This window comes from Psammomys obesus, unplaced genomic scaffold, assembly GCF_907164565.1.
Source record: "Psammomys obesus unplaced genomic scaffold, mPsaObe1.curated_primary_1811, whole genome shotgun sequence".
In the NCBI taxonomy this organism is placed as follows: Eukaryota; Metazoa; Chordata; class Mammalia; order Rodentia; family Muridae; genus Psammomys; species Psammomys obesus.
In genome coordinates this window covers 35,673,754-35,742,878 of record NW_026596034.1, presented here as the reverse complement: position 1 = coordinate 35,742,878, position 69,125 = coordinate 35,673,754, and the positions used below count along the sequence as shown (strand labels likewise).

The window sequence follows — 69,125 nt, the reverse complement described above, 5'->3', positions numbered from 1 at the left end:
CCGTCCCCATATGCTCCCGGAGATGAACCATTACCTTAGAGCTTTTCTGAGCTCCTCCCCAACAGAGGCAGCCGGGGGCTCGCTCTCTTCCAGGACAGCCTGTGCAGAGAGCCTCACTGCCTGTCTTTCCAGTTGGAAGACAGGATGAAGGAGCTAGTAGCCAAGACAATATCAGAACCCTACAGCCCTCGGTTCTGGGATTGCCAGTCAGAAGTGGCTTCCTGGGTGTCCACACGGGCTTGTCCACATTAGGGACAGGCCCAGCAGGATCTGTCACCAGCCAGAACAGCCACCTCTCATTCCCAAGAGGCCACTGGTCCCAGGTGCTGAGGGCTGATTCGGCTGCTTCAGACTTTGAAATGATTCTCAAGCTGGGCATGGCGGCTTACACTTGTCACCTCCGCACTCAGGAGGCTGCCACCAGCCCGAGTGGTGAGTCCCAGGCCAGGCTTGTCTACAAAGAGTGAGACCCTTTTCCAAAAACAAAACAAAAAGAGGGTGCTAATGGATGTAGCTCAACTGGTAGAGTGTCCATTCAACACTCTTGAAGCCCTGGGTTCATTCTCCAGCACAGCATGAGCCACGTGTGGTGGGACATACCTCTCTAGACCTAGTGCTTGGGAGGCTGAGGCAGGAGGATGGCCTCAAGTACAAGGTCAGCCTGGGGTATGCAGGACCACATCAAGGGCAAGAGCTTTTGTTGTGTCTCACAAACCAACCAAACGTCTTTCCAAGCACAGGAAACACACCTGAACATCAGCCTAGTACTGCCCAGTTGCTGGCCTTCTGATTGGTTGACTGTGTGTATGTTTGGGGTGGGTATATGTGTAAACAAAGCAACTCCAACCCCAGGGAAGAGCATCCAGATGCTGGCAAACAACAGAGAGCTGCCCCGTCCACTGTTCCAGCTGTGAGGCCTCTGCCCGTTGCCAGGCCACTCTCTGTCAGCATATCGGCTTGGTGACTACAGTGTGGAAACTACTCAGGGTTATCCCACAAAACGCTGCATGGCCAAGAGCTGTGCCTGGTCACCAGGTGACAAGATAGGGGACAAACCAGCTCAGGTAGGAGACTCCGTGGGCCCACACTGGCTCTTGGTCCCTGTGGCACTTGCCAAGCCATGCTTTACATGGACAGCTGCAAGAAGTGACTGTCAGTAGGCCTAGATTTGCAACTGGCTGTTGCAGACACCAGCTTTGAGACTGAGGAAAGAGCAGGCTTGGAACAAGGTTTATAGTAATGATGTGCTTACTCAGTGCGGATGTGTAGACAGGCCCTGCTAAAGAAAGATGGAGGGGCCAGTGAGTGACACATGCTACTTAGGGTTTTGTTTTGCTTATTGTATTTTGGTTTTTTCAGGCAGGGTCTCATGTGACCCAAGCCGGCCTTGAAAACCTGATCCTCCTGCCTCCACTTCTTAGATTTTGGAATTACAGGCTTGTGCCCCCATACTCCAGTTTCTTTTTACTTTTTGGGTTGTTTGTTTGTTTCAGACAGTTTCTCTGTGTATCCCTGGCTGTTCTGGAACTCACTTTGTAGACCAGGCTGGCCTCAAACTCAGAAATCTTTCTATTTCCCCCTCCCAAATTCTGAGATTAAAGGCATGTGCCACCACCCAGATCTTTTTACTTTTTAAATGTGATTTCTAGCAAATCTTGAATGGTGCCCTTGGACTCTGTTACTCCTTTGTCTGATGTGTCACAGTGACAGCAGGGACCCAAGGAAAGTACCACAGACAAGGCATAGATGGACAGCTGGACAGATGGATGAGCAAGCGCCAGACATCTGAAGTACAGAGTGGCCAAGGCCCAACAGCTTCACCTTTGTTCTCAGACTTCTAGGCCTCTCCTCTCCTTTTCCTCACACCCCAGGAAGCCTTAATCTCAGTGGCCCCAAGAGCCTAGGCCCAGCAGCCTATGTCACCAGAGCCTTCTGTCCTGGAAAAAGCTCCCTGGCCCCCACTGTCACTGTTGTGTGTTACACTCTCACCCTCCTGGCACCACTCCCAGTGTGCTGGCCCAGAGCCTGCAGGGCAGAGCTGCTCTGTGGAGGGGTGCCGCCGTCACCCTGAGTTCTCAGAGAGGAAGATGCCAGCACTGTGGTCGTCCCTGGGCACGATTCCCAGGCCAAGGCAGGCGATGTCTGCACACCAGGGTGTCTGCTTCAAAGCTGCCGGGCCAGCATTTCACCAAGGTCTGGGCCAGTGCCCAGTTTGCCTGAGAATGGATGCCCTCCACACACGCACACTGAGTTGGGAACATGTGAAGTTGCCCAAGCTCCTGACCAGAGTCTGGAACAATCTACTTTGTGCAACTCAGGTCTGCGGGCACTGAGTCCTGCCTCCTCATCATGCCTGGCCTACGGAGGGACAGACTTACAGAGGAATCTGTCCTGTTCTGTTTGCTTTTTCTGGAACTGAAGGCCTCAAGGCCAGTGCTCTCTCTAGCTCTGAGCTACATCCTCTGCCCCCTTTTTACTTTCTATTTTGAAATAGAAGCTGGCTAAGCTGAACCCACTCTAGCCTTGAACTCACTCTTTAGCCTAGGCAGGCCTTGAACATGCCATCCTCCTGCCTCAAACTCCCAAGAACCCAGCATGACAGGCCTGGCCATAGGGCCCGGCAGCATTTGTAGCTTTGTGCCCTGAGCTCACTGGTCCATAGCCTCCCCAGATCTCCCCAGATGTGCCAGGACAGATGGAAGCTCTAGCCTGGGCATGGGACCTTCAAGGCCTTCTGCCATCTGATTCTCTGTGGAGGTATGGACAGGTGAAAGATGACATTGCTGTCCCTCAAAGCTGTCTTGGCCATATGAGCAGGAAGACAATCCTGCTCTCTCAGGTGGCAGGGCTCCAATCTTTGTCACGACAGCTCCAGATTTCTCAAATTCTGACTTGAGCGGTGTGAGTACATTAACTGAGGATTCCGTGGGTTGAAGAAGCCAGTCTGATACCACCACACCCAGTGGGCGGATCCCATCTCCACTTGTACCCACACATGAGCCTCTCAGAGAGTCGTTTCCCTGGCAGTCCTCAGCCAAGCCTCACCCCACAAAACCGGGGCCCCTAAACTCCTTGCTTTGGGAAGTTCCTCCAAAGAAGCTACCCACATCCAACAGTCAATGCCATTCGTTATGGGGCATCCTTTGGCACTGATAGAAGTCACAGGGTAAGGGGCTTCTGGAATTACTTCAGTTGTGGCCATGTGTGACATTGCCATCACTGACTTTTGAATGTACCGATGTCAGGGAGACCGGAGAGGATGACAGGAGGGTGCTGTCTCCTGACAAACTTTGGTCACCTCTACTTGACACCTCTCTCAGTGTTAGAACTGTGGTTTCTCATGCTTCCAGCTGATGCCGGGGTGAATAACACTCCCTTGGTCTTAGGGCACAGAAGGAGACGCAGGTGGAAGCCAGCAATCGCTGTGCCTGGCAGAAGCTTCCAGAACAGCTTCTCACCGGTACAGAGGGCAGACACACATCCTCCTGAGGTGAGGGGGTGACTGAGGAACAGTCACACTTAATTCTGACCTGAGGCTCCTCACTCAGGACCTTCTATGACAGGGCAGGGAGAGCTTTGCTGCCTTTGAGGCCGTGGAGCAGGCATTAGCTTGTTCCTTCAACCTCGGAATTATTTTTTATCCCCTTGAAACTGTTGATTTAATTCTACATTTATTTATTGTGCATCTGTAATTCTGCATTTATTTATGTGAATCTGTGTGTGTGCTATAGGGGTGTGGGCCTCAGTGTTCTGTTGAGGTCAGTTTTTTCCATCTATGTGTGAGTTCCGGGGATCGGACCCATGTTGTCTGATGGGTGCCTGCCATCCTTACCTACAGAGGCAATTCAGCGGCCCCTTGATTTTATCTGATATGAATTTCACTTCCGTGTGAAGAAAAATACAGAACATGTGCTCAAAACAAACCAAGAACGAAATGAAGAGATGGCCGTGTGTCTCAGAGCAGAGAGCCCTTGCCTGGCATGTGGGAAGGGCAGGACTCTGTGCCCACGGGAACTTTTTCTAGACACGATCCAGGCTGGTGTCAAATCCACTATGTAGCTGAGGATGAGCTAGAACACCTGGTCCTCCTGTCGTTATAGCCCCTCCCCGTCTTCCGGGTGCTGGGAATGCAGGTGTGTGTGTCTGGCTCCCACTGGGACATCTTACAGCTCCCGAGAGCTCGAGAGCTCGCCTCTAAGCCAGCACACGCCCCGCTGCGTTTCCAGACCTATTTCTCTCCCTGTACTCATCTCGCTTCTACGTCCAGGCAGCGAGTGAACATGCTCCAGAGTGGTTCTCAGCCCACAGTGCTGCTCTGCTGACACTGCAATGGCTGTGCAGAGTCCAAATCCCGCCTGCCATCCCGCTACCGCTGGCTTTAGCCATAGCTCCCGTTGCCTATGCTTTCTGCCAGGGTCTGCCAGCCTGGCCTCCTGGCATGCTACCCTTGAGATTCTTGTCTTTCCTGCCTTGTCCTCCTCCTTATCTCCAACCCCTGCTGCCTGCACACTCCGCACCACAGCTTGGCGTCCCCACCCCCATCTTGCTTGGCTTGCCCGTGTTAGGACTCTGTCCTGCTGGCCTAGTGGTCCCTAGAGGTAGAAGGCTTGCCTGACTGTCCTCCAAGCTGCCAGCACTCCCTTCCCCCGGGAGCCAACACTTAATTACAGAGGTGTGAGAAGCCATGTCTGTAGTGAAGGAGTGAGCCAAGAATAAATGAGAGAAAGAGAGAAAAAAAGGATGAAGGGATAGATGGATGGATGACTTAAGCTCCTGGCTGGGAATTAGAGACCTGACCCCTGATCAGCACGTGCCCTGAGTCACAGTGACCCTGAGATGACCTGGATGCCTAAGAGGCCTGGGTGTCCCTGCCTTTCTCTCTCCCTCCACGCCAACTCAGCACCCTCCTCCACGGTAGCTTCTGCCTCTCTCACGCCCTTCTGTTCAGTACCCGTGCCCTCAGGCCTCCTCCTTCCAATGGGTCAGTCCTGCTGGTGGCCCTGGCTGGTGCGGTCATTATATTATGCAGGAGTAACTTTCATACCTTAGAGCCACCCATTGTAAGTGCACAATCCAATCATTTCAGTAAACTGACAGCTCTCTCAGCCTGCTTGCCGCCCTTCCTTGGCCCACCTGCAGCCCTGGCAACCACTAATCCGATTTCTGTCTCTGGATTTGCCTGTTCTGGGCGCTTCCTGCCAGTGGGATCACACCCTAGGCGGCCTTTTGCGTCTGGCTTCTTTCCCTGAGCACAGTGGGCTTGGAGGTGCAGGGAGGGCCGTTCTGGCTTGGGTTTTGGAGATGAAGTCTTGTTAGACAGCTCAGGCTGGCTTTGGACTTGAGATGTTGGCTCTGCCCCCAGAGGGGGAACCATGGGCATGCTCCATACCTACTAGGCTGTATGTTTTGAGGTCTGTGTGCAGGGCAGTGTCAGCAACCCAATCCTCCCTGTGTGACTGCCAATACACGCTGTGATAGCTCTTCTCCGTTAGCAACTTGACACACCCAGGAAGAGGGAACCTCAACTGAGGAATTGCCCCCATCAGACTGACATTTTCTTGATGCTGTGGGAGGGCTCAGTCCACTGTGGGTGATGCCACTCCTAATCTGGTGGTCCTGGGTGGTATAAGAAAGCAGCCGAGCAAGCCATGGAGAGCAAGCCAATAAACAGCTCCCCTCCATGGCCTCTGCCTCAGCTCCTGCCGCCAGGTTCCTGCCTGACTGCCCTCACTGATGGACTATAAGCTGTAAAATGAAATAAACCCTTTCCTCCCCAAGTTGCTTTGGGTCTGTGTTTCTCACAGCAACAGGAGCAAACTGGGATAGCCCTCCAGAGTTTGGATGGACCGTGGCTGTTGTTTCCATTCCAATCTATTGTAAGAGTGTTGCCCAAGCACGCCAGCGTGAGGCCGTGTGGGTGTTCTCTTTGGGAGAGCCTAGAAGTGTAGAATAACCCGCTGGTAAACAAACTTTTGACTCTTGAAGAGTCTGCAAAACTGGTTCCCAAGAGAGTGTACCAAATTCCCAGCAGCAACTTCCGAATCTGTGGTTCCCACTCTGATCCCCCTCCCTTAACGACAGACAGCTTGATCACCCACCATCAGACTGTTGGCCTGAGGGGCTGATGAGACCTCAGGCGGCTGTGAGTGAAATGAGAACAGACTCTCAGGAGGCAGGCTTCATTGAGTAACTCGTTTAATTAGGAAAAACAAAGGTTATTTAAACCTTTGGGGAGTGGGTAGAGGCTTACGGGGTGAGCGTACATCATTGGCCGGGACCAAGATGCTAGGAATGTCTTATTTGCATGAAGAAAAATTCCTGGTGCTTGCTGGACATGAACCTCATAAGGAGAGACACAGTTTAACCTGTAACCAGGCTACCCGACCGCCTCAAGGGTGGCACAGGTGAGGTCATAGGGATAGCTGCACCTGGACACACAGGCCCAGGTGAGGGAGAGAGGAGTCCTACTCCTGCCAGTTTCAAGACGAGACTGTCGGGGTTTGGACATGCCTCAAACTCACTCTTGCTCCAGGCTGGCTCCCACACACATCCTTACCAAATTTTGTTTTTCTGTACATGTGTTTCCGAGTGGTGTGTAGGCGCATGCATGCTAGAGCATGCGTGTAAAGGCCAGAGAACAACTTTGTTGAGTCGGTTTTCTCCTTCCACCACGTGTTAGCTGGGCATGGAACCCAAATAGTCAGGCCTTGGCTGTAAGTGCCTCTACCCACTGAGCCATACTTCCAGCCTTTGTTTTTGTTTTTTGTTTGTTTGTTTCTGACATACCCCAGGCTGGTTTTAAATTACTGTTCTTTGGGGCTGGCTCAGAGGTTAAGAACAATGGCTGTTCTTCCAAAGGTCCTGAGTTCAATTCCCAGCAACCACATGGCGGCTCACAACCATCTATAGTGAAAGCTGGTGCCCTCTTCTGGTGCACAGGCAGAATGCTGTATAGATGATAAAAATACATCTTAAAAAAATAATTACTGCTCTTTGTTTCTCCCCAGCTCCTGAGTGCTGGGGTGACACGCGTGCCCCTCACCACGTGTTTCATGGTTGACTTGTGCACAGGGTCCTACAGGATGGCTCTGACTCACACAGTCTCCCTGGGTGTGTAGAGCGTCTCCCTCCGATGCCGTCTGAATCTGTTCCTTCGAGGCGGGTCCTAAACCTTTCCCTTCATTTGTTGTTTCTGCTGTAGCGGTGGGTTTGGGTTTGGGGTGTAGGGGATAGAACCCAAGGCCTCCTGTATGCTGGAGACACTCTGTCATCTGCCCCTCGTGCTTGCTCAGGAGGTGTGTCACACACTGAGCCATCCCCACAGCCGAGGCTTTTATTGGGTGTTTGCCGTGCTTATGTCTTTGTGTCTGAGTGTGTACGGCAGATGAATGCGGGTGAAAACAGAGGCCAGAGGTGGAGACAGACCCTGGAGACAGAGTCACCGGCAGTATGAGCCACCTGATAGGAGTGCTGGGAATCAAACACTGGTCCTCTCGAAGAGTCATGCTTGCTCTTAACCACTGAGCCATCTCTGCAGCTCCTCCTTCTGGTTATTCAATTCTGAGAGTTCTTTATATATTCTGGCACACACCCTTTATCAGATAGATGATCTGCAAGTACTGGCCCCAGCCTGGGGCTTTTCCTCTTTTTGTTTTCTTTCTTTTAATTGAAAAAAAGGTTTTCCAGTCGGGCATGGTGGCACACACTTATAATCGCAGCACTCTGGGAGGCACAGGCAGGTGGATCTCTGTGTGTTCAAGGCCAACCTGGTCTACAAAGCAAATCCAGGATAGTCAAGGCTACACAGAGAAACCCTGTCTTGAAAAGAAAATGTTTTTCATACAGTGTATTCGGATCAAGATTCCCCCCCCCCCCAATTCTTCCCTGCCCACCTCTCCTTAAGGAAAAAAAAAAATCATTTTTATTGTTTTAAGTTCTGTGTGTGTGTATGCCCGCCTGTGGGTACGCACTTGTGTGAACGTGGGTGCCTGTGGGGGCCAGAGACATCTGACCTCTGGAGCTGAGGCAGACAGTTGTGCCTGATCTGAGTGTTGGGAACCAAACTCGGGTCTTCTGAAAAAGCAACAGCTGGTCAACTGCTGACAGCTCTCATTTTTTGATGGGAATGCGTGCGCGCGTGAGTGTGTGTGTGTGTGTGTGTGTGTGTGTGTGTGAGAACGGCACATGCATACACATATGCATACATGCAAGTGGAGGCCAGAGGTCAACATCAAGTGTCTCTTCTACTCTCCATCCTATTTTTTGAGACAGGGACTCTCACTGAGCCCAGAGCTCACCAGTTGGCCAGACTAACTGTCCAGGAAGCCCCAGGAGTCCTCCTGTCACTAACTCCCTGAGGGCAGGCATGTTACCTGCTGAGCCATTTCCCTGGCCCCTTTTCATGGTCTTTATAGTACCTTCTAAAGGTTTCACCATGAGGACCTGGCCACGATTCTGGGGCTTTCCATCTGTTGAGGTCCTGTTTTGTTTGTTTGTTTGGTTGGTTGGTTAGTTGGTTTTGGTTTTGTTGTTGTTTTGTTTTGTTTTTGAGACAGGGTCTCACATAGCCCAGGTTAACCTTGAACTCACTTTGTAGCTGAAGACTGAACTCAGGCCTTCACCTCCTGAGTGCTAGGAAGAGCTTATTTGGCTTCAACATCAAAGGAAGTCAGGACAGGAACTCAAGCAAGGCAGGATCCTGGAGGCAGGGGCTGATGAAGAGGTCATGGAGGGCACTGCTTACCGGCTTGCTTATCAGGGCTTGCTCAGCCTGCTTTCTTAAGGAACCCGGAACCACTAGCCCAGGGGTTCACCACCCACAATGGGCTGGGCCATGCCCTGTCAACCATTGATTAAGAAAATGCCCTATTGGTCTCTAACTCAGAGATCCACCTGCCTCTGCTTCCCAAGTGTTGGGATTAAAGGCATGTGACACCACACCAGGTTCATTTATTAAAAAAAAAAAAAAAAAAAAAGAAAGAAGAAAGAAAAAAGAAAAAACAAGCATTTAACAAACACCTTTAAGCTTATCACTTGGAGGGTAGGAGCAGGAGGATGAGGAGTTCGAGGCCAGCCCTAACTACATGAGAGTTTGGGGCCAGCCTGGGCTAGGTAGGGCACTACTCAGAATCAAAAACTTATGCCTGATCCTTGATTCTGAGAAAGCCTGAGCAGCTTCCTGAGGCTCCATCCATCTATGGGGACTCAAGGACTTCAGCCCAGGTCAATAGGGGCTGTATCTCACGTGGCACTCTCCCCACAGCTGCCACTACGGTCCCTTAGAGTGCACTCACCACTGCCCTATCTCAGCTGCCACGCAGCCACTTTATGCATGGCTGGAGGGCGGGGTGGGGGGTGGGGCTACACTCCAGGAGCTTCCCCCCACGGGCAGGGCCAGTCCCACTTCCTGCACAGCCCACTGTGGCTTCTCAGGCAGCCCCCGGGACTTGTCAGCTGGCAGGTGGGTTCCTCCGAGGATGGATGCTGGCATCCATTGCACCCCCATCTAGACCTGGGGACCCAGGCTTTCCTCTGCTCTCCCACTTATGCCCCTGCAGTGGGCTGCTGGTGTATGCAAGCCAGGGCCTGTACCTCATGCTGAGCGGGCTACCAGAGGTGCAGGCCGTACAGGATGGAGCTCCCTGGCAGCAAGGAACTAAACAGAGGTGGGCAGAGGGAAGGAGGAGGAACGGCCTGTGGAAGGCAGCAGCGCCCCACATCCCACTCTTCATCCTCCTTGGGCTGAACACTCTTCACCCGCCCTGGGCACAGCTTTCTCCGTCTCTATCTGGTCTGCCCTCTCTACCAGGACTGTCCCACCCCAGCCTGTAGGGCCGCCTGATGCCCGTTTCTTGCTCTCTTTGGTCCCTCATGGTCTAATGCCAAGAAGGATGGATACACCTGACACAGGAAGTGCTAGGATCGTGTAGAATGGCACACAGAAAATTGCTCCTGAGGCTGCTAATCCCCGGGGGTGAGAGTGTGGAGGGGGCCACTGTCCCACTGCTCATGCAGATGGAAGGGGTCCCAGAACTCAAAGGGGACCCAATTTCCCAGTCCCCCACCCATCCAGGACAACACCAAGGTTGCCCAACCTGGCCTCTGCCCTGCCCTAAAGCTCCGGATGATTCTGAGATGCCTTCCCAGGTACCACCTGATCTTCAGCGTCCGCAGCTGTTTCCCACGGCAGGTGACCCTCCTCCAGAACCCAGGGCCTCTTCCAGAAGCTTCCAATACCACCACCCCCCATCACAAAATCAGCCACGCTCCTCAGCGCAGGGCCCAGCCTGGCTACCTTGACACTAGATTTTCAGGCCTCCATTGTGGCCACTTGTCACTGGGTGATTACTCCTCCTCCAGCCTTGCCTGGCCCAGCTAAGCCAGACTCCAGGGTGGACAAGGTTGAGGACATCGCCACATCCATTTTCACTTGCTTTTTCTTTCTCTGAGACTTTTTTTTTTTTTTTAGCTTAGGCTGACTTGAACTTGATATGTAGCCAAGAATGTCCTTGATGATCCCCTTGCCCCCACCCCCAGAGTGCTGGGATCTCAGTTTATTGGTGATGGAACCCAGGGCCCGTGCACACTAGGCAAGCGCTCCACCTGAGGAGGTACACCCACAGCCACGATCGCTCATCTTGAGCTCTCCAGGTGATTCCTGCAGCTTGTGGCTCTGAGGGCAACTGCAACATACTCAGGGGCCCTCATCTAAGGATTACGGTGAGCCCAGAGGTAGTCTTGGTGCGCCTAACATCGGGAGACGGTGCTACTGGCATCCAGTGGTGGTCCAGGGAGCAAGGGGCTTCACTGGGAAGAGGGGGTCTGGGGGTGGAAAGAGAAGCTATGACCCAAGAGGCGCAGAGCCCCCAAGTTCTCAGAGGCTGTGAGGAGGAGTCCCCATCTCAGTACAGCAGGTGACAGGAGCACCATGCCATCTCCTCTCTGTCCACATCACCCCCTAATGACTGGTGTTTCCTCCCTAAGGACAGCTCAGGAATGGGGACGTTGAGTCCAGAAGCTCTGCTTGCTCTGGGGCCTGTGACTCCCCTAAGCCAAGGTCCCCACAATGAGCATAAGGAAAACACCATCTGCCCTGGAGGGGTGTGATGGGGACATCAAGGCCCTTTGCCTTGCTGGCACTAGATCAATACCAGTGCGAAAGAACAAACCCAACTTCTGGGGGAACCTGAAGCCGAGACACAAGCTGACCTCTACCAGCACCTGCATCTTGGCTATCCCAGGTTTTTCACTACCCAGAACAGGAATTCCAGATCTCTGGCTGTTGTCCCCAGGACCTCCCATACCTCCTTGGTCACCTGCCCCAGAGGGCAGAAGCTGGGCCAAGGACAATTGGCAGCTCTGAAAGTAGCCTGCTGGGACTCGTGGGAGGTGATGTACAGCTAGGGGACATGTGGTTGGCTCTTGGAAGGCACCAGAGAGCCCCTAACAAAGTCAGGGGGAGACAAATGTTAATCAGACGTGTACATGGGGACACACGTATCACGTGTGTGATAGCATCCCCTCCCCGCCCTGGATGAAGGATAGAGCTGGGGGAAGTGATGAGAGATGCTGTGCAGAGATGCTGCGCAGAGACGCTTGGGACCAGAGCAAACGCTCCCTAAGACTTCTGCTCACCCTGGTTCATGCCTGGAGACAGGCATGGCAAGGCAGGAGCACAGTGCTTGCCCGGGAATGCCTTCTTCACACCAAGCCCTTCCTGAAGGCTCCAGCTGGGGCAGGTCCCATCTTGTCTACAGAAGGTGGGACAAGGACTATCCCGCCCACCTGCCCACGTCTGTTGGCATTCTGAAGACTATATGATCCATTTCCTATCACTTTGGCCCTAAAGCCAGGGCCTGAAACGTCACTGCATTGTTTAGTGATGGCTCATAGTAGGAACGTGAATGTCTGTGTCTCCACAAGAATTCCACTCTCCTGCCCTGGACTCAGTTTCCCCTCGTAATCATTGGAAATATACATAGCACAGGGGTGCAGAGACCTGCGGCTGATAGAGTGGACACGACACTCCAGGCTTGTGACAAAGAACTGAGCTAGGCAGGTGAGTGGGGCTTGGAGGAAGGCCCTCTGAGAAAACCATTAAGACGCAGGCCTGGAAGTCATACCTGGATGTGGAGATGTGTGGGTGTGTTGCTCAGTGCTCGGTGGCGAGCACTTGCTGCACTTGTGGAGGTGGGGGATGGGGAAGCCATCTTACATCCCTGGCATCGAAAACATAAAAACAAAGAAGGCGAGGCATTGCCCCGTGCTTGTCATCCCAGCACTTGGGAGATAAGAGGCCAGAGGATCCGTTCAAGAGCAGCCTGGGTAGGCTACAAGAGACCCTATCTCAAACAATACAAAAGCAACCATGACACAGGGAGCCGGGAGGAGACAGCCTGAGTCCCTTTAGTCTGCACCCTCAGGTCCTCTGCCAGCTGTGGCAGACGGAGGCACGTGGCCGGTCAAAATGCCAGAACCCCACAGCGGGGAAGCCCGCGGGGTCACAATGCCACCTGAACATCCCAACTGCAGCGACGAGCTGGGGGCGTTACTTCTTCGTCTCCGCGCAGGAGGCGGAGCCAGACACCCCTTTCCCTTCTACAGAAACGGGGACAGCCAGCCCGATGCCCAAACTTTGCCCGGTGCGGGGAGCGCGGCCAGGGTGGGGGAGGCGGCCAGGGCGGCCGGCGGCAGGGGTTGTGCTCTGCCCTGGGCGGGCTGTGGGGCGGAGCGGCCTGGGCGGCGCCGCCCTCCAGGTGCCGGGCGGGGGCCGAGGCCAGCGCCGTTGCAGGGAGAGCAGGCCGGGCCATGACCCCCGCGGCCCACGGCTGCAGGCGCGTCGCCTGCTGTCCCTCACGACCGCCAGCGTCCGCGCCCAGGGCGCCCCGGGAAGCGGTGAGTGTGCTCGCGCCATGCGCGCCACGGCGGACACTCCGGGCTTTGGAGATCTGGGACGTGGGGAGAGACCCAAGACGAGGGACCCCAGAGTCCCTCGCGGAGACCTGGGACGGTGGGGATCTCGGGGCGGGGAAGCCGGGACGGTGGAGACCCCGGTTGCGGAACCCGGGAGGGTAGTGACTACAGGGTGGGGTGGAGACGGGGGAGGGGTGGCCTGTGGAGACCCTAAGGCGGAGGGGACCCCAGAGTGATGGGAGACCCTTCGGCTCCAGGCGTCCCACAACTTCTCGAAGACTTTGCTGCTCAGCTCCGGGGCCCCCTCTAGCCGCGTGTCTGGCATCGGGTGGGGGCGTGTCCCGCTCGTGGTAGCCTCAGGCCCCTTTATGCACGGGCTGGGCTGTCAGGTTGCGGAGTACTCGGGCGAGGTGGGGGCAGGAGGCCTCGGGAGGAACCGCTTCCCTCCACCAAGTGTTTCGAATGTATTATTGATGAGCTGCCTCGCTTAGGGGCGCCCAGTACATCAAAGCAGCTTCCCGACCGCAAAGGGCAACCCGCTAGAAGCAGGCACTTCTCTTGGCAGGGCTGGCCCTGGCAGATCTGGGGAGGGCGCTTATTAAAAAGAGGACCCACAGCTTTCCTTGGGGACTCTGAGGGTAGGAAGGACTTCTGGCCTTTGCCAAAAGAACAGTGCAGCGCAAAATAGGAGGCGTTCCGAGAGAGGCTAGAAATGTTAGGACACACCCTGTTTTACAGATAAGGAAACTGAGTCCCAGATGGCTTCTCCTGGGAGACTCTGATGTCTCTCTCCAGCCTGAGACACTTCCAGGAAGTCCTGCTTGTGCTATCAGCACCTTTTATGCTTCGAGGTCCCTTTCCTACTCAGGACACAATGTGGCCTGGTCCTGTCCTGGTCCCCTTCCCCCGGGTCCCAGTCCTCTGCACAGGAGAGAGGCTGTGTATTTATGGAAAGTCTTAATCCCTCTACCAGCTCCAAGGCCGTGGAAAGCTGAGTCTAATCTGTCCCTAGAAGGTCTCAGCTGGTGGGCATGCCTCAGGCAGGAGTGTGCATCCCCCAGGGAGGCGTAGGTCACTCGGGAGACGTCCTCTTCCTGGACTAAGGATGCTAATGCTTAGCCAGCAGTTGGCTTGTGCCAGACATGCGCTGGCTGTTTTCATGCTCACACCAGTCCTCTAACCAAATGGGGACTCTTCTGCTCCCCATTTTAGAGGCAGAAAACTGAGGCAGGAAGGTCGATAAGTTGATGTGTTAGCCCCGAGGCAACAGGGAATGGCTCTCATCTTGGGGCAGGGAAGCTTAGCCAGGCCTGTAGAATCATGCACCATAGAGACTGATAGAGGAGAACCCACTCAGAAGAAACCCACTTTGAGTGTCATTCTCCCAGACCCCACACAGTTATGGTCTCCAAGGTCAGTAGCCACCAAGGTCACAGTACCCATCTCTCTGTTCCTATGGTCTCTTTTAGGAAAAAAAAAATATTTTTATGTATATGAGTGTTCAGCTTGCATGTATGTCTGCCCCGTATACATACCTGGTGCCCTTGGAGGTTATTGGATCCCTTGGAGCTGGAGTTACAGGTGATTGTGAGCTACCGTGGGGTGCTGGGAACAGAATCCAGGCTCTCTGCAAAAGAAATAAATGCTCTTAACCACTGAGTCATGTTCCCCTTACCCCATCCCACACTCCGAGTACAGTCTTGACTACAGAAAACATGAGAGGACGTTCTCTTGCACTGAGGGCTTTATTGTTTAGAAGATTTTTTTAAATTATTCTTATTTCATGCGCATTGGTGTTTTGCCTACACATATGTCTGCATGAGAGTGTTAGCTCTCCTGGAGATGGAGTTACAGACGGTTGTGAGCTGCCATGTGGGTGTGGGAATCGAACCTGGGTCCTCTGGAAGAGCAGCCAGTGTTCTTAACCACTGAGCCACCTCCCCAGGCTCTAGAAGTTGTAAAGTGGGAGAGGGGTCACAAACTGGCCCAGAGCAGACAGCAACCTGGTGGGAAGCTGGGTTCCCAGTTGGAGTTTTGTTGGCTGTTGGCCTCTCTAGCCTCCCTGAGAGTCACAGGTTGGCAGTCCGGCCTTAGCGGGTGGGGGAGGCACCCCAAGACTGGCATCTGTTCTCTCGGCACGTTGCTGGGGCTGGAATTGAAAGAATTCTAATCCTGCCATACAAATAAAGTGACTTTTCTAAAGAAGGAAGAAACCCAGATATGGCTGTGCCCAGGGTGCCCAAGGCAGGAAACAGCTCAGTGGCGGGAGCCTAGGGAACAGCTAGGAGACCAGGCTGCCCTGCCCATCCTCCCCCAGCCTCTCAGATGCACACACCTAGCAAACGGTCACATTCCTCCTCCCTTCTGACTGCTCCTGCCCAGCCTGGTCCTTAAAGGAGGGCTTTGTTAAGGGGTGGAGTGCCACTGTGACTCAGGCTCTCTTGGCAGAGGTGACTGGGCAGAGACCATGGCCAAGGGGGGCTCCCAGCCCAATTGCCTCCTAGTCATTTTTCCATTCATGACAGCTGATTATCACAATCAGCACTATGGCTAGAGTAGCAAGGTTCCAAAGGAGGAACCAGCTCGGCCAGTTACAGGTCCACACTGAATCACGTGGGATGGGATGTGTCCCATGCACGACCCAGGCACCCTGCCTTCATCCTGGAGCCTGTCACTCCATCCCTCAATAGTTCTAGATTTGTGTGGCCCAGTGTTCCCCAGACACGGGCTGGAAGAGCCTGCCTTCTACAGGCAGGTGCATAGCATGATGACTCCTGACTTTTTTCTGTGTGTTGCAAGCCTGTGAAAGCCAGGTGGCCAAGTCCCACCTGATGAGCGCTGGTCCCCAAGGCCCACAGGAGCCCTCACTGCCCACCCTGAGTCTCTTCCCACTGCCTTGACCGTGAAGCGTCCACTGTGCAAATGACAAGAGCCCCGTCACTCTAAATGGAAGCTCTCCACCCTCACTAAGGTGTGAAGTGAAATCTTCATACTCTGGCTTGCCTCCTGTAAGCAGCAGCCTGTCCCTTCCCTCAGTTCCCTCGGGGCCACTCTACAGGCTGAGCTGAGAACTGGGCAGAGTGATGGGTGACCCTTGACCCCACAGTCAATAGGGGGAGGAGGGAGTTCTTTTGAGACACGGTCTCACATAGCCCGCTCAGGCCTCAAGCTCCCTGTGTAGCTGGTCCTAGCCTTGAGTTCCTTCTCCTGTTGCCTCTACCTCCGGAGTTGCCGGGATTCCAGGTGTGCGCCGCCGGGCCTGGCTTGGTGTGTGTTTCCTGAGAACAAGGTTGTTCCTCACAAAACATGACACTACGATCTGAATCAGAGACACGACTGTGGACCCCGTGCTACCCACCTAAGACAGGCCTTTTCCTTTTCCATTTTTGTCCTGTGTGCATACGCATGCTTTGTCATACCTGTGGGCCGCACATGCGGGGTGGTACATGTCGGGTATGAGCACATGTGGGTGCCTGAGGCCCAGGGTTGATGTCAAGAGTTTTCCATCCTTCTTCCGCCTCATTCACTGAGGCGGGAGCTCTCAGTCAAAGCCAGAGCTCATGCATATGCTTGCCAGCTGGCTCTGGGGGACTCTGAGACAGGTGGGGTCCGGACTGTGGTCCTCACGCTGGCATTGCAAGCAGCTTAACTGCCGAGACATCTCCCCAGCACCGACATTTCCTCTTGGCCATCACTTTGCAAACAAGTACTAAACCCTGTGCCCCAGCGTCAGCCTCAAAGCTGGCTCTTCTCCCTCTCAGCCCCTACCAACCACCCTTGCTCTCCTTTTCTGGCACATTTGCAGGCGGGGCAAACACCCTCACCGTTCTGTGCTCTGTTGGGTAGCTGAGACCAACTCCCAACAGACAGAACAGGAAGAGCCAAGTTCCAAAATGGGGGTGCATATCTGCCTGCGTGTGTGTGCCTGTCTGCAGCGGACGGGCCCTGTAGAGGTGCCTGGCAGTCTGGGCTGAGGAGGACCCTGAACTTGTGAACCTCCTGTTTCTGGATCCCCCAAGTGCTAGGCTTACAGGTGTGCACCACTAGGCAAACACTCACCACCTGAGCTATGTCCCACACTCACATACCTTTAGGGGTGCCAGCTTTTACCACCTTCAACCCCCCTTCTTGGCAGAGCCCTGTTTATTTATACCCTCATCTACTTGCCCTGCCACTATGGAAGATGCTTCTTTTTTCTTTCTTTCTTCCTTTTCCAAAACAGGGTTTCTCCGTGTAGCCTTGGCTGTCCTGAACTCACTTTGTAGACCAGACTGGCCTTGAACTCACAGAGATCCACCTGCCTCTGCCGCCCTGAGTGCTGGGATTACAGGCGTGTGCCATCACGCCTGGCTTTGGGAGATGTTTCTTGTCCATTGATTTGAACATGGAACATGAGTCAAGTGCCTGTCATGTGACCCCCTGTCCACCTGTGTTAACCAAGCAACAATTGTGTCCAAGTCCAACTTGGAAACCCCATGAGTATGTACTGGGGTGACTTGTATGAGCATGAATAACTTGAGGGCAACTGTGTCACCAAAGCCCACCCCAGCATGTGTGGCAACTCTTAAACACTAGGACCCTGAACTCTTTTGCAACCACTCTGCAGGGCACTGAATTTGGTCCAAAGCAGTCCTTACCACTTAAATATAAGGGAAGGAGGGGTCTTGGGAATCTGGTGAATTTCAGGTACTTCCTGAGCCTTGTTTATTTCCTGAGTCCTAGCCTTCCTGCAGGTCTACACACCTTGAACATTGCAAGCTGCTGGCCACTAGAGTGACCCACTTGGGGTGGGGGGGTTCAAAGCACCCTCCATGCCCTCCCCCACCCAGGCAAGCACAGGGCCCTTGCACACAGATGGCTTCCATAAGCCTCTAAAGGTATGAGTGAGTGTCCTAGCTCCCAAGAGGGTCTGAGGAGTCCTTGGGCTGGAGCTGAGGCTGATCCCAGCTCTGTGGCTCCCAGTAAGCTGCGTGGCCTTGGGCTCCTTGAATCTTGATTTTCATATCTTCAAAACAGGGTGTTGACATTGCCTGGAAGATGGAGTGTCAGGTGTAGAGATGGCTCCCCCTCCCCTGCCTCCTGCTTTATTGATCAATTACTGGAGTTCTAAGGAAAGAGTAGTAGGAAGGTCAGGAGAATGTGGGTGAGAACTGTTCTAATTCTCCATGGACTAGGGACACAACCTATTATGGTTCAATCCATTCCAAGCATCCATATTGAGAGGGCAGGGGCTGGGCTATGGCTTAGCAGTACAGAGGATATGCCAGCTAGATGCAAGGTCCTGGGTTCAATCCCTAGCACCACAATGAATGAATGAATGAATGAATGAATGAATGAATGAATGAATGAGACAATGACTAGAAACCTTGAAAATCATCAGGGGAGGGGCTGGAGAGATGGCTCAGCGGTTGGGAGCACTGACTGTTCTTTCAGCGGACCTGGGTTCAAGTCCCAGCACCCTCATGTCACAACTGTCTGTAACTCCATGATCTGACACCCTCACATGGACATATGTGCAGGCAAAACACCAATACACAAAATATAAATAAATAAGTTATAAAAAAGAAAGAAAATCCGCAGGGGAGAGGTTATAATGGAAAGAGTACCTGCTATGGTAGGTTTCATCTGCCTCATAGCCGCTATCTCTGAGGCTGACCATTGTCCTGTGGCCCCTAAAAGTTAAGGGCCCTCATAAAAAGGGCCCTCAACCCTGGCCAGCCTTACCTGAACTTTCCTGGAGAGCAGCCCTCTGCCCCCAGCACACACTCAGCCCAAATGTGGTCAGCAGGCACTGTGACCTCACAACTGGCTTGTCTAACCACTGCTTCCTGTTGTGTGCTTGGCTGGCTAAGTAGGGGCCTGGCCACATGTGGCCAGTACAATGACATCCCTGCCCCTCTCTGAGTGCTCTCCTCTCTTCACAGGCCTGCAGAGGCGACACCATGGGGCTGAAGCCCTCCTGTCTGAAAGGTAAGGAAGAATGTGGGGTTTGGCGTCAAGGAACATTGGGGAGCAAAGAGAGGGTAGGCTGGTGTGGAGATAGTATAGGAGGCCCCAGAGGCCTGAGGTGCTGGCCTAGACTGAAGAGACACCTATCTACAAAAGCAGTCCATGTATACAGTAGGTATACTACAAATCTTGCTCTGCCTCTGCAACCTCCTCCCTCCTTCCTTCACCAGAGGTCGTTATCCTTGGGCTTCAACTTCCTCCTCAAAGGGAACGATCCAGAAAGTGAGGGCACCTGGGGAAGGGGAAGCCAGGCATAGCTTGAGGAGTACCCTCCCAGGACACTCTGATAAGTGTTATCACCCAGGCAAGAGGTCAGCTTAGCTAGCACTGGGGGAGAAAAGGCCATCGGAAAGTTCTAGAAGGGTGCAGAATCGGTGAGAGGTGTTGGCGGAGGCAGCACAGACCTCTGTTGTGATATTCAGAGGGAACCCGAGGCACCATGGCCCCGGTGACACCCAAAGCCTTTTGATGTCACCCTGTGACACAGGCATGTTCCCCACCTTCACCTCCCAGCCTTGAAGTCCAGACCTGCCCTGGACATCCTTGGCAGGTACCATAGGCTCGTCACCTTAGCTGCTTGTTATCATCCAGCTTGGCTATGGCTCCATCCATCTCCACTGCTCTCGAAGGCCACAGGACCATACCAGCCCTAGTTCTCACTGTTTGGTGTGTTTTCTTGATGGCCACTGCCAAATACATGCTAATCCCACAGGCTCAGCCACTGGCCCAGACACTGGGTTCCCCTCCCTGCCTACCCCAGGCTCCCTTCCTCAGCCTTCTCTTACCCTTTTGCCCTTCAAGATGAACCTAATAAGCGGCCTGTGTTCTCCAACCTGCCCAAAGCTCTGGAGACCTGAATGGTGGCCTTGATTTCCTTGTCCACAAAGTGGGGTCATGACTGGCTGTGGGTGTTCAGGGGTGCCAGGCACCCAGCATTTAGGCTGTCACTGGGATGCAGCTCTCATGATCATCCCCACACCCCTTTGCTACCTGGGCTTTGCAGCCTCTGTTTTGACTGCCAGATCTGACACCGTCACACAGACATGCATGCAGGAAAACACCAATGCACATAAAATGATAATAAATAGTCTGGGTGTGGTGGCTCATGCCTGTAATCCCAGCACTTGGGGAGGCAGAAGCAGACTCTCTGTGAGTATGAGACCAGCCTGGTCTATAAAGTGAGTCCAGGACAGCCAAACATACAGAAAAACCCTGTCTTGAAAAACCAAAATAAATAAAATAAATAATTTTTTTAAAAGAATGAGATGCAGATCTCATTAGGAGATTAGAAAGGGTTGGGGTGGAGGTCAGGGTCTTAGTTTTTCCTTAAGGGTATGTCCTCAATGACATAACTTCCCACTGGGCTTGCTCTTTACAAGTGTCCCCATGTGCTAGGGACCAGGGACATATGAGCCTTTCAGGGATATTTAGGATCCAACTAGGTATGTATGTGCAATCCCACCGCCTGTAAGGCTGAGGCAGGAGAATTTCTGCAAGTCTGGAGCCAGCCTGGGCAAAATAGTGAATCCCAAACCAGTCTGAGTTACACCATCAGCCTGTCTCTAACAAAAAGGAAATAGACCCATGGTCCAGCAAGATGGGACATGTTTTGTTTTTCAGTGGGGACTAGCCTGGTTATATCAGGATATCTGAGATAGTTCAGCCCGGGACACAGTGTAATTCTCCAGCAGGACACACCTCCACCCTACCCCATCACAAGCCTAAAACACTGTGCACCAAGGGCCCCTAGAACAGGAGCTTTGAAAAGGGGCCCCTTCAAGGCATCACCTCATGCAGTTTTTATTGTGGGCTAGAGTTGACCTGCCTCCAGCTACTCAGCCCCTGGAGGTGATGAAGCCCACAGTAACCTGGGAATGACTTCAGCGCATGGACCAGGCAGAGAACCCCACAACTCCTCACTCTACTTCTGTCAAGACCCAAGACCCACCTCCTCTACCATGGAGCCTGTTCTCTCTCTCTCTCTCTCTCTCTCTCTCTCTCTCTCTCTCTCTCAGTGATATTATCCCCACAGGCCTAAGTCATGGCCCGGCCTCCTGTGTGGGCCACTCCAGGGAAGCCACAAGTTTGGCTCTGTGTGGTACTATGTGCTCTGTTTTCTTTCCTTTGAGACACTGTCTCATGTAGCCCAGGTTACAGGCTGTATGTAGCCAAGGATGACCTTGAGATCTACACTGTTGCATTGTGGGTAAGCCCTGTTGGATATTTTTTGAGGATGATGATGATGACAATGATGACAATTTGTTTGGAATAAATACCAGGAATCAGAGTGGTCAAATGAACAATAAATGGCCAATTTGACTTGGGGGCTTTGCCTGGGAAAGGCCCTTTTCTGTGAATTCTATATGGATTAAGCCATTTGTCTCCACGATGAGAAGGCCGAAGCCCAGAGAGAGAGTCCAGTTTCCCTGGGGTCAGGGAGGATTTGAACTATTCCCAAGGCCTTGCTCTAGTCACTCATCATCTGCCTTCATCCTTGTGTGGCTCCTCTTCTGCCCTTTCTTCTCATCAACCACCTTCATCCTCGTGTGGCTCCTCTTCTGCCCTTTCTTCTCTGCGCTGGGTGCACAGTTGTCAGGGTTAGTCCACCCATCCCTAGGATGCTGTCGCTGTGAGGTCCTTATCCTGATAAAACCTTCAAACACCTCATTCCAGTAAGGCTGGACTCAGCCTGGAGCCAGTTCACCCCCAGATGTGTGTGTGTGGGAGGGTTGCTGTTATTCACGGGGCAACAGAAGCAAGGGAGCCAGCCTGGACTTACCTAGGTCCTCCTGTCCCTGGGGCTCACACATTCCCAGCCAATCTTCCTTGTAGGGAGCCCAGCTCAAGGCTATCTCAGGACTCCAAATCATCTTTGCTCCTACTGAGAGTATGTGAACAGCACAGGGCAAATACTGCACAGCACAGCACCCCGCCACCTCAGCTCAGCTTAACACTCCAAACTCATTTTCCATGATGCCCTCATCAAGATGCCCCTGTATGTGCCTCTGTGCTCAGGATTTTCAGGGAAAAGGGAAACATCCTCCATCCAGCCATACTGTGGACTGAGTATCATCCAGGGCACTCAAATTTGTAGCTGTCATGGTGGTGGACCCTGGAGGTAGGAGGACGGTGAGCTAACGGTTAGCTTGAGCTACACAACGAACTCTCGTTTAAAAAAAAATACAAATTTGATGGGCAGTAGTAATGCAGGCCTTTAATCCCAGCATTCAGAAGGCAGAGTCAGGCAGATCTCTGTGAATTCGAGGCCAGCCTGGTCTACAGAGTGAATTTCAGGACAGCCAAGGCTACACAGAGAAACCCTATATAGAAAAAAACAAATGATTAATTGATTGGTTGATTATGGGCTGGCAAGATGGCTCTGCAGTTAAGAGCACTTGTTCTTGCAAAAGGCTAGAGTTTAATTCCCAGTACTCACATGGCTACTCACAATTGTACATAACTCCAGTTCCAGGGGGTCCAATGGTGTCTTCTAACCTCTGTCAGCACAGACATACACACAAAGCAAAACACTCACATACATAAAATGCATAGTCTTTTTAAGAGCTAATATTTTTTTAAAGGCTCATTTACTTTTAATTATGTGTATGCATGTGGGTATGCATGTGTGAGTTCAGGTGAGGCCAGAAGAGGGCGCCAGATGCCCTGGAGCTAGAACTTCAAGTGGTTGTGAGCTGCCTGATGTGGGTGCTGATAACCAAAGGCCAATCTCTGATTCCCTGTAGGAAGAGCAAGAGCTCCTGACCTCTGAGCCATCTCACCACCCTCCCATCCCCAAATACTAATTTCTCAATGGCACACTAAGGCTCCTCCAGTGCCACCCACCTCCATGACTCCTGCTTCCCTCCCCTGTTCTTCCCCCACAGTCTGCTTCCCGCCACTTTTGTCTCCTCCTGCCTCGGGGCCTTTGCACCTGCTGGTCCCTCTGCCTGAGACACAGTTCTCCAATACACAGGGTGGCTCCAGTGTCAGGCCAGTACAGCCTAATGTTGGCTCCTCAGCTTCTCTCCTGTACTCCCTTATTCTGCCAGCCTGGACTGGATGTTCACATAGCCATGTTTGTCTCCTCTCAGGGTCTCAGCACAGTAATGGCGTAGAATGGCTACTCACTCTGCTTGTCCATAAAAGCAAGCCTGCCCCAGTTTACAAGCCTGGTCTGGGCTCCACTCCCAGAGTGGGCACTTAGCTTCCTGGAGTCCTGTGTGCGCCTGGCTTCTGTTCTGGTCTCACCCAAATCTTTATCCCACAGTGATGGCACTGCCAGGCATTGAGGTTGGGGACTTCCCAGTCCCTTGGAAGCTGTAGCCCGTTTTATAGATGAGGACATTAAAGACCTCCTGGAGGCTGAGCAGGATCCCCCTTGGGCAAGGACCACAGACTGTGAGGCCCTTGATTGTTTGGGAGTGAAATTCTTGCAGGTGTGTTAGCTGAGGATTTTTAATGAGCTCACACTAGATTTGAGGGGCTATCTCTAAACTCTAAACCCAGTGATTGACATCTGCATGGGCAGAGAGACAGAGAAGATGTCCATGAGAAGCTATAGTAGAGCCTGCAGACATGGGAGCCGCTCGGAACCAGGAGAAGCAGGGAGGAGCCCGTCCCTAGGGCCTCCCTAGGGTTCTTGGGTCCAAGAACTACCTCCATCCAGAGCTGTAGGGCATAAAATGCTATTGTCTGGAGTCCCACAGTTTTTGTGCATTTGCTAAGCAAGCCTCAGGACACTTGCCCATGCTGGAGGAAATAAAGGTCAGCCCAAGGACGGGGATGCTGGAGCACAGTCCATCAGTACAGATGGTCAGCCAGTCTGTGTTCTCCCGGGAGCTCAGAAGGAAGAAGGTGAGGAAGGTTGTACCTCCATTGTCACAGCTCCTACAGCAGCAGCTCTCAGCCTGTGTCTCAACTCCGTCGGCCTGAGACCATCGGACAACACAGAAATTGACACTACAATTTCTAACAGTAGCTAACTTAGAGTTCTGAAGGTTGAGATATTTACATTATGATTCCTAACAGTAGGTAACTTACAGTGATGAAGAAGCAACAAAAATAATTTGATGCTTGGGGTCACCACAACACGAGGAACTGTATTAAAGGGTCACAGCGTCAAGGAGGTTGAGAACCATTGTCCTGCAGGAACAGGGGTGTAGAATGGCCTCCAGAGAGAGTACTTGCCGGCTGAGTCCAGTCTGATGTGACTGGCAGGCAGGCCACGCCCCCCCCCCCCAGCTTTTAGAGATAAACGCTTTTTAGTTCCAAAAGCCAACTCTAAGACTCCAGAAGAGGAAGGGAAGAGGGAGAGCCAACCCCAGCCACACCCTCACCCCTAACCCTGGCCTGCTGATTACAGCCCCCTCTAGACCACCAGGCAACAAGAGTCCCCTAGGCTAGCAACTAGACCTCAAGACCTGACAATGAGGCCAGCACACTGACCTGTGGGTCAGTAGATTAAAGTACCTTCATTTCTCCTGACCCCCCCCCTTTTTTTTTTACTCAAGGGGTCCCCAGATAGTTGGTACCCGACTCAGAACTTTCTAGCTCAAGGACCCAAAAGTTTGACACACAAACTTTTGGTGTCCGGGGGGTGGGATGAGGGGCTCTGCTACAAGCTGGCTTCCCAGCAGGTAGGCCAGGCGTCATGTGCTGGGTCCCCACTGTCCTTTTTACTCCCCCCACTATAAACAATAATTGATTAGTTTCCATTATCAGCTCCGTGTAGATTTAACCTTACAGGTTTCATACAGTGTGCTGCCCCTGTACAAACAGGAAAAAACATTTCAAGGTTCTAGGCCAAAAAGCCCATTGATTTCTGCACAGTGGTAAACTAGAGAGAACTTGTTGACTATAGCTGGCGGCACAGCCAAAGTCTTCAAAAATGCAAAGTGTATTTGTCCGCATGTATTCAGATGTGTATGGCTGGGCATGGTGGCGCATGCCTTTAATCCCAGCACTCAGGAGCCAGATAGGTGGATCTCTGTAGTTCGAGGCTAGCCTGGTGTGTATATATGTTTACATGTCTAAGTATGTATTTACATGTGTATGTGTGTACTTATATGTATGTATTTGTGTGTGTATGTATTTATGTGTGTGTATTTATGTAATATATATATTATATATTCCATAAAAAGACTGGTGCTAGGGACTTAGCTCAGTTGGTAATTCGAGCATTGAGCAGGTGGAGGCAGGAGGATCAGAAGTTCAAGGTCATCTTCAGCTATATAGAAAGTTGTAGGCCACCCAGGGTGGACAGCACAGGGACCTGAAGACTGGTCCAGACCTCCTTCTGGAACCTTCTTTGCAGAGCCTGCCCAGGCTGAGCTCTGAGTGTGCTGATCTTGAAAGCCTGTTTGAAGCCCTGGAGTTTGTCATGATTGATCCGGCCCCACTCTGTGCCCGGGGCAATGTCTAGCTCCCTGCCCCACTCTAGGACTTAGCCTTCTGGTCTCCCTTGTCACTAGTGCTTAAGCTAAGCCTCAGCAGCACCCGATGTCCTCAGGAATTAGGGCGGCAGCCCCAGTAGGTGGAAGCAGATGCCCTCCCTAATCGCCCATGCCACCCCCACCCCGTGCTCCTGGAGCCACTTAGTGAGGCCCCCACCTCCCACTTCCCTATCCCCACGCCCACTTGCCTACCCCCTCCCCCGGCCTGAAGCCACTCACGACTCAGAAGGCAGCACTACACTGGCTGTTTATCTGTCCAGACATAGGCAGGTGTGTGGTCAGGAGGCTGGACAGCCTGCCCTCCCAAGGCTACCTTCCCTATGCCTTAAAAAAGAATACTCTGGCCAAGCCCAGTGGCACAGGCCCCTAATGCCAGAACAGGCAGAGGCGGGCCAGTTCTGCAGGGGTGGTCTGTCCAACCGGAATACACAGAGGACGAGAATATGCGCTCCGGGTCCCATGACAGTATGGTACATTCACCATGTGTCCCGACAATCCACAACAGCTCTCCCCAGCACCCCCAAGCACGCCCCTTCTATAGCTCAGGGCGCTCTGTGACACCTGGGTCCTTCAGAGTTCCAGGCTGTTGCCAAGTGAGCTCCTAGCTGTTGAACCTGGTGCCCCCGGCGCCCATCCACCACATGGCAGACAGACGTGCTGCCCGACACCCGTCTTTCTCATTTTGCAATCTGATGGTGGAAGATGCTTTCTTAGGGGGGTACTCTGCTTCATTTCTTTCTTTCTTTGATGAGAGTTGGGTCCAGGCAGGCCTCCAGCTCCCAATCCTCCTGCCTCAGCTTCTTGCATGCTCCAAGTCTGTTTCCTGCTCAGAAAGGGCAGGATACTTCCTCAAAACACACAGCCAGTGGAGGGCATCGGTGGGAGGATGGGGAGGGTACCTCAGCCTCTTACGTGGCTCCAGCCTCCCTAGTGTGTGATGGGCTGTGGCAAGGATAGGAAATCAACAGCTGTACATTCTGGGCCATTACCATGACAGACAGACAGAGGTACATATGCATGCATGTGCGCTCGCATGCGCATACACACACACACACACACACGTGCACACAAACACAAACACAAATTTTTCTTGAGACATAGTTTACTCTATAGCCTAGCCTGGCCTGGAACTTACTTTGTAGCCCAGGATAGCCTCAAATTCAACAGCCATCCTCCTGCCTCAGCTGAATGCTGAGGACCAGATCATACCTGTGATTCTCAACTGAGGCTGACATGTGTGTCTGTGTGTCTCTGTGTGTGCACATGTGTCCCACAATGAGAATGTGCCAGATTTCAGAGGAAAACGAACCCCACAGTGAGATGTGGCAATGCAGACACTGCCAAGTTCGCATGCAGGAGGCCAAGGCAGGAGGATCAAGAGTTCAAGGCCTGATCTCAAGAAATAAACGAAATGAAACAGAACCGTTGTCCCGCCTCGCCCTCCCAAGCCCTGGGAAGGTGAGTGAGCACTGTTGACCCAGAGGTGACACGTGTGAGCAGCGAGTCAGGCTTGTTTCCAGTGACTTAGCTGCTACCGTCACCCTCCCATGTCCAGTTTAGGGTTGGCAGGCCGAGGGCCAGGAGAAGGGCCAGAGCTGATCCATGATGAGGCTGGGGCTGGACCCTGGGAACCCTCTCACCACAGCTGAGACCCCAGCAGCCTTCCCTGAGGGCCCCGAAGGACAGCAGGCACTGGTGGTTGCCAGGGCTGGATGTGCAGGCAGGAGGTCAGCCCTTAGCCTGAACTCCCTGGCCCCTCCCCGTGCAAGTCCAGCTGCAGGTCCCTGACGCAAGCAGGAGCTTTTCCCTTAATTGAAAAGAGATTTTAAACCATCCCTGTTGGGCCCAGGCTGCCGTGAAAAGGTAAAAACTACGAGAGCCATCGGCCGTTGCTGCATCTGTGGAAACAGCTTTCTCTTCGGTCGGGATTATAGACAGGCAGTGAAGGAGGATGACGGGTTAGAGGTCTGGATGCTGCACAGGTGTTTGCCCTTTGAGTTTTGGGATTCTTAGCATTCTCCGTGGTTCCTGCCCCAGCACCTTTGCTAAGGCAGCAGCTGCCCCAGTGCCCTTCTGTGTGCCTCCTGCTGCTTTGATTGGCCCCTCTGGGCAGCCATCTGAACCCCCACCATCTCCCCTCAAGCCACCAATGGTCTGTTGTTTGTCCCTGTCCCTCTGTGACCAACCCAAACTCAGGACCCAACCTCAGATCTGTGTGACTGCACTGTGTCTCAGCATGGTGGCCCCTCCCAGAAGTGTCCAGCTGGGGTCCGTCCCTTCCCTCCCCAGCAGACCCGAAATCCTTGTGGTCCACCTGTTGGGAAGACTGTTCTCAGGGTCCCCCAAAGAAGTGCCTGAGTAAGAAGTCACCTTTTTGTGAAAAGGGAGGGACGCTCGCTGGCTTCTATCCTGATGTGGGCAGGGCCTGACATGATTGCCTAATTGGCACAAAGGGGAAGCATGTGATAGAGCTTGGGGAACATCCAAGGTTTGGGAAAACAGGCATAAGGTCAGGAAGGTTTGTGGAATATTGGCTAGCTACCTTTGATAGAAAAAAATTTTTTTCTCCCTCCATTTCCGTTGCTGAAACCTGGACTGTGAGGCAGGGAAGCTCAGTGGGCAGGCAGAGAAACATCTGTGGGGTCATTTTGATCTCAGTTGTGTGCCCAGCGCATGGTGGATGTCTGGTACACAGTGGGTGCACAATAAATGCCCGTCGTCAGAGCCCGAGCTCCTCCAGGGCCCTTTACTCAGAAGTGGATCACAGAGGCGTGACGCAAGTGGGCAGCCCTGGCCAAGACAGACCTCTGTCCCAAGTCCATGCCCAGCCAGCCAGAGAGGAAAAGGTGATTCCGAGTGCCATGCTGAGACTGAACTCGTGATCCTCCTGCCTCTGCCTTATCCAGAGTGTTGGGGTTGCAGGCATGTGCCATCACACCCTTCCTGGGGACAGAACCCAAGGCTCTGTGCGCGACAGGCCAGCTCTCTTCCTGCTGAGATACCTGCCCACTCCTAGGTACTATCCTGCCTGGCACCACCCCAGCTGCGACAGAGAATGGCAGAGCCCGTGATGGTGGCTCTGCACGCCGTGTGCCTAGGATTGGTTGGTTTGATGGAGGAGTAAAAAAGTGAAGTGCCTGGCATTAGTGACAGCCGGCATTCCTGGAAGGCGCGTCAGGAGGTTTCACTTGAGTGGCTTGGGATGGAGTTAATGACAGACAGTCCACGCCAGGGGCTCTCAACCTTCCTAACGCCTCGACCCTTAATACAGTTCCTCATGTTGTGCTGACCCCCAGCCGTCAGATTGTTTTCGTTGCTGCTTCATAACTGTAATTTTGCTACTGTTATGAACCGTGATGTAAGGACCCATGTTTTCCAGTGGTATTAGGCGACCCCTGTGAAATGGTTGTTTTGTGGGGGTCGGGACACACAGGTTGGGAAGCACTGGTCTAGCCCCTCTGGGGAGTCATTATGTATCCCCAGCAGGGGGAAATACAGAGGCTGAAACAGGTGAGGGGCACTGCTAAGGTAGATTGACGTCCATCTGGCTCATGCTGTACTGTGTTCAGCTGGTTGGGGCCCCTTGTGTGTGAAAGTTGCTTTGTTGAAGGGAGAGAGAGAGACACCAGGCAGGCTCCCAACAGAGCCAGGGTGCTGTTCTACAAATGGCCAGTAGAGGGCACCAGTGAGCCATAATGCCTGCCCTGGACAGAACTTTGCTTGTCTGTTGTGGCCTGGGGGAGGCCTGTGGAAAGTAGGGCAGACGACCTTGCCCTGCACCTAGGATCCTGGGGTGTCCTAGGGAGGGGCTAGATGTGGGGTCATGGGCATGAGCTCACTTGGCCTCGAGCTTTAGAAGAATGAGGAATGGGGACTGAGGCAGAAAGGGTTAGAGGCACAAGGGACTATCAGGGGAAATACAGGCTCTGCTCACCTAATCTGGCCAGGTTGGTGGGGAAATGGCAACCAGCTTAGTGTCCCTCAGGCCATGTCATCCACATGCATATGGTTTCTATAAGTTCATTTTTTTTTTTTTTTTTTAACAGCCAGGGAGATCAAGGCTCAAGAAGCCAGAGAGCCAAGCTACCCATTTCCACAGTCACCCTCATGCTGGGTGTTAAAACAACCCTGGCTGTTTTCATCTCCAGGATGCCTCACAGCCAGTGCCTGTCTCACAGAAAGCAGAGACTCAGCTTCTTGCGGGGAAAGGGAGGCCCCTTGGTAGCTGTTAAATCTCCCAGGGTGAAAGCCAAAAAGAGACAGGAGAGCAAAAGCTGGCATGGCAGGGCAGCCTTGCCATTCAGCACCTGGGCAGGAGGAGCAGGAGTGTAAGGCCAGCCTTGGCTTTGGGAAGCTCTGACTCAAAATCAGAAGAAACCTCTCAGAGGATTCCCACAGGCATCCATGGGGTCGCTACCGCCACAGCCAGTAGAGGAGGGCCCTGGGTGTCAGGATGTCTGAGTTCCGCTTCCCTGAAGGTAGCTTAGGCTGGGTCTGTGGGGTCTGCTTTGCCTAGAGACTGGAGTGCTGCAGAGAAAGAAGCTCAAGGTGGGGAGCCCAGCACTTGGCACAGCCCAGGAAGGCCTCCTGCACAGGCTCCAGGCCTACCCCAAGCCTGGGTCCCTGGTCTGCACCCTGCCTCACCCGTCTCTCTGGAAACAGGCTTCTAATAGCCTGAGGAAGGCATGGAATGGACAGATGACCGTTCTGGCCCCCAGGGTGGCCCGCATTTGTTTTTAATCTTCACTGTTGCCTAATCCTACTGAGAGCTTTGCTTCTGCCCAGAGGCTGTGAGGCTGCGCACTGGAGCGGAGGGGGCCTGGGACCTGCCCCACCCCTCTCATCTCTCCTTCCAGCTTCCCTCCCTCTTCCCTGCTTACTCCCCCTCTTCTTCCTCCTTCCGTCTTCCCTACCTCCCTCCTCTCCTGCCTCCCTGCCTTTTCCTCCTCCTCCATCCTCCCTGCCTGCAGCTTTTCTCCTGGGCTCCCTGAGTCCCAGATACTTCCAGCTTAAGCTGTGGGCTCTGTCCTTAAGCTCCACACTCGTTAGGATGTATGTCCTGTGGGCAGAGAGAGTTTCCTTTTGGTTGAGGGGGTGAGGAGGGGCCTCTGACATGAGTGGGAGGCCCCTCTGTCACTGTGGGGTGATCAGGATGAGGTCCGATCCCCATGCCCCTGCCCCTGCAAGTCCTTCACCCAAGTCACATACAAATGGCGCAGATGCAAGCACTGTCGGCCTGGCCAGTCTCTGCTCTCAGGTTTAAGGCTGGCATGAACTTGCCCAGGCTGTGAGGCTCTGAGGCAGGTGACAACCTGCTGCAGAGGCAGAGGTAGATAGTTACTGCAGGGCTCTGCTCAGGGAACTGTGCTGCATTCATGATTGCCAGGATAGGAAACAGCAACACTGGGAGTTGGCTCAGGGACCCTGGTTACTCCATACCAGCTGGCCAGCCATGTGTCAGTTCTCTCTGGTCCTCAGCTTCCACATCTGTGTAGCGGGCAGGCAGCACTTGGCAGAGAGAGCTGTGAATGGAGGGGAAAGGCCATGCCAGCCCTGGGGACAGGAACCCCCCCCCCCCCCCGTGAGCACTCTCCTTGGCTGTCCCCAACCTAGCCCCTGTGCAACACCCCAGCGCTAGAATGTCTCAGCCAGGGAAGTCCAGGGTCTAGAGATCAGGGGAAGGGTCTGAGGCATGGGATGGAGCTTGTCAGGCCCCAGGATGAAATGGGTTGAAAGTAAAAGGAAACAAGGAGAGGGAGACGCCGGCCATACGCCAGTCACCATGGTGAACTGTTTCCCAACGGAGATGGACAAGCTTGGCTTCTGATTTTTGTCAATAAAAAAAGGAATGCTAGCAAGATGAGGCAGTGAACACCTGTAAGCCCAGCACTCTGGGAGGCAGAAGCAGGCAGACCTCTGTGAGTTCGAGGCCAGCCTGGTCTACAAGGTGAGTCCAGGACAGCCAAGGCTACACAGAGAAAAAACAAAAACAAACAAAAAGGGACTGCTGTGAGGAGCTAAAGCTAAAACCAAGGGTGGCCCAGAGGGAGGCCTCCCTCCTGGCATCTAGAACCGCAGCAGTGTGGCACTGTAGACAGGAAGCTTCGCCGAGCAGGCAGATGAGGGGCCCGGAGCAGCAGCTGGGAAGGGAGGTCATCGGCCAGGGTGCTTGGAGGCCAGCAGAGAGGGAGGCTCTTCCCTGAGCTTGGATCACAGGAGGGTCAAGTGCTTCTCCACATGGAGGGGGGGAGGTGGGGGGAGGGGGCGTGTCCTCTGGGGATTTTGAGCTGTGGCTTCTTTCACTACCTCCCAAACTGTCAGAATCCTTAGCCAATAGGCTGGTGGCTTCTCCTGGGAGAGACCTAAGAAGGCGGTTCCTTTAAGGAATAGGTGGCTAAGTGTGTCCAGCAGGTGGTGCCCTCCTGTGTGATGAGGCCAGGTGCCAAGCCCAGCCCCCACCCCCACCCTGTATAAGAGACCACCCGTACTGCCAGGGCCAGCTGCTCCCCAAGGCCCCTTGGGTGTGGTGAGTTGCTGGAAGGACTGCAGTGGACCTCACCAAGTCCTGTCACAGGCACGCACACCTGGCCATCCCACCTGTGGAGCCACAGATGGTGCTGCTGACTCCTCCCTGACACTGCCATGTGACCACGTGACCCACACACACAGAGTCCTTACCAGGGCGGCACCTTGAGCGTCTGTGTCCTGTTCTGTTGTGGACTGGGTTGTGTCGCTCCAAGATTTGTATGTTAAGAGCTCATGGAGGCTGATGCCTGTAACCCCAGCACTGAAGAGGCTGAGGCAGGAGGATTGAAAGTTTGGGAATAGCCTGGGATACATAGTGAGACCCTGTCTCAAATTGAAGAAAGGAAAAGACAGGACAGGGTTGGTTTTTGTCTGCTTGTTTGGCTTTTTGTTTGTTTTTGTTTTTTTCAAGACAGGGTTTCTCTGTGTAGCTCTGGCTACCCTGAACTCTCTATGTAGACCAGGCTGGCCTCAAACTCAGAGATTCACTTGCCTTTGTCTCCTGAGCGCTGGGATGGAAAGTGTGGACAACCACTGCCTGACAGGACAGGGTTTTGTTTTTGTTGTTTTAATGAAAATGGCCATTTAGGAGATTTGGTTCATCAGCCAGGGTCAAGATGACTGTCGGCTGGTCATTTTCTTGTTCAGTTCTGCACTGTGACTCAGACAAGCACTTCCTGCTGAGTGACAGCCCAATACCCACCGAGACACTTGGGCGTGGTCTTACCATGGGTGCCATGTTTACAGGCTCTGCCCTTCCTGGAGTCCTGGCTCACGGCAGACTGAGGTTAGCAGGACACTATTGAGGCGGACAGGTGTCTCAGTGACTTTATGCCTTCAGCCTTGAAAGGAGGTGAGGGAGGTTTCGTTCATCTGGGACTCGTCCATCACCAGTTTAGACTGACATTTGGGGCCTTCACAGGCTGCATGCAGATCGAGCTGGGAAACAGAAGCCAGACAGGCTGGTTGCCTGCTTCCATCCTGCTGTGTGCCCCAGTGACTCTGGCCTGCTGGGGTCAGCGCTTCAAGCAACAGTTCTTTTTAGTTTTTATTTGTTTGCTTGGGTTTCTGGGATATAATTATGCTATGTGTTGTTCTGTTTTGTTTTGGTTTTGGTTTTGGTTTCTCAAGACAGGGTTTCTCTGTGTAGGCCTGGCTGTCCTTGAACTCATTCTGTAGAGCAGGCTGGCCTCAAACTCACAGAGATCCACCTGCCTCTGCCTCCTGAGTGCTGGGGTTAAAGGTGTACACCGCCTGACTTAGCTTTCGTTCTGTGAGACAGTCTTACTGTGTCTCCTGGCTGGCCTTGGACTCCTGACTCTCCTGCCTCAGCCTTGAGTGCTGGGGTCACAGGTGTGCCCCACCATTCCTGGCTGCAGCAAACACAGGCTCCAGGCTCTGGAGTACTTGTTGTCCACCCGGGACAGTGTTTGACCTCCCACGTGTCAGTGGCCCAGGGCAGGACAAGAGCTGTCACTTCTGTCCATTCTGTTCTTTAGAATGAGTCCTGAGTTTCCTCCCCACTAAGACCAAAGCACCACAGCTCGGGGACATCCTGACAGTGGCCAGGGCCTCAGTGAGATAAGTCAGAGACAGTCACTCAGGACTCTGTGAGTTTTTAAACTTAATGGCCCCTCTGTGGCATCCTGTGTGGCTTGGTCCCAGAGAGCTGACTGGGGCCACATGGGAATGAAGGGAGGGACAGACACACAGACAGAAAAGCTGGAATCAGGTGGCCGTGCTTTCCCTGGAGAAGGGCGGCCACTGTGTAACCGCCTAGGGAAGCTTGGTCCATGGTTACGTACCGCATAAGGAAGAGGCGCAGTCTCTATAGGAGAGTAGCATCTGGACTCCAAAAGTCTGGGAGAAGGGAGCTTCGCCATTTTTGTGGATCTGAGGTACCGGGGTTTTTGGCATGGCTGTGCCCATGCCAACAATGAACAGTCACTCAGGGCTTCCTCCATGCCCCACAGCCTCCAAGTCTGGTGTTCTTTGGGGCAAAAGCAGAACCCCAAATTCAAAGGTGTCTGAAGGTTTTGATTATTTAATTTAAAATTAAAAGCCCCGTCACTTACTCTGCTCTGGGCTCTGTGCTGGGCTCACGGGGACCAATAAGGAAATGGTGCCTACTTCCCATGCCCCCAACAAAAGCAGAGATAAGAGCTGCCACCTTAGTGCCTATGAATAAGTGAGCACACAGGTCAAAGAGGTCAAAGAGGCCTGAGCTGCCTTCCCCAAAGATGAACATGCTATGCTGGGCTTTGAGGGATGGATAGGAGCTCATTCCCCTGGCAAAGGAAGAAAGTCCATTCCAGACAGGGGACCAGCATATGCAAAGGTGTGAAGGGGCAGAGGGAGCCAGTGGGTTTGGAGACCAGGAACAGTCTGAGAGCTGTGTGCAGGTGGCAGGAAGGAGAGGGCAGATGGTAGGGGCTGGAAGCTGGGTCGAGAGACAGGGTAGCTGTGGCCAGCATGTCCCAGAATTAACTTCATGACTCTTGGTTATAGATGTAATCAGGTGTCTCTCCAGATAGGACTCTAAGGTCGTCTTAAGTCTGGGGAGCCTTGACTTAGGCCAGATTAAAAACCCCTTTCCACTAGGGCTGGAGAGATGATGGCTCTGTGGCTAAAGGCACCTGTTGTTCTTCCAGAGGACTTGGGTTTCGTACCCAGCACCCACATAGAGGCTCACAACCATATGTACCTCCAGTTCCAGGGTAATCCGATGCCATCTTCTGGCCTCCATGGGCACCATTCACTTGCCTGTGACATACATGCAGACTCTCACACATATAAAAAAGAAGACATAAATCTAAAAATTAAAAGGGGGAAAAAGCCTTCCCACGCTGTCTGGGTGGCTCATGCCTGCAGTCCCAGCTCTGGGAAGGCTAGGGGAGCAAGATCCCTTGCATCTATAGACAGCTTGACTGCTGGGTGAGTTCTTGGTCAGCCTGGGCTAGAATGAGATCTTGCTTCAAAAATAAGAACAAGCAAGCAAACAAAAACAAATCTTTCTCTTATGCAGGACTTCCCAGAGCCTTTAACTGTCAGGGTTGTAAATACCCCAGCAGGAGGACAAAATAAATGGGACTGAGTCAACACATAAGTATGGTTCCCAAACTCATTTGCTTTCTGTGCGCCTTCCCGGAGCATCTCAGAAGGCCAAATGTCCCAGGGGACAGACTTGAGGGAATGCTGCTCAGGCCTGTCCTCAGGGCATGGTATGACAGGATTTGTGTGTGTGTATGTGTGTGTGTGTGATGGGATTTTTGCTGTGATCGGGTTCCCAGGCTTGGCTGCTGTGCCAGGGAAGAGAGTATGGAGGATCCAGGAAACCCAACAAGAAATTGAAGGAGAGGCAAGGAGAGAGAAGGAAGTAGACACAGGAAGGGGAGGTAGGACCAACAGGCTGGGGCCCGGAGGTGTGGGTGGTAAGGATGCAGCTCTAGCCACCAGTGTGTGATGGTGTGTGCCAGTGTGTACCAATGGATGCTGGTGGCTGCCGGAGGGCGCTGGCAGAAAGGGGCGGGGCCAGGGCGAAGACTAGCAATGTCTTAGTTACTTGTTGACCGCTGCGACAAAACACCGCGACCAAGGCAGCTTATATATAACAAAGTGTTTAGCATGGGGGCTCACCGTTCCTGAGTTAGAGGCTGTGGCCATCACAGTGGGGAACGTGGCGGCAGGCAGGACGCTGGAGCAGTAGCTGAGAGCTTGTGTCTGATTCACAAGCATGAGACTGAGAGAGAGAGAGAGAGAGAGAGAGCACACACTCGGAATGGCGCTGGCTTTTCCAACCTCAAAGCCCACACCCCCAGTGGCACACCTCCCCAGCAAGACCGTACCTCCTAATCCTCCCCAAGTAGTTTCACCAAGTGGGGACCAAGCGTTCAAATATAGGAACCTGTGGGAGCCATTCTCACTCAAACCACCGCAAGCAGATAGTGACAACCCGCTGCAGCCAGAGCAGCTGAGCTGAATCAGGGAGGCGAAGCTTTGTCCAAGCTGACCGAGGTGAGGCAGGCAGCCTGAACATTTGAAATGAGGCGTGAGGACGCATGCCTGTCACCCCAGCACTTAGGAAGCCAAGGTGAGGTGGCTGCTGTGTATTTGGGGCCAGCCTGGGTCATATGCGCAAAAAGGACCAGAACTTTCCCTGAAGAGCCCTCCTACAAAGACATTCCCAGGGGCTGAAGAGGTGACTCAGCTGCCAAAGTCCAGGTCCCATCAAGGGACCTTCCCCAAGTAAGGAAAAGCACGCACCCACCAGGGAGACTTCTAGAAAACTCTCTGAGGAGATGGCGTTCAAGTGCCACCACTCCTGTGCATATCTCTGGGGACAGACAGTGTTCAGTGCCCTCACGGAGCTGTGCAAGGTTGGGAATGATGCCTTTCCCTTTCCTGAGCCTCAGTTTCCCCGGCAAGGGTGGCAGCGTCCCTTCGCTGAGCGTGGGCATTCTCAGAGCGAGGCAGAGGGACTGGGTGCACCTTGGCTGCCTGGAGGGGTTGACGCTCTCTGTCATGTCGTGTGTCCCTCAGGCTTTAAGATGTGTGTCAGCAGTGGCAGTGGCAACAGCCATGACGAGGCCCCTGTGCTGAGCGACAAGCACCTGAGTGTTCCCAACATCATCATCACCCCCCCGACCCCGACGGGCGTGGCCCTTTCCAGGGACTCGAAGCAGACAGGTGAGGCAACACCACACTCGAGACTGCTCCCAGGACCCCTTCTGTGCTAGGGCCTGACCTGATTTTTCATCACCCCCTGAGCTTGTTAATGGATGGTCAGCTCTGTGGCCGTTCCACTCTGGGCCCTTTGCCATGATGCCAGCACTGGCAAGCTGTGGCTCATCGAGTAATTGTCTGGGGAGTCCTTGCTCTCGACTGGGAGGGTTTGGATGGGTCTGGCCTGCCTCCCATGCCACGTCTTAGCCACTCACTGGGATCGAAAGTTACCCCATCCCTGCCAACAGCAGGGCGCACTGTCTTCCGTGGTGCTGGCCATAGCAGCTTGGACAACAGGATAATAGATTAGGAAATAGCCCCACGCCAGGCTGCGGCTGTCCTCGGGTCTTCCAGATGTGAGGGATGGGAAGACGTGAAATGTTCCTGGGCAGACAGCACTGGCAAGGGTGAGGTGCAGACTGGCGCCTTGTCTGTCTCCTGCTGATGCCCTCGGAGCTGGTAGGAGAGACTGCTTCCCTGTGCACTGAAGGAAGATACAGGCCTGGTGGGGCAGGGTCCACAATCCCAGCTACTGAGGAAGCTAAGATAGGAGGATCACAAGTTCAAGGCTGCCTCAACTCCAAAGACAGCCGGGCAACTTAGCTAGACCCTGTTGGAAGAAATGTTGGAACAGGGGGTTGCCTACAGCTCAGTGGGGGCATTGCTCAAGGCCCTGGGCTCTATCGTCCCCATCACCAAAGGGAAAAGAAGGTGATGGGGACAATTGTGGCTGGTGGGTCATTTTCTCACAGGTACGTAGGACTGGACTTAGTATACCTCTCACATCTTGGCTACAGATAAGCAAACTGTGGCTGATGAACAAATGATGTAGAGACATCACTGAATCCCATATGGGTGGGTGGCATCCTGGTGGAGCAGGCCCAACAGGAATAGGTCGCAGAGGGCAGGAGGACAGAACCACCATTCCTCGTTTTAACTCAAGAGACGACCAGCTCAGATCCCAGAGGGCCACCCCACATCCCTGCAGAGGGCAGGCACACCAGTCACCAGTCAGTTCCATCAGGCCGCCCTCTCGGTGACATCACCACACGAGGGCCACGCTTCCAGGTCACAGGGCCCTCGGGGGATAAGCCGCAGCCAAGCCACAGTGCTCACCCTCTTTGTGGCCCTTCACCAAGCTCCGTGATAAAGGCATGCCTTGGCTTCTTCTCATTCCAACCCTGGGCTGTAGGTACTAGTCGTAGCCTCGCCTCAGTGACGGGAAACGAGGGATCCAGGGAAGGACAGTGACTCACCTGAGCATCCACAGCAGGTGGAGAAGAGCCAGGCTCCTCCTCCACTACACAGCCCATTCCTCCTCCACTCCACAGCGAGTGTCAGTGCAGACACACAGAACAGCAGAGATCCATTGCCACAAAGAAAGCCTCAGTATCCCCTCCCGTAAAGTTCCCTCCACGCACAAGATTGTGGGGTGACGCTTCAGGCTAAAGCCGAGTGCTTCAGAGGCTCCTGGATCCTGGGAGAAGTCCCCCTTTTAAGGCTGAACAGCTGTGGTCTGTGTGGGTCCAGGGGAGATGACCCACACAGCCTCTCGAACCCACAGTTTTTTGCTTCACCATGCTTCCAGAATTCCTGAGCCCGAATTCCACCCGGCCCTCAGATTTTCCTGAGCCTTAATGCCATCCTCCGTGCAGGGAAGCCAAGAGAGGCAGAGAGGTCTGGCAAGGACCTCAGACCCTGCACAGGGCCGTGTTATTCATGCTACCAACCAGGATGATTAAAACTGAGAACAGCAGTAGAAGGCCCTGAAAGCTGGGAACGCTTGTCAGGGACTCCAGGAATCTCAAGGGAGCTCCCCAGCTCTGATACCTCCTCAAGATCTATAAGTGCAAGGAGACTCTGATCTCCCCAAGTCCCCTTAGCCTTTGGTGACCCTGATGCTAGGCTGGGGGGCGGGGGGCTGGTGGCCTGAGGTGAAGAATGTTAGGTCTGGGGAGGGAGGGAGCAGGCAGAGGATGTGTTAAGGTGGAGAGTCCCCTGCTGACGCTGATCCCCTCTTTCTCCTAGTCTGGATGGATGAGTTGGGGGCTTATCAAGATGATGGGGAGTTGGAGCCTGAAGCCTGAGAAGCCATCACGTGGTGGGCCCTGTGTAGTAGCTGCTTGCCCCACTGCCCCTTGCCCTGGGTGATGGGGACAGCGAAGTGGGCCCTGGACCAAGACAGAAGTGGCCAGAGGAACACAGCAGATCTCTGGCCCCAGTGGAGCAGACATCTGTCACCTCCATGTTCTTGCCAGCCTAGACCCCGGCTTGGTGACGAGGAGACTGACCTGCCCTACGGCCACTGTGACCATGGACCCTGGCCGTCAAGGTCACAGCAAACAAGGACTTCTCGCCAGAGCAGGGCCTCTGTTTTTTACAAGTTGTTTTACAGATACAGAACCCACATCCTGAGCGAGATTTATAAATAAAGCTCCTTTGTGATTTGTGGAGTCCTGCTTCTTGGGTTATGGGGGAAGGGGGTGCCTACATGGGGTGAGAGGCAGGGGGCCATCATAGGCAGTCAGGGTTGGGAGCCCAGCGTGTCTGTGCTCTTGGCTTTCTCTTAAGTGGAAATAAAAAGCCCACAGAGATAGCAAAGCAGCCAGGGAATGATATTTAAAGCAAGTGGCAGACAAGATGAGAATAAGGACAGCCTGCCACCAGTTAAAAACACCAGGGGGCTCAGTTACTGTTTGGGGCTTCCTTCCTTGGAGTGTGACAGAGAGCAGCAAGGGCTAATGAGGGGGCAGAGTGAGGATGGTTTCTGTTTTAGTACTTAGGTTTTGTGTCTGTGTGTATACTTGAGTGTAGGGCTGAGAGCCACACACATGCAGTTCCCACAGAGGCCAGAAGAAGGCGCTGGATCCCCAAGAGATGGAGTTAGAGAAGGTGGTGAGCCACCATGTGGGTGTGGAATGTAAGAGCAGCCAGAGAGTAAGGCTCTGCTGGTGCACACCTTTAATTCCAGCACCTGGAGGCAGAGGCAGGTGTGATCCCTGAGTTCAAGGTCAGCCTGGTCTACGGTGTGAATTCAGGACAGCCACAGCTACACAGAGAAACCCTCTCTCAGGAAAGAAAAACAAAACAGAAACCAGAGCAGCCAGAGCTAGCCACTGAGCCACCTCTCTAGCCTTAGATGTTGGCTCCGTTGACGAATTAGGTTATATAATCATTTTCCTTCTCTGCAGTGCCCCTTTCTCATCATGCATCCGATTTTAACCATGTGTGTGTGTGCATAACTATGTATAAGCATAAAATGGCAAGCAGAGATTCTGTCTGAAAGTTCACTTGAGGATATGGTTTTGCTTTTTCGCACATGTACCCAAAACCAGTTGAGGCTGGATTGGCCTTCCTTCCCTAGGACCAGTATGTACTGGGAGTTTGCCTACATGGAAAGTATCCAAGTTTGGTGGTCATGCATGGGAGAGGATCTTGACCCACTGTTCAGAGAAGAGTGTAGGTGTAGCCTGATGCTGCTGGGGTCCGAGGCTGTGGGGGCATGGCGTGGAGAGGGCTGTGAGGGGTGTGTGCCTCCTGCATGCAGTGAGAGAGGGAGGCAACCTCTACAGGTTTCCTGCTGCCCCCAAAGGGCAACTGGAGCTCAGCACCACTCATCCTTTATTCCAGCCTAGGCCCAAGGCCAGCTTCCCTTCCTGAGTACCTCCTGTGCTGGTTATTGCTGCTGTGGAATAGCCTGTTTTGTGGTCTCAAATCTGCAAGCTGGGCAGAGCTGGAAGGGCCAGTTCATCCCTGTTTCATGAGACCACAGCTGAGCATGTGGCATGAGGCTAAAAGGTTGGCATCCAAAGGTGGCCCGCCCTGGTGACTCATCTACCCAGCACAGGCTGGTGAGTGGTCCCTGGCTCCTGGTCTCTCTCCACAGATGGCTTGCACTTCCTCACAGTGTGGTGGCCTGGTTTCAGATGAGTGCTCTGCATTGCTTCAAGGAAGTTACTTGCTGTTGCTTTATCTGGGACGTAGGGGCCATGGAGTATTCCTGGCCTGGCAGCCTGGCTTCACATGGGAACCATATCAAAGGTGCACTTGGCAAAATCACCTGGGGAGGGGAGAGATGTGGCCGTGTGTGTGAGGACAGGCTCCCAGGGGAGTGAAGTCAATAGAATCTGCTCACACCTATTAGAGAAGAGGTTTCTTAGACTTACTTGATCCGGGCTGTCTGCACAGTTCGGGGGCTGAGAAAGCAGACTCCTCAGAATCCCACTGTGGACTAAAGGCCTGGGAGTTTCCTCGAACAAAGACAGGGCTGTGACCTTAGTGGGGATGGCTGCTGCAGAGACAGAGCACAATGTGAAGGCGGGTGTGGACTGCCTCAGGTGTGGTCTGCCCTGTGGAGGGGGAAGCCCATGCCATCCTCTCTGGAAACACCCCCACAAACAGGTACCATTTGCCAGTCCTAGATGGCTCCTTAAAAAAAGAAAAAAAAAAAAAAAAAGGTGGGCTGGAGAGATGGCTCAGAGGTGAAGAGCACTGTCTGCACTTCCAGAGGTCTTGAGTTCAATTCCCAGCAACCACATGGTGGCCCACAACCATCTATAATGAGATCTGGTGCCCTCTTCTGGCATGCAGATGTGCATGCATGCAGAACATTGTAAACATAATAATCATTTTTTTAAAAAATTAAAAATAAAAAGAGGTTTTGTTACTATATGTATTTATTTTATTACTGTATGTATTTATTTGGGGGTTAGGGTGTGCGCACATGTGCTGTGTGGAGGTCAGAGACAGCTTGGGGCACTGGGTCTCTCTTCCAGCATGTGTATGCTGACGATCAAAGTCCAAATCAGCCTTGGTGACAAGCACCCTTAACCTGTGGAACCATCTTCTCTTTTTCAGTCTTGTCTTTGTTCTGTTTTTGTTTGTTTGTTTTCCAAGACAGTTTCTCGTGTAGCCCTGGTGGCCTTGGCTGGGCTGGCCTCCAACTTAGAGATTCATCTGCTTTTGCCTCCTGAGTGCTAAAGGCAAATGCCATCACATCTGGTCCTTTAAAAAATTCTAGATTTATTAATATTATTTTTGTTTTGTATGTCTGAGTGTTTTGTCTACATGTTTGACTGTGTTGTCATTGTGCATGCCTGGTACCCAGGAGGCTAGAAGAGGGCATCCCATGGAGCTGGAGTTACAGATGGTTGTGAGCTGCCGTGTGGGTGCTGGGGATTAAACCCAGGTCCTCTGGAAGAGCAATCAGTGCTCTTATCCACTGAGCTGCGTCTCCAGCCCTGCTACTGAGCTATCATGCTGGCCCCATTTTGCTGGCCCACTAGATGGCTCTTAATCTTGTCAAGCTCAACCTAAGGTTCATGTGTGCCCCGTAGAAGTTCGAATGTTGGAAACTTTTTGAGAGAGCTGTCAGGTGGCATGGCAGGCTGTCCTTGACCTTCTGCAGGTCCTCCTGCCCCGGCCTTCCTAGTGCTGGGATCCCAGGATTGAGCCCATGCTGGACGTAGAGCAGAGGCTTTGGAGGGGGATGGAACTAAATGAGGCCTTGAGGTTGGAGCCTCTAGATCAACCTGGAGGTCACAGCCCCCTTCAGAGGGGTCAGCAAAGACCATCGCCAGGCACGGATATTTACACTGCAATCCGTAGCAGTGGCAAACTTACAGTTATGAAGTGGCAACAAAAACAACTGTATAGGTGGGCGTCACCGCAACATGAGGGACTGCCTGAAGGGTTGCAGTGTCAATGGGGCAGCGTGGCAGGAAGGCCAGGTACTCCAGCCTCGGGAACCAGGTTAGCTCAGCCTCTTTATAAACTGCTCCTATGAATGAGGCAGCGTGGACACCGCCTGCCATGTGACAGACACCCCTGTAGGTACCTGTAACATATGCACAAATACATACACACCTGCGCACACATGCACACAGGCAGACACACAGAAGCTGGTGATATCGCTCAGTGTCGGAGTGCTTGCCGAAAAGGTATGAGGCCCATGGTTCGATTCCCAGGACCGAAAAATAATTAGATGCACGGGGCTGGGGTATGACTCGGCGGTAGCGCATTTCCCTAGCTTTCAGAAGACGGTGGGTTCAAATTCTTAGTGCTATCAAAGGGGAAAAAAATAACAAAGAAATTGGGGTGTGATTACTTGGGGCCACAGTCTCTCTGCAGGCTGTATTCTTTTTTTTTTTTTTTTTTTTTTGAGATAGGGTGTCTCCGTGTAGCCTTGGCTGTTCTGGACTCGCTTTGTAGACCAGGCTGGCCTCAAACTCACAGAGCTCTGCCTGCCTCTGCCTCCCTGAGTGCTGAGATTACAGCCATGCACCGCTGCACCTGGCTTTGCGGGCTATATTCTTTTTGTTGTTGTTTGTTTGTCTCTAATGTTTATTTATTTTATGTATATGAGTGCTTTATCTTCATGTTTACCTGCACACCAGAAGAGGGCACCAGATCTCATTATAGATGGTTGTGAGCCATCATGTGGTTGCTGGGAATTGAACTCAGGACCTCTAGAAGAGCAGACAGCACTCTTAATCACTGAGCCATCTCTTTAGTCCCTCAGGCTATATTCTTATTGCCTTCATCCCACAGACAGATAACTTACTTGAACCAGAGGCCTCCATCATTGCCAAAGTCATCTAACACTGAGCAGGACAGAGGCAGCATTTAAGTCTAGGGCTGTGCTTGGCCTGTCCAGGCTCCCCTGTCCTTTTTGCTGTGCACTGGCCAAGGCAGATCCTTGAAGCATCCTTCATCCCCAGGGCGCCAGGCCCGCCTGATACGTTTTCTTCTTGCTCCCTGTCAATGGAAGGAACCTTGGAACTCAGGGCCGAGTTTCCCCATCTGCCTGCAGTGCTCTGTGGCCTCCAGCCTGCTCAGCCACTAGCCCTGGCTAATAGCTCTCTTCATCCAAGCTCTTAGTGCCACGGCAACAGGGCTGAGGTGTGAACAGGGGAGTGGGTGGGACAGTGGACTAACCCTCTGAACTGCAACCCTGTCCCAGTTCAATGTTTCTAGCCCACTGTCACCACAGTGGGAAGCAGGGCAGCGTGCAGCAAGCTCAAAGGAGCCGAGATTTCTACATCCGGACCCTCAGGCAACCAGAAGAGAGAGTGGGCCACTGGACCTGGCCTGAGCATCTGAAACTTCAAAGCCCACCCCCCTGACACGCCTCCTCCAACAAGGCCACGCCTCCTAACAGTGCCACTCCCTATGAGCCCGTGGACACTATGACCACCTCATGGCAAGGGAAACCCTAACTAAGACAGGATGGAAGTCAGAACCTGGCCCATGCTATCGCCACCATTGAATATCCCCCCCCCCCTGCCCTTGCTTCCCCTTCTCCCCACCCGGTTATTCAAGACAGGGTTTCTCTGTGTAGCCCTGGGTGTCCTGGAATTCACTCTGTGGACCAGGCTGGCCTTAAACTCAGAGATCCACCACACTCAGATCCTCTCGATAGCTTCTAGGTGAGCCTTAAATATATTATAATTTGAAGATGCAGGGGCTTGTGAAAGGGCTCAGTGGGTAAAAGTGCTTGCCACAAGGCCTGACAATCTGAGTTCAATCCCCGGAAACTGTGTAAAGGCAGAAGGAGAGAACTGACTGCACAAAAATGTCCTCAGCCCTCCACATGTTCACCGTGGTATGAACACACACACAAACATAGGTGTGCACACACGCATTAATAATAATAATAATAATAATAATAATAATAATAATAATAATAATTTAAAACTAAGGAGAAAGTTGAGGATGGTATTAATGTAGGGTGGGAATCTCCTTAGCAGTAATTCAGAATAAGGGTTATTTGCTTGTTCATTTGTTTGTTTGTTTTTGAGACAGGGTCTCTGGATGTAGCCCTGGCTGTCCTGGAACTCTCTAGGCTGGTCTCAAACTCACAGAAATCCACCTACCTCTGCCTCTGCCCCTCCCCCGAGTGCCGAGATTAAAGGAGTGAACCACCACACTCTATTTTTTTTCTTTTTTGTTTTTCCCCCCTTTATTTTAAAACTTTAATTTTTGTCAGCCATTGATTTAACTCGTGGATGTTTGGCCTGTATGTTTGTGTGCTGCACACGTGCAATGCCAGAAGCTGCCAGAAGAGGGCATCCAATCCCCTGAGAGTGGCGTTACAGCTGGCTGTGCGCCACCGTTGTAGAACTGACCTGGCTGGAGTCTTCCTCTGCAGGAGCTGCCAGGGCTCTTAGCGACAGAGCCAGCTTTCCAGTCCCCACCCCACCCACCCCCTCTTTTGGGGACAGGGTCTCACTGTGTGCCTGCGTGAGTTCAAGACCAGCCTGGACTATAGGGAGACACTATCACACACAAACCACCACAACAAAGCAAAGTGAGTCCCACCCTTGGGGCCCTAGTTCAGTTCTGTAATCTTAGCGCTTAGTTTAAGGCCTGTGGGAGACGGTCTCAAAGAGCCGAAACCCTGGGGCCGGAGAGGTGGCTCCGAGGTTAAGAGGTGGCATTGTTGCTCTTGCAGGTGGTTGGGTTCTCAGCACCCACGAGGCAGCTCACAGCGGCCTGTAACCTGACGCCCTCTTCCAGCCCGTAAGAATACCAGCACATGCAAGTAAGTAAACCCACACATGGACCTAAAACATGTTTTATTGTGGTTTCCAGACAGGGTCTCTGTGTAGCCCTGACTGTCCTGGAACTGTCTATGTAGACCAGGCTAGACTCAAATTCACAGAGATCCACCTGCCTCTGCATTCTGAGTGCTAAGATCAAAGGTGTGTGCTGTCATGCCAACCTTAAAATAGACATTTTAAAAGAGCGTTGTGAATAGTTCCCGGGGTGAGCAGAGATCATTGCGCACAACTACTAAAGAGGAAACAGATACACAGGTTCTGCTGCTTGCAGGCCACAGACCCAGCTCCTGGGTGTGTCCAGGGACAGTTTTCAGGCTCCAGGAGATAAGGACTGGTCTGGTCTCAACACTTGAGATTCACTTCTTTTCCTGCAGGAAGGAAGGTGGGGAGGGGGAGTGTGAAAACAGATGGAAATGTAATTTTTTAATGACAGCAGCAGATGGTAAAAAGACACAAGAGTGTATTCACACCATGTCGGAGCCGTGTGAGAGCGCCTGGCCCAGCCAGGATGTGCACGGTGGGGCTGTCTCGATGGCTCCCCAGCCAAACCCAGGAGGCGGGCCAGCTGCAGGCAAGAACAGGCTGCAGGGAGGGGCGGGGCGGGCTGCCAGGCTGCACGCAGCCACAGGTGGATGGGAAATACCTGTGGCCACCTGGTCGGGTCTGAAGGCTCCGTGTGCCGGCTCTTCCAGGCACGGCACTGGGCTCCAGGGGCCTGTAGCTCCCAAAGGCTGGGCTTTCCTGTAGCTCATCTGCCCCCGGTGCTCACTGCTCATGCAATATGTCACACCCCTGACTCCACCCACCTCACCTACAGAAGTGTAGACAGCAGCTGGCCTTGGTGGCTCAAGCCTCTAATCCCTCCCCACACTTGACACAGAAGCGTCAAGTTTGAGGCAAGCCTGGGCTACATAATGTGCAGCAGGCTAGCCTTCATTACAGACACCCTCAAAAAACAGCAACAACAACAAATTGAAAAGTAAATAAAATTGATTAAATGTAGATAGAGTCACATCTCATCCCCTCCCTTCCCATAGTCCTTGGACTTCCAAGGTCAGTTTCAAGTTCTAATGAAAACAGCCTATATGGTCTTGTTCTTACATTTGTTTACTCTGTGTGTGTAGGGGTGGTAGTGACCGCCATCCTTAGTGTGGAGAACAGAGGACAGCTTTGCCCTCTCCTCTCACCTTTAGGCATGTTCTGGGGGTTGAACTCTGCCTGTCTGGTTTGCACAAAGCCCCTTTACCCACTTAAACTATCTGGATAACCCAATGCCAAGTTCTGTTTGCTTGCCTGTTTGTTTGTTTGTTTGTTTTTGAGACAGGGTCACCTCTATTCCAGGCAGGTCTGGCTTTCTCCTGGGAGCGAATTCTGTTGAGTCCTGTGTCCCTGTGGCATGTACCCAGCATGGGGGCTTGTGTGATCTCTCCTCTCGTTCTGGGACCAAACCCTCAGTACTCATCTCCCAACTGCCCTGACCCAGAATGTCCTCCCCTCCCCAATTTTGATTCCCTCCCTCCCTTTTCCCCGTCTCTTTTCTCTCCCTTTCTTTTCTCCCGTTCCATTTGTTCTTAAGATAGTGGCTTACTGTGTGGCCTGAACTTTTAATTCTCCTGTCTCAGCTTTCTGAGTACTGGGATAACAGCGTATGTCCTACTTTACCGGGTTCCATTCTTGAAGGAAGACTGGTTCCTATCTGGGGAATGGTATGGAGCCAAATTCTGGGCTCTGATGGTTTTGGCCCTCTAGTGGACAGATCAAAAACTGCATGCATGAAAGTGATGCTCCACCTGAGTTCACCCAAAATCCAATACAGTGGATTTTAGTGGATGAAGAGTAGAGTCTTATTCCGTTATAGTACCAACTAGCCTTTAAGAAGCAGGAAAGGATCTGGGCATGGTGGCACATGCTTTTAATCCCAGTACTCAGAGGCCAAGGCAGGTGGATCTCTGTGAGTTCAAAGCCAGCCTGGTTTACAAACCCAGTCCAGGACAGCCAGGGCTATTACCCAGAGAAACCCTGTCCTGAAAAACCACACACACACACACACACACACACACAGGAGCTGAAGAGACGGATCAGTGGTTAAGAGCATTTCTGCTCTGTTTTTGTGGAAGGCTGCTTTCTCAGCACCCATATCAGGAGGCTCCCTGTTAAGTTGTGCGGGCAATTCAACTGCCTTCCCTCAGGATCCTTTAGGGTCCTGACAACGTCCTATGTCACCACCTGTGTCCCATGTCATCACCTGTGCCAGGTGCGGAGAATATAAACTGCCCGCCACCTCTCTCTCTGTCCTCCTCTCTCTCCTTCCTTCCTGTCTGTTCACTACCACTGGTCTCCACACTCACAGAGGCCTGATGGAAGACCCACTCTTAGAGGCCTTGTGAGCCCTCAGCCGGGGACTTGTTAGTGTTCGGAGGATCTGGGCCCCGTCAGATGGCATGACTCTGGGCCTTAGTTGGGTGGTGGCACATTCCTTTAATCCTAGCACTTGGGAGGCAGAGACAGGCCTATCTTTGTGAGTTTGAGCCCAGCCTGGTCTACAAAGCTAGTTCCAGGACAGCCAAGGCTACACAGAGAAACCCTTGTCTGGAGAAACCACAAAAAAACCCGAAGCCAAACACACACACGCACAACTGCATTTTGAGCGTGTGCAACTCAATGACTTTTTAGCAAATTTACAGAGCTGTCTAGCCTTTACCACCAACCAATCCTAGAACAATCTATCATACCCTCCAATAAAGAGCGAGTCCCATGAACAGTCTCGTCGTTCCTTTCTCACTCCTGGCAAACGTGAATCTCGCTGTTGCCGAGGGCCTGCCTGTTGTGGACGTGCTGTTGAAGGAAAACACGCTGCACAGACTTCTGGGTCTGGCTGCTGCTGCTTTTATAATTTCATTTTCTGCGTATGAGTGTTTTGCCGGCACATATGTCAGTGTGCCACAGGTGTGCCCGGTGCCCACGGAGGCCAGAAACCGATGGTCGTCGATCACCATGCTGGAATGGAACCCAGGTCCTCTGGAAGAGCATAACCACTGCGTCATCGCCCTAGTCCTGTGTCTGGATTTTTTTTTTTTTTACTCAACCTCTCGGGTTTTAGGGTTTTTGTTTTGTTTGTTCGTATGTATGTGTTTATATGTGTGCAGGTGCGTGTAAACCTGTGAATGCGTGTACAGACCAAGGAACATCCTCAATTGTCACTCCTCAGGAGCTGTCCACACTGCTTGCTTTTGAGAGAGGGTCTCTCATTGTCCTGGATTTTGCCTCAAGTGGTGTAGGTTGCCAGGCTAGTGAGAAACAGGGATCCACCTGCCTCTGCGGTCCAAGTGTGTACCAACCTACACGGCTTTCACTGTTGTTCTGAGATGGGGTCTTACGAAATAGCTCTGGCTGTTCCACAACTGTGTAGACGAGGCTGGCCTTGAACTGGAAGAGATCCACCTACTTCCGATTCCCACTTGCTTGGGTTAAAGGAAGAGCTACTTGGCTTTCTGGTTCTCATGATTGTATAGTAAACGCTTTAGGAATGGAGCCTTTATCTCTTCTGCCTGGCATCATGAAGGTTTTTGTTTGTTTTTTAGTTTTTATTTTTAAAAATGAATTTGTACTTTTCATGGGTGTTTTGCCTGCATGTATATCTGTGTGCCACTTGCATGCCTAGTTCCCACAGGGAACAGACGTGATGAGTCATGTGGGTACTAGGAACCAAAGCGGGTTCATTACCAATACAAGTGCTCTTCACCTCTGAGCCCTCTCTCCAGCCCCTGTTTTTGGTGTTTGTTTGATTGTTTTTGCGGGATCTCTAATGTATCCCTGGCTGGAACGTTCTAGGTAGATGAGGTTGGCCTTGAACTCACAGAGATCTGCCAGCCTCTGCCTCCCCAGTGCTGGGATTACCAAAAGAATGCACACTAAGCCTGGCTCGTTTTGTTTTTTGATACAGGGTCTTGCTACATAGCTCAGGCTGGCCTTGACATGCTATGTCAATGAGGCTGGCCTTGACATGCTGTGTAGCCCAGAACAGTTCACAATCCTCCCGCTTCAGCCTCCGGTGTGCTGGGATTGCAGGCATTGTGTTTGGGGATGTTATCTGCACCCCAGTGTGAGGCAGCTGCTTTGGGCGGAGTATTCCCCCCGTGGTGTGGGTTAGCACCCTTTCTCTCTCTGTGTATCTGCTGCCAGAAGTCAGTCACGCCTGCGTGCTGGGTGGTATGAAACTCTCTGCTGTAGAGAGACAAGCTGAAGCATCCTGGCACGGCCACTGTGCAGCGCGTAGGGTGCACCCACTCTCACTCCCCCCACCAGACACCCAGTGGCCGCTCCTAGCGCCGCCTCCGTAGGAAAAGACACCGATCTAGCTGCTCTCCCTCCGGCCCTCCTGTCCGTCTCCTGGCGCCATCCTCTGTGCTAGTTTCTTTTCCTTTGCTCTTTTAGAGACCGTGCAAACCAGAAAGTGAAGCACAGCCAACTTGGGAACGCAAATATTTGCCAGTCAAGAAAACACTCCCCTGTCAATCAAAACCCAGACGAGCTGGCACACATACTCCGCAGGAGAGGGAGGCAGCTTCTGTTTTGGCATGGTCCAGGTGGCTGATAGTTTCTCCCCCTCTGAATCTGTCCCAAGCTTCTTCCTTCCATCCTCAAAGGCCCACGAGGAGGCTGAGTCTCGGAGCAGCTGCTCAACGCCCAATGACCTCCAACGTATTTCTTTTGAGAATATTTGTATGAATCCGTAGCCTCATGAAGGGGACAGAGGGTTTGCAAGTGACAGTTTCCAACACAGATAAGCAGCAGGCAGGCTTCCGGGCCATGGGGTGGGTGGAACTTGCTTTCCAGGGTCCCTGCAGGGAGCAGGATACAGCTCTGTCAGAGGCCATCACTGAGATGGAGCAAATTTTCTGCCTGGCTACAGAAAACCCAGACTGCACATCCTTTATGCTGTGTGTGTGTGTGTGTGTGTGTGTGTGTTTTGCTGGGATGGAACCTAGACTTCTTAATCAGTTTTCTATTGCCATAAGACACCATGAACGAATGAACAAGGCAAATTAAAAAAGAAAGCATTTGATTTGGGATTCATAGTGCCAGAGGGTTAGAGTCTGTCCATCACCGAGGGGAGCATGGCGGCAAACAGGCAGGCGGGGTGCTAGAGCAGTAGCTGAGAGCTTACATCTGACCCACAAGCCTGAAGCAAGAAAGCAGGCGTGCACACGCTGAGAATGCTTCGGGCTTTTGAAACCTCAGAGCCCACCCCCAATGATTGCACCTCCCCCAACGAAGCCACACCTCCCAGTTCTTCCCAAACAGTTCCACCAACTGGGGGGGGGGGGGCAAGTATTCAAATCTAAGAGGCCACCGGAGCAATTCTCGTTCAAACCGCTGCAGCAGGGCCTCGCACGTGGGAGGTAACTGCTCTGTCACAGAGGTCCACCTTGCCTTTGGTTTCTTTATCTTTGAGATTGCAAATGCTTCGTGACTCAGGCGGGTCCCAACTGGAGATCCTTCAGCTCAGGGCCTGATGGTGAGGGTTTCAAACTTGGATCCAGCCCTCTTGCCCTCACTAGTTGGTCTACAACTTCTCCTCCCAGTGAGCTACCCTGGTCTGCTGACACCTAGTGGAGTCAAGTGGCTTTTAGGATTTGCTATAGTTCAGCTGTCCTCACTAGACTGCTTGCTATGATATATTTAAAAACACGCCACGCATATGACAGAGGTGACATGAAAGATATTTATTTGGGGGAAGGGAAGCAGAAGAGAGTTAGGGCCTGAGTGAACCATGAGGGCAGAGAGACAGAGAGACAGAGATGGGGGGGCGCACTGGCAGAGAAATAAAAACATAGAGAGCAAGAGAGAGAAGAGGCAGGGGTCCTTTTATCCCGGGCCACTGTGGGGAGTGATAACTGATGACATCACAGGTGCCTAAGCAACCTGGGAGTGGGCTAGTGCATCAAGATTTATGAACTAACACTCCTGACCCCAAATTCCCCCAGGAGCCATATTAACAGTCCTGGAGACTTCCCAGGACTGGCGCTGTTGGCTCACCTAGGCCCTCGGTATAGAAGGCTTGAGGGCATCAGGTTCCGGGTGTAGTTCAGTGGAAGACTTTTGAGGACTGGGGTTCAGTCTTCACAACTGCAATAACAACAGTAATACAACAGCGATGACACGCATGCAAATTTGTCCCTGGGGAGGTTTCATCTGGTGTTTGGTTTGCCAAAGCTCTGGTTCTGGGCTCTGCCTCGAAGGATCTGAATGGAACAGATAGGGGAGGCACAGTTTCATTGCTTTTTAACCATGTGCGGAAGGGCAAAGACTGTAAAATCAAAGGGGAGACCCTTTCCGCATGATGGCGTCTGTACGGACTGGGACCCGGAGCTGCGCTTAGCGCAGGTGAAGACTCGGCCCAAACCTATACGGAGGCAGGCAAGCCTGCCTGGGTGCCGCAAAGAGACATCTAGCTACAGATGAACCGCCTCCCGCAGGCGAGCAGAGGATGGGGCGGGCGCAGGAGGGGCGTGGTCGAAGGAAAGGGGCGGGTCAGGAGGCGGAGTCGTGCAGAACTAGAGGATGTAGGGGCGGGGCCGTGAGTGCGGTATGTGGGCAAGAGGCGGAGTCATGTGCGGCTGGAGGGAGGGGACAGAGCCGGAAACCAATGAAGAAGAGGTTACGGGGTCAGAGGCGGGGCCTGGAGAGGGTTGCGACGTAACAGGGGCGGGGCCGTCAGGGGAATAGTTGAAACTCAGGAGACCGCAGACAGGAACCGGCCCTGGCAGGCCATAGAAGGGCGGGGCCTGGGGAGGGCAGCCTCGCTCGGACTGACCAATCCGCGGGCTCGTACCAACTGCGACGTTCTGAGGCTGCGAAGGGTGCGATGTTTCTATAGGGCCGCCTCAGATCGCCTTCCGGTAGGGGGCGGGCCCCCGCGCGGTGGCGGGAAAACAGCCGCTGAGGCGCAGCCTCTGAAACACGGAGGGGCGGCCACGAGCCTGGAGCGCGCCCTCTCCGTCATGGACGCGGCCGAGGTGGAGTTCTTGGCCGAGAAGGAGCTGGTGACCATCATCCCGAACTTCAGTCTGGACAAGATCTACCTGATCGGGGTGAGGCGGGGTGGGACGGGGCTGCGGCCGCGGGGTCACGGACGGGTCACTGCTCGTTTCCACCTGAACTCGGCGTTGTCCTTGCAGGGGGACCTGGGGCCCTTCAACCCCGGCTTACCTGTGGACGTGCCCCTGTGGCTGGCCATTAACCTGAAGCAGAGACAGAAGTGCCGTCTGCTGCCTCCAGAGTGGATGGATGTGGGTGAGCATTCCTGGGCCAGGGTGGGCGGGCTGTAGCTGGACATGCCTCCTACCTCGGTCGCGGGTTCGCAGACAGTGGACGTCGGTAGCCGTTCTAGTGGCTCGTTGTTGTGTAGCGTGCGACACGGCTAGTGCCTATTTGGATTTTAGTCATTTAACTGCCCGTTGTCTTCTGACTTCCGTATGCACTCGAATACACACAATAATAATACGTTTTAATTTAAAAATGGAGCGGAGTCGGCGGTGATGTTGCACGCCTTTAATCCCCAGCATTCAGGAGGCAGAGGCAGGAGGATGTCTGAGTTAGAGGCCAGCCTGGTCTACAGAGGGGGTTCCAGGACAGCCTGGGCTACACAGACATTGTGTTTTGTTTTTGCTTTTAATTGAGTATCCGCTAGCATGTTGGGAAATTCTGTTAAAAAGACTGTGAAAACTGTATCTCTGTGCTTGTTAGTTTTGTCAAACTGATACAAATGCAACTCAGCTGTTAAGAAAACTCAGTTGAAAAATTGACTCAATTAGACTGGCCTGTGAGCATCTCTGTGGTGCTATTTTCTTGGCTAATGATTGATATGGCAGAGGCTAGCCCACTCTGGGCGGTGGCATCCTTAGACAGTGGTGCTGAGTTGTGTAAGAAGACAGGCAAGCAGCCTTACTCCGTGGTTCTTGTTTCTGTTCGTGTTGAGCACGAACTGTGACCAGGCCAGATAAACCCTTTCCTCCACAATTTGGCCTTTATCATAGGAACAGAAAAGCAAATTAGGACAGTCATCCTACAGTGGAATATTATTCTGAAGGAATGGGCTTCTGACACATGCTACAAGGTGGATGAACCTTGAAAATAACCTTTTAAAAAGTTAGGCACAAGCCAGGCTGGGTGGTACACGCTTGTAATCCCCAGCATTTGGGAGTCAGAGGCAGGCAGATCTCAGTGAGTTCGAGGCCAGCCTGGTCTACAAAGTGAGTCCAGGACAGCCAGGGCTGCAAGAGAAATCCTGTCTTGGAAAACAAAAACAAAACAAATTTAGGCACAAAATACTGGAGTATATGATTCTGTTTATGTGGACAGTCAGAAATTGGCAAAACCATTGGCACAGAAAAGTGGCTGCGTAAGTTATGGTCCTGGGAATTGATTGAGGGATTATGATTTTAGGAGGAGGGAGGAGGATGAAAATCTGGAATTGAATTGATAGCTCCTTAACTTAAAAACTGCGATTTGAGTAGAAGTGTGTGTGGTAGATAAAAGATGTTAGAAAAAAATGAAGACAGTCATGGATCGAAGGCACAGACAGGCTCTGTCCTGACCTTTTCTCTCATTTTCTTGTGGGGGAGGGGTGTATGCATCATGAGAGTTTGAAAACCCCACAGTGAGTTTGCCTGGAGTTGCCTGAGAAGGCCTAGAAGCAAAGGCTCAGTCATGGCTAATTTTGCTGTCAACTTGACACATTTAGGAACATAGACCTTCAGCGGAGAAATCACTTCTATTAGATTGGTCTGTGGGCATGTTTGTGGGGCATTTTCTTGATTGCTAATTGATGTATGGAGGAGGGGCCAGCCCACCTCTGGGCAGGTAGTCCTGGGCTGTATAAGAAAGCTGAGCAAGCTGATAAACAGCTTTCCCTTATGGGTCCTGTTTGAGCCCTGCCCTGACTTTCCTCATGGTGGATTTTGATCACTAAGCCAAAGAAACCTTTTCATCCCCAAATTGGTTTTGGTCATGGTGTTCATCGTGGTAGAGGATAGCAAATTAGGTCAGGTGATTTAAACCAGTCACTCTCAGACCACTCAAATTTGGATCTCTTGTTCCCTGTGTAAAAGGTCGATGACTCTGATAGTCCTGAAACTGGGGGACCCAGTTCCTGTGCCTTGAGGGACATCGTTAGCCCTACCAGGCCTGATCCATTAGACTCATTACCATTTTCAGCTGGCCCAGGCCCAAGGTTTGAGAGAAGGTATGTAGAGTTCTGTACTTTTGCCACACAGTGAGGAGCAGTCAGACACTGCATGAGGCCTGTCGGCCCTGAGACTTCATGTCGAGAGAATGATGTCATGTGCCATGCTTCTCTGGCTTCTTGTGATTGACAGTTGGCCCTGTGGCCACATGAGTCATCACCCTCCTAGGTGTCCCCTTGCATGAGTAGCTGCAGCAGCTCATCCATCCTGCTAGTGGATATTTGACTACTTCCCATTTTTCAATTTTTTTTAATTGTCTATGTATAGGTTTTTTGTATGCATGCATGTGTGTACGTACCTTCAGGGCCCGGAAGAGGATATCTGATCCCCTGGAACTGGGGTGGTTATGGGCTGCCATGTGAGTGCTGGCATCCAAACCCAGGTCCTCTGCAAGAGCAGCAGGTACTCTTAACTGCTGAACCATCTGTCCAGCCCCTTATTTTCTGTTTTAAAAATCATTATTGTGGGCCAAGCTTCCCAGCACTCAGGTAGGCAGAGGCAGGTGGATCTCTGAGCTTGAGGCCGGCCAGGACTCTGTTACACAGAAACCCTGTCTTGAAACACCCCTAACCCCCCCCCCCCCATTCATTACTGTGTTTGTGTGTCTGCACGTGTGCCATGGTACATGTGTGTGCAGAGGACGACTTGAGGGGTTGGTTCTGCTCCTCCTGTGTCTACCATCAACAGGCTAGGGGACCGGTGTCTTTATCTACGGAGCCATCTCTCCACTCCTCAGGTTACTTTCCATTTTTTTTTTTTTTTACTGCTTTGAACAAGACTGTTAAGAGTTTTCTTGTCTGGGTCTTTCTGTAGATAGGTGTTTCTCTTTGGTTTGTCGAGACAGGGCCTCGTGTAGCCCAGGCTGCTGCTTACTTGCTGTGTAGCTGGGAATGGGCTTGAACTGCCGATCTTCCTGCCTCTACTGCCCATGTTGCTGGGTCACAGGTGTGTGTGCGATGCCACTTTCTTTTCTTAGGTAAATAGATACCTCCTGTTAGGAACTTGTTGGGCTAGGGTTAAGAGAAACTGCCGACCAGTCCTTCTGAGTGTTGAAACATTAGAATCCCACAGAAATGGAGATGAGGTCACACTGTCCCACATCCTGGCCGGAAGTTTGGCGTCGCCAGTCTTTCTGATTGGTGGAGACACTGAACAGATAGGTTCTGTAATCTGATTCAAATGGTAGAAAATAAAATAACTCCATGTGGGGCCTCAGTTCATTGTTGAGCTGCCTGCCCAGTATGAGGTGCTGCAGGAGGAAGCAAAGCCCTGCTGTCACAGAGGTGGGGTGAGGCTGCTTGCAGATGGCCTGGGTGTGCTTTCAAGGGAGCAGGAGCAGACTTTCCTGAAGGTCTGGGTGGAGGACGGAAGAGGAGAGCTGGCACTAAGGCTGACACCCAGCTGGGGCTGGAGGCTTAGCTCTTCTTAGGTGGCCTCACTGTTCTCTGACGTTGGCAAAGCACAGAGTAGAGAAGGCCCAGGACATGGTCAGGGCCAGCCTTCTTAAGGAAGTCATGTGAACAGTGGGACATAAAGTCAGGAGTTGGGGAAGTCCTGCAGGTGTGCTGGGTCTCCGACTGGGCAGGGCGAGATGGTAAAGTGGGAGCCGAAGGTATGGAGAGGATATCTGAGCTTTGGCACCCAAACACTGAGAGGTCACGGGAACTAGCTTCAGGCATGAGTAGAGGGCAGTTAGGTCAGAAGAAAGTTCATGCATAGTGGTGGTAGTCCTCTCTAAGGTGTTTGTGAGGCTTTGAGCCATCTAGCCCATGATAGGAATACCCCACATTATTTTTGTGCAGTGCACTTGCTTGTTGGCTATGAATGTAATCCCTGGTCAGATTGTAAGATTAAACATATTTTCTCATCCAGGAGTAGTGGTACAGGCCTTTAATCCCAGCACTCTGGAGGCAGAAGCAGGTGGATTTCTAAGTTTGAGGTCAGCCTGGCTTACAGAGCAAGTGCCAGGACAGCCAAGGATACACAGAGAAACCTTGTCTTAAAAAACCAAATCAAACAAAAAGTGATGGTGGTGGTAAAACATACTAACCTCTATGTTTCAGAGAAATTGGAACAGATGCGAGATGAGGAGCGGAAGGAGGAAACGTTCACCCCAGTGCCCAGTCCGCACTACATGGAGATCACCAAGCTCTTGCTGAATCAGTGAGTCAGCATGGGACAGTGCATGCCCTCTGTGGACTCGGGTTCTCGTCCTCCTTTACTACCCATTCCCAGCTGGCCAGCCCCCGGGGGTTCTCGTATAGGTGACCTGGAGGAGGTGTCTCCGTGCAGGGCGCCGAGGCTATCTCTGCTCTCTTCTGTGCCTTTTCTCCCCACCTTGGACTCTTACACTTCAGGCCAATCACTTGTCACTGGGTCTCAGTGTGGCCGCTGACAATCCAGCAGCAGCCTTTTCTGGAAGTGCACATGCTTTATTTAATCCAACTTTGCCTGCAAGTATCTAGATCTGGGTTCCTTGTGTCTATTACAGGAGTAGCTTTGGGCCTCATGTAGGTGCTGGCTTTTTAAACTTTTTTTTAAGATTTATTATTTATACAGTATTCCGCCTGCATGTATCCCTGCATGCCAGAAGAGGGCACCAAATCTCATTATAGATGGTTGTGAGCCACAATGTGGTTGGTGGGAATTGAACTCAAGACCTTTGGAAGAACAACCCAGTGCTCTTAACCGCTGAGCCATCTCTCCATCCCCCTATTTGGGTTTTTTAGGTCTCTTTCTCCCTTCTCTACCCCGGTTCCTTCCAACACCCCAATACCAGGTAGGAGAGAAAGGAGGTTAGTGGGGAGAAGGGGGTGGTTTTCATTAGCTACTTCCTGCTGGTCAGGGTCATCGAGTTCCTTGAGCAGATCCCATCTTTGTTTCAGGATATCTCCAACTTCTTGTCATGCTGCATCAACAGCTACCAGGAGCAGCAGGGGGCAAGCACCAGCAGCCTTCTTCCTTGGTTACCCTCAACACTCTCTGGGCTCTGACCTTTATTCCTTCTCAGAGTCTCAGATTTAAACCATCTGCAGCTGGCAAAAAGCCCCTCTCAGCCGGCATGAGGCAAATAGTTTGCTGCTGTGGACTATCTGAATCAGTCCCACATCCCACACCTGGGTTCAAAACAAAAACATGTTTACATCTACTACAGTGGCACGTTTGTCATGGTCCTGCGCTGTAGAGATAAATGTGCATGGCAAGCCCTGAATCTGTGCATCCACATCTGTCCCAGTTCTGTCTTCTGGTGCACTCTTCATGCCAGGCTGCCTGGTGCTGTCCTGTCGGCAGCCCTTAGCCTTCCTAGCTTCAAGTCAGGATGCTCCTAGCTGTCACAACTTACAGGTGCTTCTGCCCCCCTCTTTCTCAGCTCTCGTTTGCTCAGAGTCTGTAGGTTTATGGTCCTAGTGGTCTGTCTACTGCACAACAGGTTTGTTTGTTTGATATGGGGTCTATCTATATAGTGCTATATTGCCTACACTGGTTGTGAACTCTGGGCTTTAGCAGTCCTCCTGCCCCCGTTCTTCCTGGCCTCCGAGTGTCAGCAAAGTTCTGCTCCGGCATTTGCCACAGTGCAGTTTTGTAGTGTTCCATCTGGCTGTGCCATCATGCACCTATACCAGAGGGACGATCTCCACACAGGCCTTACACAGGTTTGTTGAGCAGAAGCAGGAGGTGCTCAGATCTAACTTACCGAGGAGCGTCCAGCTGAACACTGTACCTTTCTGCTGGTTTAGGAGCAGAACTGGCTCAAAGCCAGAACTGTGTTGTCTGCTTGGAGCAGCTGGGCAGTAGTAGGGACCAGTGTCACTGCTCCTTCCAGAGACGAACCCAAGAGAGATGGAAAGCTGTGGGTCACCAATTCCTTCTTCCAGCAATACACTTAGTGCTCTAAGCATGGTTGTGTGGCCCTGAGTTCCCGTTTGGGTAGGGAACAATGTGACTCTCTGAACTGGTCGTTAAACTGCCTGGGCTGACTGCCATGGGAGGCTCTAGCCCAGCCCAGGGTACCTTACCTAGTGATGGGTGCATGAGTCTGCCTGTCTCGTGTGACCCTCTCTCTTTAAAGGTTGGCTTCAAGTACGTCATGAAGGAAAGTTGTTGCACACCGTTGACCTTAAACTTTGTAGACACGGCTGCTTTGACTGCCCTCTGCTTTGTGGTTTTGTAACCTGTGCTCCCCAGTGGCAGTCCCGGCTCTCAGCCTTTGTGAGGCCAAAAATACCAACTTAAAGGGCTCAGCACAGAGCTTGTCCTCTTCTTGGTGGTGATGCGTCGTAAGCCTATGTCAACAGTAAAAACCAGAGATCTGCTGACCTGAGCCAGCCTCAGTACCAACTTGAATAGTTGCACAGCTCAGGATATTGTTCCCCTGAAGGGAGTGTCCTACCTGCCCGACTTTCCAGTATTCTTTGAATTACACATGTATGTGTTTGTGTCTGTGAGGGTGTGTGCACATGTAGGTGCAGCGCCCAAGGAGACAAAAAGTGGGTATTGGATCTGCTGGAGCTGGAGTTACAGGTAATTGTAAGCCACCCCATGTAGGTTTCCGGGAACTGATTGGGTCCTTTGCAAGACTTAACTGCTGAGCTGTCTCTAGCCTCTCTCCAATGTGTTTTTGTTGTTGTTGTTATTATTATTATTATTATTATTATTATTTTCGAGACAGAGTTTCTCTGAGTAGCCCTGGCTGTCCTAGACTCGATTTGTAGACCAGGCTGGCCTTGAACTCAGAGATCCACCTGCCTCTGCTTCCCCAAGTGCTTGTCCAGGTAGTCTCCTGTCTCAGCGTCCCAAGTGCTGGGATTATACTCACCACTCCTGGCTTTCAGTATTTCACTGTCAGATGGATCATTCTGAGTAGCCATTGGCCATGGACAGTGAGCAATAATGAAAACACCTCGGTGCTAAGCCTACTTGCCGACATCCTAATCCTCATGAAAGAACAGAGCCCAGCACTCAAGTCTGTGAAAGGCTTATTTATTTATTTATTTATTTATTTATTTAAGCCTTTTCTTTCCCCTTTGTCTATGTATCCCAGCCTTGAACTTCTGATTTTCCTAGCTTCAGCCTTCTGAGTACTAGGGTTACAGTCATGTGCCACCATATGTGTCTCAAGCTTTGTTTTTAAAGATTTATGTGCATGTATGGATGTGGCTGTGTCTGCCACACTTGGACAGAGGTCCACAGAGGCCAGAATGCATCAAATGTCCTTGGTATAAACAATTGTGAACTGCCCGATAGATGCCGGCAGTGGAACAGGTGTCCTCAGGAAAAGCAGCAAGCACTAACTGCTGAGTTATTTGTCCTGCCCCTACGCTGCGGTTTTGAAGCAGCCACTTCTGCCTTGCTGTGTAAGCTTATCGAGTGCCTCTATCTATTTTTGCCTCTGTCTGTTTAGTGCTTCTGACAACATTCCCAAAGCAGACACCATCCGGACACTGATCAAAGATCTATGGGACACACGCATGGCCAAGCTTCGAGTGTCTGCTGACAGCTTTGTGCGACAGCAAGAGGCACATGCCAAGGTAGGCATGGCTCTCCTGTCCCCACCTGGTGCCAGCGGGCACTGCCAGCCAGTGTGAATGCTTCCAGGGAGTTGTCAGGGCATCCTGCCTGCTCAACCATGTAAACAGAGATTTGAAACTGCTTTGAGTAGTAGCTCATGGGGCCTTGGGGAATGGTTCCTGTTGGAGAGCTTGCCTAGAGGCCACAGGTACTGGGCTTCATCTTCAGCACCCAGGAACAAACAACTCACTGTCTGTTCAGTGAGGTTTAGTTTTTTCTTAAGGTCAAAACTTCTCTGCTCGCTTACATTTTGTTTCAGCTGGATAACTTGACCTTGATGGAGATCAACACCAGTGGGGCCTTCCTCACCCAGGCCCTCAATCACATGTACAAACTCCGCACAAACCTGCAGCCCTCTGAGAGCACTCAGTCTCAGGACTTCTAGCCAGAGGCCTATGCTGTGCAGACATCTGCTGGCGTCCCAAGTTCTGGATATGACAGGCACTCAGCTCTGGAAGTGTGTGATGGTGGAAAGAGGGTATGGAACACTGGAGAAAGCAGTGAGTTTGCTACTCATCTTTGTCAGAACTCAGCCATACTGGAAGCTCAGTTTTAATCAAGTAGAACCCACCAGCTTTTCTCTCCGGAAAGAAAACGAGACTTCAGCCTGTGTTTCTCTTAACGACCATGGATTCTTCTGCATGCCATGCACAGTGAGTGTCTGGGCCTGTTGAGCTCGGCTCAGTGTCTTCAAGCTTGACCTGTGGAAAGCTGTACGCACTTGAGGCTTGGGGCTGGTGCTAATATAAAAAGATTTCCTCTTAAAATGATTTAGGAAGATTTTATTTTTGGGATGTTGTCAGAAATTACAGCAATATATTCATAAATACCTAATTACTACATTCAACAAATAATATTACAATACAGTTAATTCAAACAAGTACACTTAGAATGGGTTTAATTTCACAGCATCTAAACTGCCCCCAGAGTGACCGAGGCACCTGTCCTTCCCCCTGCCTGGGTCTGGGTCCACTGCCCCAGCAGTGAGGCAGAGGGTACACACAAGTACAAAACCAGTGAGATGCCTCCTCAGGTGAAGGCAGCCTCTGGGGTTGAAGTTAAGCACTGGATCAGACAGTGGGGACGGGCTACAGCAAGTAGTGAAGTCAAAGCTTGCGTACTTTGAGAGAGTACAGACTGCTGCTAAGTGGCTAATGCACACCTCAGAGGTGCTGAGCCTGCTGTGCGGGCATCTCCATGCTGGGTCCTGGGCATGTGAGGGCAGGGGTGGGAGGCATCTACTTTGCGATTCAGCTTAACTGGTTGAAGAGTTGGCAGTGCTGTGAGCATGGCTGTAGCTCCCCACTGTCAGGGCAAGGCTCCTTGTAATACTCTGGATCCCCTAATGGTACAGTCTGGTGTGATGGTGCTAGTTGGGGCTTTAAGATTGCCATGTACTGAAGAGTGGACTGTCCTCTCTGTCACTTGTCTGGATGATGGCAGGTCTTATCAGTTGGGCTCTAATTATATGAAACAATATAAAAGAGCTGCTCAAACATGGAGCCATGGGACCAAACACCAGGAAAGCCTGAATTCCCAGCCAGGACAGATTGCGCCATCACTTGGAGGTGGAGTGGGAAGACATGGTGAAGGACCAGGATTCTCATGTACATGCCCATTTTAAAGTCCATCCTAGAGCAGACTGCAGTGGGGGAAAGTTGGAAAGATGGATTAGGGTTGGATACTGTTTTCAGCCTCATCTGTCCATGGGATGGAAAAGCCACATGTATAGTCTTGAGTGGCACACTCACCTGCCACTTTACTGGCTTTATACCTGGTTCTGATTGTCACTTTACTTATGAGTACGGGGGATGTTCGGATCCCCACAGGCAGAGATGCTAGACGAGGAGCTCCAGGGCAGGCAAGGGCATTTGGAAGGGACATAGGCATTGTTGGGTCAGTGGCTCAGCTTGTGCCCCAAGGCTGACCTGGGCCAGTTTCACTTGCTTTGGGTCATATACTCAGCCAGGGGGGCGCCTGTGCAATGAGGGAAGGGATTATGTGTCTTTAAGCCATGGGGTCTACCTTTCCCCAAAGCCATTACCAAAAGCTTCCAGTCATCAGTGTGGAGTTAGCCTAGGAGAGGAGCACTGAGGCGTGAGCGCAAGCAGCGTTTAATCAGGAAGTTGGGTAATGCTCTGTCCCAGGGCATGCAGCCTCTGCTCACCCGTGACCGTCACCAGAGGCTCCAGCAGTGGCTCGAGCTCTGTCCTGGGCTGAGGAAGGTGCTTCGCTGACTGCTGACAATACTGGTGGCATTCTCTTGTCTGGGTTTGGTAACAACTAGAAGATTCTTGGCAAGCAGGCAAAGAAAACTGGGTGTGTGTGTGTGTGTTGGGAGGATGGGGGCAGGGAAGAATGAGACTGCCAGCAAGGTGCTCTGTACAGCCATCGAGTATGGTGGCCACGGGGCCAAGGGTAGGCTTGCCCCCCCCACTCTGATGGACGACAGCCACAAGCTCTGGCAGGAAGAGGCTCTCTTTCTAGTTGGTCAGCCTGGGCTGAGTTGGAACTGGGAAAGGAGATCCCTCAGTGTTGAGCTTTCTGCCACAGCTGTTGCCTGTCCCAGGAGCTCAGCTCCTCTAGTTCAGGTTCCTGCTGCACATGGGGACTCATGGCCCAGACTGCAGACCAGCCCCAGGCACACCCCTCAGCCCTGCCGTGTGAGATGCTGCACAGGGGAGCTCTTCTACCTTCTAAAACTTGAGCATTTTGTGTCCTGACCAGCAGCAGTACAAACACTAAAAGCAAGGGTTTGTTGTTTTTTTTTTTTCTTTTTTCTTTTTAACCAGAAAAACAAAACAAAACAAACAAACAAACAAAAAAAAAAAACAAAAATGAAAAAACAAAGGAAACCCCCAAACAGGAAAAACAAACAAAATTCCCCAAACCACATATTAAAAATGGCAGGCTTTTATAACAATAATTAAAGTAATAAAAACATACAAAACTTTTGTTTTCTTTTTTAATATATACACAGTACAAGGCTGAAGCACCTTTGACTTTTCTCTCAAAATGTACGTTTGTATGGAAACGCCACACACGGTGGTAGCAATCCAGTGGGTGGGCCATCTGCTGACAGTTCCATGCATCCTCCCAAGGAAGACAAGGTACCTTCGGTGTGGGTTTGCCTCTTCCTAAGCGCTGTTCCAGGGAGGAGCCTTGACTAGCTGTGTCCTCCTAGGACTGGTGTCTTGGATGATGGCGCAAGAAGGTGACTGCTGACTGTGAGCCCTTTGCTTGTACACCCAGACTTCTCAGCGTGTTAGTCTCCTGGGAGGAAGAGGTCAACCCCCAGAGCAAGCTGGGCTCTCCCTCAGCCACGTGCACGGTGGGTATCAGTGTCGGAGAACAAGAATGGCGTGGGGAAGAAGGGACAAAGCCGCCATCGGAAAGAGAAACTGAGTGTTTTAGCTGAGACAGGTGACTCGGCTACATTGGCGTCAAGGCAACATCCTCTCTGGAGCCTGGAATCCTTCGCTTCATGCATGGCACGTTCTCAGTTTGTAAGCTTCAAACCTCCCAGTGAAAAATATTAAATATTCAAGGTAATAAAATAGATAATATTTCTATACTATAGGTTCAGCCTAGTGCAAGGGAAACCGTCACCTTGGATATCCCTTAAAGTAGCCCCTCGGCCAGTGCATGGTGGGCAGGGCAAGGCACTTCCGTAGGTGGTCCAGCTCCGCCTGGAGCCTCTCCCGTTCTGAGACCATCTTCTGTTTCTGACTCCGAAGCTCCTGGGGAGAAGATGCACGTCAGAACCATCTGTACACACACCAGAGTGACCGGTCTCTGGTGACTGCTAGAACATTTCCCCAGCAACATGTGCGCCTTAAGATCCAGTGGGTACGGCTGCCTCAGCTCAAACTCTGAATCTCAGGTTTGACCGGCCTTGCACCTGTCCTCCTGGGGGAAGGCGTGGAAGGAACACCACAAGAGTAGATAAAAACCTTTCTATCTCTAAGACAGGATCTGATTATGAGGCCTTAAACTCACAGATCTGTCTGCCTCCTGGGATTCAAGCATGTGCTGCCATGCCTGGCATTAAGCTTTGATTTCTTCAGCACAGACTTCCCCTCTCTGGGGGTGCCTGTAAAAAGCCCATGCCTGACTCACCGCCATGCTGTGAGAGAGCTGTTCCGCAGTCAGGCTGAGGCTGTAGTTCTGCGCCTCCAGCCGCCGGCACTGCGTCTGTAACACCTGCCGCTCCAGGTTTTGCTCTGAAAAGACAAGAGGTGGCGATGCATCATCTTTGTATGAGGCTGTGCGTCTTCAACCGTGCAGCATGCTCTTAGCTGCACCAACGCATCCAGGTACAGCCACCCCAGTGCAGTGGGGAAGACCTGGAGTCAAAAGGCAAGTTTAGAGCGTAGGGAAACTGTGACGGTGGTGGGGACAGATTAAGGTGTTAGAGAAAGGCCGGAGTAATTAGCTGGATAGCTATTTCACTAAGACACTATACTCTACAGAGTACTTCGGTTAATGCTGGATGACCACAGTGGACTGGCATTACAAAGCTAGAAGACTTCCGACAGTGAAAACTCATCAATGATAGCGCAATCAAAGTATAAAGAGTCATCTCATGGGAGGAGAGAAAACTGGCAGGGGAAGGGTGTAGGTTGCCTCAAGTTTCACAACCAAGACTAGAGCCTCGCCATCAAAGTCCCAGGTAATAATGCACAAAGGTAGAAACAGGCAGACTGGAAGAAACCCTGTCCTGGTTATCGGGGGCAGGCTGTGAGGGCCGAGCGCAGCTGTGGTTCTTGTCAAGGGCACAGCCACATGGTGGAACTGCAGCCCAAGGCGGAAGCTGTGTTTAGTGTGCACCACACACAGAGAATGAGCTGTTGAGTTTGAGGACCTAGTTCCATCCCACATGGACCGGGAAACCCCAGCAGGGTTTAATAATATCCTGAAATTCACATAGCCACTAAGGACAACCAAAGTGAGCAGTCATAGGGGTGCTGCTGCCAGACACAGAGGTGTCCTTAGGATAACAAGGACAGCACATGGAAATATCCTGGCAGCCTTCAAAAGACCCCACCCACACCCAGGATAGGAGCATTTTCTACCATCCCAATTCAAAACCATTTGAGATGCTACTGGATCCTGTTTTTTGCATCCTTCGAACCAGGTATAGGAACAGTGGATGACATGCTCAATAATCCCGAAATGCTGGGGCAGGGGAAGGGGGCCTTCTGAGGAAAGGAAGAAGCTCCAGTAGGCGCTCTGGCAACTTGTACATTTGCAAGTTGGTATTTGTTTCAGAAATACCTTTCAAGGGGTGCAGTAGAACACGCCTACGATCCCAGCGCTTAGGAAGAGCCCCGCAAGTTCACGGCAAGCTACAAAGCGAGACCCTGAATTCATGTGCAGTATTCACAGCTCAGAACGTGCCACGAAAGGCTAACCTGGTAGCCTAGAGTTAGGCTAAAGGCAGTGCAGCATCAGAGAGCGTACACTGGAGTCTGGAAAGGAGAGGTACACAGTGAGTGTGAGAGCAGTGCCTCCGCCTCCCTCTAGGACTGTGTAAAAGCAGCAGTGCAAGGGGCGCTGGGGTGTGTGACTTAGGCCGGTGTCAGAAAAAAAAATCATCTAGAAACTTGAGTAAGATGTGTGGCAAATCTGTCCAAGCCCTTTCGGTGTGGGCTCACAGTATGGCCCCAGGGCTGGGGGAGGAGCCACACCATAGACTTGTCCTACAAGACAGTCAATGTCTCAGTGCCACATCTCAAGCAGCCCAGTGTGGACCACCAGAACAGCCAATGACCCACCAGCCCTACCTTCTATGTGTTCCTGGTAAGCTTCAAAGATTGCCTCAATCCCTTGCCACTGGCGCCTGGGGGCTTCCTCAGCTTCCTCTTCACTGTCGTCTTCATTGTCCTCTTCAGAGTCCTGGTCCACCTCCTGCATAGGGGGGCCCTTCCACCCAGCTGGGGGCTCCTGCTGTCCATTGTGCTGGGGCAAGGGGACCCGGCTGGAGGACTGCAGCTCAGGAATGTTGTAGTGGACTGACGTGTCGACTTTGTGGTTCTGCTCTGCAGATAGCAAAGCCGAGCTCCCTGGGGAGGAGAAAAAAAATTGGGATCTTGAGGGGCAGGGGTTCACTGAAAGTCACCCATGGGGACAAGTGTCAAAGAGTTCCCATCCCACAGGTCATAGCCTCCCTCCTGACAACAGAGGTGCCCCTGAGCAGGGCCAGGAACTGTCCCCTCCAACCAGCTCAACCCTGCTGGTACCCTCACCTGAAAACTATTCGGTGCTGCACCCCTCAGATGCCACTTGAGGGAGCCCCTCCACCCAAAGGAGCAGGAAGCAGTCTGCCTCTGGCCAAAGCACATCTTCCTGACAAACTCACAAAGCTAACACCTCTTCCGGGAGCTTTCCCTCCCAGGCCAGAGGTCAACACTGGGTGTCTTCCTCTATTGCTTTGCTGTTTTGTTTAGTCTGGCTGGCCAGCAAGCTTCAGGAATGCAGTCTGTGCCTCCGGCCACCTCTGCTCCCTGGGCCTCAGCAGCAGAGTCAACTCTTGACAGACACTGTGAGCTCGGCCTTCATAGCTTAGTGAGAAGCCCTTAAACAGGGACTGGGCGTGGTGAGTGAATTACTCCTGCTGGGTTTACAAACACTCATTTCACCTGGGGAGCAGGGCAGAAAAACCCGCTCTCCCTACATTCACCGGGCCCTGGGTGGAGAGATCTCCGAGTGAGTGTCCACTGGGGGGGGGGGGGGGGCGTTACCTTTATGCTTCTGCAGAGCCTTCTGTGTGGACTGCAGTACGGACTCATGGAACTGATGTGCAAACTCTTCTGCCATGAAGGGCTCCCAAGGCTTGCTCTTTCCGTTGATGCTGTGGGACAATGGCACGGGAATGTCCTTGGGCGCAGCACCCCGGAGGTAATGAAGCATGCTCAGGCTCTTCTTGCCCCCAGGGGCCTCGCTCAGCCTGGCCTTCTCACCACTGCTAGGAGCTGGCTCCTGGACTCTCAAGAGCTCCTGGGGCCGGAGCTGTTCCACTCTCCCAGTCTCTGTGGCCTTTGGGACATCTGACAGAGAGGCTGGGACCCCGACAGACTGATCCGTCTCTACAGGAGCTGACTGTGTGGCTGGTTCTTTGAGAGACACAAAATGAGGGAAACATTATGAGTTGTGGAGAAACAGGCACATGAACCACGTTCTCTAGAGTTTACATTTGCAGAAAGACCCAGTGTGTGCACCCTGTGTTAACACTGTGCACGAGGCTAGAGTCTGAAGAACAGCATGTTTAGCAGCAAGTCCAACTGTGCACAGTTCCCAAGGGACAGGTGGGGGGAGAGAGCAGAAAGCGTTGAGAAGGTGGGAGTAACTTCATCCAAGTTAGGAAGAACAGGTGAAGAGACGAGCTAGCAAGAGGCTGGACCCCAAGGACTCAGCTTTCTTCAACTGGAGAGCAGCAGAGAAGCAGTGAGAGGTGCTGGAGACAGTCTGGAGAGAGCACGCAGGGGTGCTTTGGGCCCATCCTCTGGGGGATGATGGCTTTGCAGCTGACAGGCGACTCCGTGGAAGTCAAAGCCCTCCCCTGAATTCTTGCCCACCTTCTAATTTGCACTGTGTCTAAGGCCCTGTTCAACTAGGACAGTGGTGGCCCACACAAGAGGGACGAAGAGAAGCCCTGCTTCCAGTAGGTCAAGTTCACCACGAAGACGAGACTTTGAGTGCCACCTCTAACCCTGTGGCCCAAGCTACAGGGTGCCAGCAGGTGCGTGTCCTTCCCTTACCACTCAGGGAGATGGTAGGACTGTCCCTCGCAGAGTTTGTCACTGAGTCTGCTGTGGACAGTGCCCTCTGCTTCATGGCTCGGAGCATTTCAACAAGCCTCTCTTTGTCTGTGAGGAAAGCAGTCCGAGGTTAGCAGCACTTCTGGAGAGGGGAGGAAAGGCAAGGACAAGCTCTTCATGCCAAGAGGCACCAAAAGCAGGCACCATGGCCGGCTGTGCAGACAGGAAGAAGCAGGTGACAGCAGTCGACTCTCTACTTTCCCTGCACGGCTCACACAATCCAGACAGCCACATCTGCAGCCATGAGTAGTGGCTGCCTGGGGGTTTCCACGCTGACTTCCTTCTTAGCAGGTGTTCTGATTTTGAAGACCAGGGAAGGAGCGTGTTCCCTGCCCAGGGCCACAGCCACTTCCCTCGGAGTCAAGACCCTGCAGTGTTCCACACCGCAGATCCCCAGTTCAGTGGTTCTTCCTGCCAACTCTGAAACTTAAGAGGCTCCAGTGCTGGTGGCGTCCTTTAGACATGAAGCCAGGTAAAAAGTTGGGCTTGCAAACAACTAGGCACATGTCCAGGGGTTTGTGCTGGCAGTCAGCCCGTGACTAACCCTTGCTGGGAAAGCTGAGAGCTCCACCACGCTTGTTAAAAATGGAAAAAGAAACTGCCACCTCCAATAAAGAAGCATGTCAAACCAACTGACGACCCGGAGGCACTGCTTTCCTGGGACTCTTCCAGAAGTGGCCAGTGCCCTTAAGGGGCCCGAGACACATAGGAACATGGCTGTGTACATCAATGCCTCAGCCCAAGACAGTGCTGAGCCGATCAAGGCAGCCTCCGTGTGCTGCACCCGTCATGCCTTGTCTTCTATGCTGTGGGTTCCAGTCCCGAGTCTCTTCTCCTACTAGGCCACCAGACTGATTTGGCAGCATCTTTTTGGGCAAGCTGTGTGCTTACTATGGGCTTGGCCTCTACAGGCATCCCACACAGTTCGCTTTCCAGGCCTCCAAGCATCGAAAACAGTGCTCTGTAGAGATCACTGTCGACGCCCTGGGAGAGGACCTGCGGCATGCAGACCCCAAGCAACCCCTCCTTATCCCAGGGAGAACCCCGAAAGGACTCTGTTCAAAGAGGACACGAGGATGGTAGGGGACTTGACAGGCACCGGTTACACATCCCAACAGGACATGTGCTAGAAAAGTGTGACAGAAACGCCACGGGATGGGCCTGCCAGAGCAGAGTGGCCACTATGTAGCCCACACTACCCAGGAGACCCCTGTCCTGTGTGTGCAGGCCAGAGTGAGGCCATACCTTTCCTCTTCTCTGCACTGATGTGTGTCAGGTTGAAGAAGGTCAGGAACTTCCTCTTCTCCT

General features: G+C 52.4%; 3 protein-coding genes across 11 annotated transcripts in view; 2 read left to right on the top strand and 1 right to left on the bottom strand.

Annotated features, from left to right (window-relative positions):
* The first annotated feature begins 12,745 nt into the window (after positions 1–12,745).
* CUNH16orf74 (chromosome unknown C16orf74 homolog) lies at positions 12,746–39,065 on the top strand. The gene is made up of 4 exons (XM_055620760.1): positions 12,746–12,894; positions 18,837–18,882; positions 36,438–36,584; positions 38,649–39,065. The coding sequence occupies exons 1-4, from the start codon at positions 12,808–12,810 to the stop codon at positions 38,705–38,707; spliced, it is 339 nt and encodes a 112-aa protein (XP_055476735.1). The 5' UTR covers positions 12,746–12,807; the 3' UTR covers positions 38,708–39,065.
* A 6,026-nt stretch (positions 39,066–45,091) lies between these two features.
* Gins2 (GINS complex subunit 2) lies at positions 45,092–60,714 on the top strand. Of its 2 annotated transcripts, none has more exons than XM_055620875.1 (5): positions 45,092–45,162; positions 52,363–52,477; positions 56,493–56,592; positions 59,831–59,957; positions 60,257–60,714. In XM_055620875.1, exons 1-5 carry the CDS (start codon positions 45,157–45,159, stop codon positions 60,380–60,382), a joined length of 474 nt encoding a protein of 157 aa, XP_055476850.1. In that variant the 5' UTR covers positions 45,092–45,156; the 3' UTR covers positions 60,383–60,714. The 2 variants fall into 2 exon arrangements, with proteins under 2 accessions (XP_055476850.1, XP_055476849.1); XM_055620874.1 differs by lacking the exon at positions 45,092–45,162 and adding an exon at positions 52,098–52,275.
* A 50-nt stretch (positions 60,715–60,764) lies between these two features.
* Positions 60,765–69,125, bottom strand: part of Gse1 (Gse1 coiled-coil protein) — a 333,224-nt gene continuing 324,863 nt past the window's right edge. For 7 of the 8 annotated variants that reach the window (XM_055620866.1, XM_055620873.1, XM_055620868.1 and 4 more), the window contains 6 exons: positions 69,063–69,125; positions 67,758–67,865; positions 66,741–67,112; positions 65,784–66,062; positions 64,117–64,220; positions 60,765–63,737 (listed from right to left, as the gene is read on the bottom strand). The exon at positions 69,063–69,125 is cut by the window's right edge and continues 208 nt beyond it. In XM_055620866.1, coding sequence (XP_055476841.1) covers positions 63,603–63,737; positions 64,117–64,220; positions 65,784–66,062; positions 66,741–67,112; positions 67,758–67,865; positions 69,063–69,125 — 1,061 coding nt within the window. In that variant the 3' untranslated portion in view covers positions 60,765–63,602. The remainder of the gene's footprint in view (positions 63,738–64,116; positions 64,221–65,783; positions 66,063–66,740; positions 67,113–67,757; positions 67,866–69,062) is intronic. The other variant, XM_055620867.1, reaches the window with a different exon arrangement.

Excerpts from the sequence above, each read along its gene's own strand:
- CUNH16orf74 (XM_055620760.1), top strand. The coding sequence starts at position 12,808 with ATGACCCCCGCGGCCCACGGCTGCAGGCGCGTCGCCTGCTGTCCCTCA. Across the intron at positions 12,895-18,836 it reads CCAGGGCGCCCCGGGAAGCG|GCCTGCAGAGGCGACACCAT; the intron begins GTGAGTGTGCTC and ends CTCTCTTCACAG. Across the intron at positions 18,883-36,437 it reads GAAGCCCTCCTGTCTGAAAG|GCTTTAAGATGTGTGTCAGC; the intron begins GTAAGGAAGAAT and ends TGTGTCCCTCAG.
- Gins2 (XM_055620874.1), top strand. The coding sequence starts at position 52,186 with ATGGACGCGGCCGAGGTGGAGTTCTTGGCCGAGAAGGAGCTGGTGACC. Across the intron at positions 52,276-52,362 it reads ACAAGATCTACCTGATCGGG|GGGGACCTGGGGCCCTTCAA; the intron begins GTGAGGCGGGGT and ends TTGTCCTTGCAG. Across the intron at positions 52,478-56,492 it reads TCCAGAGTGGATGGATGTGG|AGAAATTGGAACAGATGCGA; the intron begins GTGAGCATTCCT and ends TCTATGTTTCAG.